Source organism: Lactuca sativa, chromosome 7 (genome assembly GCF_002870075.4).
Source record: "Lactuca sativa cultivar Salinas chromosome 7, Lsat_Salinas_v11, whole genome shotgun sequence".
NCBI lineage: Eukaryota > Viridiplantae > Streptophyta > Magnoliopsida > Asterales > Asteraceae > Lactuca > Lactuca sativa.
In genome coordinates, this window is record NC_056629.2 from 61,440,326 (window position 1) to 61,512,414 (window position 72,089).

Here is a 72,089-nt window from a genome sequence, read left to right on the forward strand (position 1 = left end):
ACCATGAATAACCTCTTCTCAATTATCCATCCTTCAGATTATTCTGGTGCCATGCAACCCAAATGGACCATGCTACTCTCAGGTCAAGTACATACCAATAATAGTTATGGCCTTAGACACCTAATCCAACGGTTCAGGATATGAGGATTTGTTACCACTGTGATCAGGTTGGTCACATGAAGACCAATTGTCCATTGCTTGCTGCCAGGCCGGCGCAGGCTCCAGTGCGGCTACACTGCGGATTAATGATGGGAGTCAGGGTAGAGCAGAGCCCCCGAGGGATCGGGGACGCGCTTTCCAACTCACAGCCGAGAAGGCTAGGACAACACCCGATGTGTTGGCTGGTATCTTTCTATATCTTATCTTGTTTATTATATTTATTTTATGCTTATATGTTTGTACCTATGTTAGGTACGTTCTTAGTAAACTCTCTGCCTGCTCTAGTATTATTTGACTCGGGGGCGAGTTGGTTATTTGTCTCCCAATCGTTTAGCAGAGAGTTTGGTTTACCTTTAGGGGAGCTAGAGTGTCCGTTGCGAGTATCTATCGCCAATGAACACGGGGTTTCTTCTTCCTCAGTTTATCAGGGTTGCATGCTATAAATCTTCAGGTTGTCCTTCCTAATTGATTTGATTCTGATTCCCATTGGGGATGTTGGTGTGATAGTAGGTATGGATTGGTTGAATCAATTTGGTGTCATGATCGACTACGAGGGTCAGCGCGTGGTAGTTCGAACCCCAAGTGGGGGAGAACTGGTTATTTATAGAGAGGGCACCAGGTTGGGATCAGGGTTTTATTCAGCTGACAGGGCTCGACGGTGTATTCAGCATGGGTGTGCGGGTTACTTTGCGTATGTGGTCGATACGCGGGTCATGGATCAGGTTTTGGTTTCATATGTTCCGGTTGTCACTTGTTAGGGAGTTCGCGGATGTGTTTCCGAAGGAGTTACCTGGAGTGCCTCATGAGAGACAGGTCGGGTTCAGGATCGACCTTGTGCCAGGTGCGGCTCCTATTGCTAAGGCGTTGTACCATTTTGCACCGCCTGAGATGTAGGAGTTGTCATCACAACTGCAAAAATTGTTGGGTAAGCAGTTCATTCGTTCGAGTAGTTCTCCGTGGGGAGTGCCAATTCTCTACGTCAAGTAGAAGGATGGTTTACACTGGATGTGCATTAATTTTCAGGAGTTGAACAAGTTAACGGTGAAGAACCTCCATCCACTTCCGAGGATAGATGATTTTTTTTCGATCAGTTGCAGGGAGCATCTTAGTTCTTCAAGATATACTTGAGGTCCGGTTACCATCAGGTCAGGGTGAGGGAGGAGGACGTGAAGAAGACCGCGTTCTGGACTCGTTATGGACATTACATGTTCATGGCGATGTCGTTTGGGCTCACCAATGAGCCAGCAGTATTTATGGACCTGATTAATCGTGTATGCAGACCGATGCTCGATCGCTCGTCATTGTTTTTATAGATGACATCTTCATGTATTCCAAGACCAGAGAGCAACATGAAGAGCATCTTCGCGAGCTTCTGGGGGTTTTGAGGCGAGAACGACTTTATGCCAAGTTCTCAAAATGTGAGTTCTGGTTGCAAGAGGTTCAATTCCTTGGACACCTCGTTAACCAAGAGGGGATTTTGGTCTATCCGCCCAAAACGAGGCGGTGATGCATTGGGAGGTTCCGAAATCTCCCTCGGATATCAGGAGCTTCTTGGGATTGGCAGGGCACTACCGGAGATTCATACATGATTTCTCCAAGATTACGGTACCTCTCACTCATCTGACGAGGAAGGGGTGGATTTCCGGTGGGTCCCTAATCAGTAAACTGCATTCGAGACTCTACAACAGCGACTCTACGAGGCGCCAATGTTGACACTCCCCAAGGGAGTTGATGACTTTGTGGTGTTCTGTGATGCATCGATCACCGCACTTGGAGCAGTCTTATGCAGAGAGGGTGGGTGATAGCATATGCTTCGCGGTAGCTAAATCCGCATGAGTCGAGATATCCTACGCACAATCCGGAGTTGGGAGCGGTGGTATTTGCTCTTAAGATTTGGAGTCGTTATCTCTATGGGGTTCGTTGTACCATTTACATGGACCACAAGAGCTTGAGGCATATCATAGATCAGCCGAATCTGATCATGAGACAACACAAGTGGCTGGACGTAGTCAAGGATTATGACTGCGAGATCCTTTACCATCCGTGTAAAATGAATGTTGTGGCGGATGCCTTGAGCTGCAAGTCGGCTGGATCTTCTGTTCCGACATCGTGTATGAGGATTTCGAAGGATTCTCCACTTGTGAGCTTGACTAGGGAAGCTCAGACTGAGGGTGTACGACAGGAGAATTGGAAGACTGGGGATCAGGGGCGAGATCACCAGATTCATACAGGATAGTCAGGGATTGTTGACCCGTTGCGGTCGGGTATGGGTTCTTGTGTCTGGTAAGGTCAGACAGATTGTTTTAGAGGAGGCTCATAAGTCTTTCTTCTCTATTCACTCAGGGGCCACCAAGATGTACTAGGATCTGAGATTGAGCTACTGGTGGTCATGCATGAAGCGGGAGATCGCCTAGTACGTTGAGAGGTGCTTGACCTGTAGGATGTTCAAGGCCGAGCATCAGAGGCCGCATGGCAAGCTGTAGCCTCTGGAGGTTCCCATGTGGAAATAGGAGCAGATCACGCCGGACTTCATTACAAAGTTGTCGAGAACGGCAAGGGGTTTCGATGATATTTGGGTCATTATGGATCGATTGGCCAAGAGTGCCCACTTTTTGCCCATTCGGGAGAGCTCATCGGCCGAGAAGTTGGCCGATGTGTATATTCACGAGATCATTTCTCGCCATGGAGTTTCGGTCTCTATCGTTGTAGACCGTGACTTTCGGTTCACCTCCCGTTTTTGGCATAAGTTCCATGTGGAACTGAGCACGTGACTATATTTTAGTATAACTTATCATCCGCAGACTAACGACCAGAGTGAACGGACCATCCAGACCCTTGAGGATATGTTGAGGGCCTACGTTATTGACTTTGGTAGGAGTTGGGACTCCTACCTACCCCTTGTAGACTTCTCCTACAACAACAATTTTTATTCCAACATTGGTGCCCCACCATTTGAGTTGTTGTATGGGTGGAGATGTCGTACCCCAGTCTGTTGGGGTGAGGTTGGTCACCAAGTGATGGGATGGACCGATGTAGTTTTGCAGACTACCAAGATGATTCAACATATCAGGCAGCGGTTGCAAACTGCTCAGAGTCGGCATCAGAGTTACGCCGACCGGCGCCGATCTGAGTTGGAGTTTCAGGTTAGTGACAAGGTACTACTAAAGGTCTCACCCTGGAAGGGGGTGATTTACTTCAGAAAGAGGGGAAAGTTGGGTTCTTGATATATTGGACCATTCAGGATTATTGTCGGGGTTGGCAAGGTAGCATATAGACTGGATCTCCCAGAGGAGCTCGGTCAGATTCACTGCACTTTTCATGTAACGCAATTGCTAAAGTGCATATTGGATGAGGATGCAGTGGTGTCAATAGATGGCATTCAGGTCGATGAGCACCTGATTTATGTGGAGAGCCCAGTGGTTGTTGTAGAGAGGAAGGTGAAGGTTCTGTGTAACAAGGAGATACCTTTGGTAAAGGTACAATGGGAGCATCGGAGGGGATCCGAATGGACTTGGGAGCCGAAGGCCGAGATGTGGGAGCATTAATCGGAGTTTTTCACCACAGCAGACTTCGAGGATGAAGTCTAGTTCAAGTGTAGGAGAATTGTAACATCCCGACTCCCAGGTATGAAATTTTAAGGATTTTTGAGCATTTCAAAAGACCTACTCGACGAGATGGAGGCCCCAACTCATCGTGTAGAAACAAATAAAGACGCGTGGATTTTGGAACCTACCCGACGAGTTGGAGGACCCCAACTCGACGAGTTGATGATGTTCATGAAAACCCTATTTTTTAGGGTTTTCACCCTATTTAAAGGACCTTAAGCCCTCTCACCAGCCTCCCTTACCACCTTATCGTCCATAGAGAGAGACCCTAGTTGTTCTTGAGTGTGTGTGAGCTTCGGAGAGTAAATCTTGTGTTCTTTTGGAGGAAAATAGAAGCTTGAAGAGTTTGCATTGCTTAGAAGGCCTTGGATCCAGGAGCTTCATTGCTTTTGCAACCAATTGGAGGTAAAAAGTCGCCATCTTGACCACTCCTTTGTTAGATCTCTCCATTAGAGAGTTTATGGTCATTTCTAGCTTATTATTGAGTCCTTCTTGGTTTTGAGTATGCTTTGAAGCTATAAATTTAGATCTCAGCATTTTAGGGCTTCCTTGGACTTAAAGTTTCCAACTTTATTAAGTCTTGGCCCTATTTCATGCTCTAAGACCATAATAAGCTTCATATGAGTGTTTTAACCCCTTTGATGCCTTGCATGCACATAAAGTTAGTAACTTTACGTGGTAACTCCACCCTAGGAGGGTAGATCTGTAGTTTGGGCTTTGGATTCGACTGGGAAGGGTTGAACATGTTAAGATAGGTTGAAATCGGCGAGTTGGTGAGATAGCTCGACGAGTTGGTTGGGTTTTCCCTATTTTCTAGATACTGAAGAACTCGACGAGTTGCTCTGGTAACTCGGCGAGTTGTCTCGAGTTTTCCCAATTCTCTGAGATACGAAGGAACTCGACGAGTCAGAAGATGCACTCGATGAGCTGGGTCAACATGGACTCTTAACCTTAACTGTTGACTTTGACTTTGACCATGGTTGACCAAGTTTGACTTTAATGGTACTTTTGGCATTTTGGAAATTAATGAAGTTGGTCAAATGGGAATTGTAGGAGGTTGATTTTGGAGCTGTGTTTCGGGAGATTAACATCATCATCCAGTGCTACTTGCGAGGTGAGTTTTTCTCACTATACTGACAGGGTCTACGACACCAAGGTCGACCATTTATGGATTGTATCCTGGATTATCATTTTGATGATATGATTAGTGGTTTGTTAGATTTGTATCCTAGTACATAGGATGGTGTTATGCTTGGTGATATGTTAGATTTGTATCATGGTATATAGGATGATGTTATGATTAGTGATCTGTTAGATCTGTATGATTGTATGTGCATGCTAGCTAGCATTTGATATTTATGTGATTGTTTGTGTGATTGCAGATGGGTTAAAGATGAAGGCTAATAAACCCAGGGCGGCCCGGATAGACTGAATGCCCAATGAGGTGTACCAGTCAGGCCGAAGGCCCGAAGAATGGTCCAGACAGGTGAAGGCCAAGTATGGCGATCCAGGCATGCTGAAGGTTATGAGAGTGAGCCATATAAACTGTAGGTCAGTGAGGCGGACCAGTCATACTGTAGACTCTGTATGCATATTGTTCGTTGTGATATTGTTCTGTTTGTATGGTGTTGGTATTTTGGGGGAAACTCACTAAGCCTTCGAGCTTACATTTATGGATTTTGTTTCAGGTACTTCTGATGACCGCGGGAAGGCGAAGGCGTGACCGCACATCTCCTCACATTTTATGATTTGGATTTCTGGGATACTCTGATATGGAACTACTTTGAAAACATTTTCTAATAAATAATGGTTTAGAATGTTTAAAAAGTTTTAAATTTTTGTGAATTTTTATGGATGTTACATACATTATACATAAATCAACATAAAGTGATTCTAAAGTACAAGATATTGTTGAAATGATGAATCAGTTAGCATTGGACATGGGAACAAAAGGCCAGAGTTCGAATCTCACTACCCCCACCGCTTTGCTACATCTTAAATTTTTATTTGACAACCAATAATTCGTCCCACTTTGTCCATTGCAAATAACATTCACCTTCTCCCACTATTATAAAAGGGTCTATGAGTCCCACATCAACCATTGTATATGTTGGGTTTTAGTATAATATAACATTCTATGGTGCACATACAGCCCTAAATACCTTGGATCTATGTTTTCACTAATTATTCATGCAATGGTGTTTCAAAGGTATTAATCCTATAACTAGCATGCAATTTTCATATACCATACAAGATACTAGTTAGGGTAACATACCTTTTATATAGTTTGAATTCTTGATGTATTTGTCCTTAAGAGCTTAGCCCTAATAGTGTGGAAGCCTCAAATGAAGTCACAACACATCATGAACAAAGGTAGAACTTGAGAGAGAATTCCATGCACCCAAAACACATCCATGAACTCCAAGAACAAAGGGTGGCGGTTTTAGGTCATAATACATGTATCTATATGTGTTGAATTCCAAGAGTCATGGGTATAACCCAAATCCATATCCATGGGTTTTATGATCCATGGTTCATGTGGCCCAACTCTTTATGTATCCATACACAAACTTGGTCCAACATGGATCATAAGCCCAACACATATAAATATAACTAATTACCATAATTAGTCCCCATAGATTTAATTAGTCTCTTTTGATCACTAAATTAATTCCAAATTAATTCTTGATCGATACTAATTAAAACATATAATTTCATATTAATATATTAGAGCTTATAATATATTAATAAATCATATATAACCTTCTCTCAATAATCCATCCTAACAAATTGTCCTGATGATATGCAACCCAAATGGACCATGCTACTCTTGGGTCAAGTACATACCAATAATAGTTATGGGCTTAAACATCTATTCCAACAGTCTCCTACTTGGATAAGTCTAAAACTATTATTACAAGTATGACTCTAAAACCCGACTAGCAATCGCTTAAAAGTCGCTGTCGAACTCTGACCTAGTCAATGACATGTCCATTAGATAAGGGATCATATATTCATCCATTCTAGATATCATATGGACTGAGACATGGAATATAATCATTCTCTCAGTCCATCTGTTGTTTCCCGATTTCCGATTTATGACGACTGACTAATTGAACAAATCAAATCAGTCCAGGCTCGGCCGAGCACTTACGTTTGTCATCACTAAATCATCGAGGGTCCCACAGATATCGCTTTTATCCACATGAGATAACAGGAACGGATAAACATCGACCCAAATGCGAGTTTGTACTTACTCATCAAATCACACACAACGATATGTTTTATAACATCCAAGTTACTGGTGCGTTTACATATATCAATGTGCAACCAACTCGCAACTACAACTCACATGTCTCCGTTTAAAGAATATAAGATATTATCGTCCCATGATCACTCATGATAAAATCCATGAAGTGGGTCAAATGAGCGTGGGTTTAATCCAATACTCAAATCTCATTCCATGAGCACTCATGAATACTGCAACAAACTTGTGCTATGCCTAAACGCCTTTAGACAATCATACAGACCCATTCATGACAGTCTTGCCTCAATACCTACTTCCAAAGTATGATCGACTGTAGATAGTTTAAATAACCTAGTTATTCGGGAAGTCAAAACAGTCAAAGTGAAACACAAGATTAATCGAATCCAATATGGCCTCATAACTTGTGAATATAAATAAAACACCTTTTATTTATCACCATATTGAATACACATTATTCATTGTTTAATGTTTCGAATAATCAATTTAATACTTGAACTAAAAAAATAGTCATGCCATGCTCCAAGCAAGCACACTATGTTTATCTATGGTCCTTTCTCTGTGAAATAGATCAATTGACAACATTTTAATGATGCTCATTTCACAACTCCAAATCCTTATGATAAATGTAAGAATACCAAATTCTTACCCTTTATCGAAATCTGTTAGATTCTAAACTTATATGCATTGATCCTCTTGTAACGATTATGCATAAAAGTCACAGACTTGGCAACATACATTACAAAGTATTCCAATGGAGAGCAATTCCATGGAAACGAAGTCTCACATTCAAAGTACATTCCTTTGAACATCCTTCTTGCATTAAGTTTTCTAATCTTACACAAATTTGAAGAAAAACTTCCACCTATGGAAACATTTCCATATTCCCATTTTGACTATCGCCTCTGAACAAGAGTTGCCTCTTTTCAGAATATGTCAATATGGTCTTTCCAAAAAAAAAAATAACATTATACTTCCAACTATCCATGAGCAACCAATCTTTTGTAAACCTCAGATTGTTCTCGACAATTGCTTAATCATTTTAGTCATATTCACTTCTAATACTTTTCCCTCTTAATGCCCTAGGCATTTGGAAAAATTAGAACGGAGGAATATTATAGCATATGTAATTGATCCTATATCTAACACATACGGGACATGATTCATGATGTCTCACATAAAGACATGATATTATACTAATCTTTTGCTATAATATTTTTATTTATATTTGTCATGTTCTCATAATTCAGATTATGAAAAGGGATACTGTAATCATAATCGAATTTTAGAATGCAAATAATATTTTCATATATAGAATTTCCTTATGTTGAACCATTCCAACATAACATTTATATATATATATATATATATATATATATACACACACACACACACTTGACTAAACTTGATTAAAATCTAAATCTAAGCTTTTAGAATTGGAATAAAGTATAATTTCCTCTCCCTTAATTATAGCAAACCAACATTTCAAACCCTGCACCTTTGTAAATTTGAAACTTTGTTTTCTATAATTAACATTGCTAACTTGCAATATTTAACATAATAATCATGCTCCCTCTAGCTTGATGATTATATCCTTATTAGCATAACACTTATGCTCCCACTAGCTCTGACATGTACCCAGAAATCAGTTGGACTTCTAGAAATCAATACATTATTGACTTTCTTACCAAAGTTCAGATTTTTGATACGAGATGCTTTGATAATAATTTATCTAAGCTTCCTAGAATCATACACCTTCCCTTAGATAACTCACATGTGTGTCAAACAATTATGAAAAGGGATGTCGTAATCACAATGTTCAAACCTTTTGCCATTTCTCACAATTTGAACTATGAAGAGGGATGTCGTAATCATAGACGAATTTGAGAATGCAAATATCATAATTGCTAACTATGTAAAATCTACTTAGTGAAAGCGTTTCCTCACCATCATTTTCATGAATTGGAGAGAAACCTTATGAAACTTAGATTTTTATGGTGTATGTGTTCCTATCCATGTGGAGTTGTCAAAACCATAATCACAAGACAAGGTTAGTGACAAATCCAAGCTCATATGGACTGAACTAGTTCAATCTTAATTTATTGCCACTTGGTAGCACAAGGGCCTACCATGTCTTCCAAGTTGTCATCCAAACAACTGAGAACTCATAGAACTCACATGCATAGTCAACTTTTAACCGGAATGAGCACATAAATAAGAATATGTCAACATGATAGGTTACAAACCTCAAGTCATGTGCTAGTGATAAACAACAGGTTTTATTCTTGATTAGCTCTTGAAACTTTTCCAAGATCTTTAAGACTCTCACTGACCTCTTGACATATATGTTTCTCGTGTCAAGAACCATTCATTGACAAACAAAATATTCAAGAGTTAGTGCGGATTCTTATCAAGATAACACTTCACACAATTGGTCTTAGTTGGTCTTTGTCTTATCCAAGACATCACAACTTACCAATTTCAAATGTACACGAGTAGAAAACATTTTACTCTACATTTGACAAGTGTTTTAAACCTTCAAAAGATTATGTCACTCAAATTACAATCTTGGAGTATGACTCTAAGACTTGTTTTGAACGAAGTATGATTTATCTTTTGATTTAATCATTTCAACAATTCATGATTCCTCTTCTTAGCCAAACAAATGCATGTAGATGTCCTTGGAGAATCAATTGTGATATGGTTTCATAATCACTAAGATAATCATAAAACAAGATACTAAAGTACTCTCCCATCTTTTCAGATTGGAGAAACTTTTGTCTTTCTGCCTAATTTGATTCTTCTCATCCGTTCTGCCTTACATTGAAACTTTTCCAATGTTTCAGAATTATACTTAAACTTATAAGCATAACCATATTTACTAACTTTAGTAAATCATGATGAATAGTCTTATCGTTATTTGTGGTGGACATGATTAGCGCACAACCAAGTGTACTCGATCCCTTAGTCCTTCACTTGACTCACGTATACATGTGAACAAGGATTTAGTCTTAATTTCCCAAAGATGAAAATTCTCATTCATCATACAATACAAGTTGCATGATTACAAGTTTCTATCCAACTGAAACTTGGTTAATGAGAATCTTTCCTTATTTGGTAAATATAGACACTGCTACAAACGAAAGAATCAAATCTATTTTCCAATATTGCTATTAATGGAATCATATAAACAACACTTTTTCATAAATGTCATTGTAAGGAAACTTAAAATAAATAAAATAAAAAATTTTCATTATTTACAAAACTGCGGAAAATTTTTTTCCTTACAATGCAATTACAAATGAAAACAATGTTGTTATCTATTCCTAAGCAGTCTATCACAACTCTTAAGCAAAAGCACAAAATTCTGATCACCGAATCATGCGATCGAAATCCATCTTCGCGATCAGAATCAACATATTCTTCCTTTAAGCTTCCTCTCTTTTCTTTGATTCTACACAACATCAAAATGTGACCTAGTCACATCATGTAATAAGAATCTCCAAATATGAACTTAATAGAGTTAGATAGTGGACTTTACCCGAACTAGAGTCAAACTTTTGACTTTATCATCCTTATGAACTTTCAGGTAAATACGGAAGCTTTGCAACCAATGTCCCTTCCTTTGGCAATAGAAACATATGGACTCTTTTGGAATGGTACAATGGACTATCTCAGACTAAGCCTTTCTCTCTACCATTTGGTCAACCGGGTTGACTATGGTCGATCCCTTTCCATTGGGAAGAGAAAGCTTTTCTGGACTTCCAATGTTACCATTGTCAATGTCCAATTAAGTTTGGGAAGTAGATATTCCAATCAAATTTGTTTTACTAGTGCTCCAAATCATTGTTGATTCAAAAACATTAAGCAAATAGGTAAGATCATAAAGGGTCATGTCATGGTCTGTTACATAGTATTCTTTGAGGAACTCACTATGTAACTTAGGAAGTGATTGAAGAACCTAGTCAACAACCAACTTCCTCAAGACTTTGACACCCAACTCTCCCGACCTGTCTATATATGACTTCATCTCCAAGATGTGGGTGCATATAGACCTTGCCAATAGGCCTTGAGTGACCTTGAACCTTTTTCAAGTCTTTGAGCTTCTGGGTTAGGGAGAATTATTGGAGGAGGTGTAGGAAGTGAAGTATGATTTCCAGTCCCATTAATGCACAACAAAGGGATTAATCTTGATTGCCATGTGGGGTATCATCTTCATTAGGAAAGCTTTTCCAAAAGGATAGGGAAGACCAATGTTGTCTGAACTAGACATCTATGAGGGAGAAATTTCAAGTTTAGTTGATTTAAGTACTTAATATAACACCCAATATGAGATATTAAGGCTAGGACCCAACACAATATTTTATAAATTGGAAGAGGGATGTCGTAATCCAAGCTATAAAATATTTGAAGGTAGGTAAATGACGATTTACCAATTTCCACCACAAAACGAAAAAGAATTTTAGGTTTTAAGTGAATTGAAACTCCTAAATCCTTTGAGATTCATTGAACTTTTCAATGGCATGTATAAATCTCGATTGTGCCTTTCAAGTTTGTGACTAGGATGCCGAGGATCAAAAACAAAGAGTGAATAACCATGCAAATTAGCTTGGTACACCCAATATTACAACCACCTAATCAATGTTTTGGTTAACCACACACGTTACATTGATCTATGATTAACATCAAGTTACCCTTTACCACTCATTGTCAGTCCCAGATTAGTGTGCTGGTTAACCACACACGCTCCACTAATGACTTAACAAGGTGCAAAGTGCAATTTCATGGGTTAGCACCAAATACAAATTTTCTAAAGTAACTAAGATTGGGAATTTAATAAAGTTTAGTTACAATATATTTATCATTATACTTTTAACGAAGGGAGATTTATAGTCATGTCCTACCCGTTCGGCTAACGACCCTGTCAAGGAAGCGGTGGGTGAGAGTGTATACCCATTAAACTGTAATTTTATAGGCAGTAACCTTATACCCCCCCCCCCCCCCCTTATAAACCGGTTTCGTGAATGAAGCCTACTAATGGTAAGACTGACTTTACTCTTATAAATATTAAACCTATAGTATTATAATAGTATAAGGGTTGAATTTTAACTTTTAAAATTCTAAGGATTTAACATGGAATTAAAGTGTTCATGGGGGGAAACTTTACAAATTCCAAAACTTGAGGGCAAGTTTTGAACAATTCAAAAACTTTTGGAATCCATAACATATGAGTTTAATATGGCTTTTAGTGGCAAGACTCTTGAAAATCCATAACCTGAGGACAAGTTATGGAGGTCATAAAATAATTTATGGGAAAAAACTTTTCAAAAACATAGCTCATGACTTTTAAAGACTCATTAACAAAAAGACTTCTAGTTTTTCATAACTTAAGGACTAGTTATGGAATCCATTAAAGGCTATTTAGATCATCTAATAAACTAACAAACATGTCAAGGAAAAACTATGATCTAGATTAAACTCATATGAACAAGACAATTCAAATCAAATAATTTTCATGTAATTAGCCTAACCATTAAACTAATACAAAACATGAAACTTTTGACAATTGTCCTTTGAATTGGATTAGAATGATCATTACCACATCAAAAACAAGTTTATAAGTTCAAAAACATCTTAGGGTAATGATTCTACTCCAATTCAAGTCTTAAAAGTTGAAAATCTGCACTCTGGGCCTCCTACTCGTCGAGTGTATGAACCTACTCGACGAGTAGGATGGATTTGCTCTTGGCCTCGGCGAGTCCACTGTCTAGAAAGCCAGTTTTTCAATTTTTTCAACAATTGCATCAAGTATAATTGAAAATCAAGCCTAGGCTCTGATCCCACTGTTGGGTTTTAGTGTAATACAACATCCTATGGTGCACATACAACCCTAAATACCTTGGATCTATGTTTTCACTAATTATACATGCAATGGTGTTTCCAAGGTATTAATCCTATAGCTAGCATGCAATTTTCATATACCATACAAGATACTAGTTAGGGTAACATACCTTTTATATAGTTTTAAGTCTTGATGTATTTGGCCTTAAGAGCTTAGCCCTAATAGTGTGGAAGCCTCAAATGAAATCACAACACATCATGAACAAAGGTAGAACTTGAGAGAGAATTCCATGCACCCAAAAACACATCCATGAACTCCAAGAACAAAGGGTGGCGGTTTTAGGTCATAATACATGTATATATATGGGTTGAATTCCAAGAGTCATGGGTATAACCCAAATCCATATCCATGGGTTTTGTGATCCATGGTTCATGTGTCCCAACTCTTTATGTATCCATACACAAACTTGGTCCAACATGGATCATAAGCCCAACACATACGAATATAACTAATTACCATAATTAGTCCCCATAGATTTAATTAGACTCTTTTGATCACTATATTAATTCCAAATTAATACTAATTAAAACATATGATTTCATATTAATATATTAGAACTTATAATATATTAACAAATCATATATAACCTTCTCTCAATAATCCATCCTAAAAAATTGTCCTGATGATATGCAACCCAAATGGACCATGCTACTCTCGGGTCAAGTACATACCAATAATAGTTATGGGCTTAGACATCTAATCCAACAGTACACACCATTAACCAATCTCGATTTTTTATTTAACAACCACTAATTCGTCCCACATCGTCCATTCTACATAACATCCACCCTCTTCAGCTATTATAAAACGGTTATATGAGTTCCACATCGGCCATTACATAAAAAATCAACCCATCTTAGCTCTATATAATGATTTCTCAAGGATTAAATTTGGCTATGATTGGGTTCGGGTTAAAAACTGAACCCGAACCCGAACCGGTAGTAACTAGAAACTAAGAAACTGAATCAATTGGTATGGATATTGTATTGGTGATTTTAGTGTCACCATGTCATTTTAAGTAACTAGAACTGACATGTGAGCTAAGGGGCTTCATAATTTGTACGCTAATATATGTAAGGGGTTGTGCAGAGTGCACGCATACATAAGATCGAATTAGAAGCCGGTTTGACGACTAGGCTGAATTTCTTGCAACCTAGGCATAAGGTAGAAATATCAGTTCGGAAAGTGTTCTCACGATCCAAGTTGGTTTCCTGATCTACACTATAAACACTAAGCTTTCTTACAATAGAACTGATATTATATGTTCCTGGAGATAGGTGATTTAATCTGTAAGATGACCACTAAGTTTGCAAAGATGGAGAAGTTTGAAGGTGTTGACTTCAGGCTACGGAAGAAGAAGACTCACTTCATGCTAACTACTCTGAAGGCAACATACGTGCTGACTACTCCTAAACCAGCGGAGCCTAAAGAAGGTGTTGTTGAGACAATTGAAGAGATAAGAAGGAGACAGAAGTGGGACAATGATGTCTACATCTGCAAAGGTCACATTCTAAACGGTATGCCTGATGCTTTATTTGGTATCCATAGTGAAGCCTTATGTGCCAAGGAGTTGTGGGACACCATTGAGTTGAAATATATCATCGAGGATGCTTCTAGCAAGAAGTTTCTGGTCAGTGATTTGAACAATTATAAGATTGACGATTCAAGGTCTGTTACTAAACAATACAATGAACTCCTTTGCATATATTGTCAGTTTAAACTGCACCGTATAAATATGGATGAATCCGTTGTTGCGTCAACCATCATTGACAAACTGCCTCCATCCTGGAAAGACTTCAAACATAACTTGAAACATCAAAAGGAGGAACTGTCCTTGGTTGAACTTGCTAGTCACATTCGTATTGAAGAATCTCTTTGTGCGAAGGAAAGTGACAAATTTGAAAAACCCAAAGGAAAAGTTGAACCTAGACAGCTCTGGGTTTATATGGTTGAAAATAAACTAAGGAACCAGAACCACAAAGGACATGACAAACACAAGCAGGAACGTGTCCCAATGAACTCCAACAAAAATAGAAAACATATGGTTTGTTGGAGGTGCAATAAAGTTGGGCATTGCAAGCGTGATTGTCGTGAGAATTTAGGCAACAAATGGTGCTGGAAACAGTGGAACTAATGGGAAAGTGAACGGGTCTTCGGCCCAAGTTAAAGGAGGTCAGTTTTTTACTAACTTCGATAATTCTAATCAGGATTATGTTTACTATGTTTCATTTATCCCTGAATCATTCTATGTGCAGGATGATGATGTTGCTTGGTGGATCGACTCCGGAGCAACAAACCATGTATGCAAGGATAAACGGATGTTTGAAACATTAACTCCGCTTGAAGATGGGTCGGTGCTGAAAATATGAGACGATTCTTTTATTCCTATTTGTAGTTTAGGTGTCGTGTGTCTTGAACTTACTTCTAGAAAGACAATTAGGTTATTTGATGTTTTGTTTGTTCCTAAGATTCACAAAAATCTTGTTAGCTATAGTTGTTTGAATTCTGATGGTTTTAAACAAGTTTTTGAGTCGGATAAGTTTGTTTTGTCTAAGGGTGGAATGTTTGTTGGTTTTGGATATTTAAATAATAGAATGTTTCGTTTGAATATTGTTGACAAATTATTACTTGTTCAAAATTCTGCATTTGTATCTTCTGCTTCTAATGTTGATAAATCTATGCTTTGGCATGTAAGATTAAGTCATGCCAATTTTAGAATGATGCATGAGATGTCAAAAGATGCATTAATTCCAGCCTTTGATATGACATCTGATAAATGTAAAACATGCATGCTTACAAAAGTAATAAAACAACCATTTCCTAGTGTCACTAAATTCAGTTGTTTTGGAACTTGTACACAGTGACCTGTGTGATTTTCACTTCACTCATTCTTTGGGGAATAAAAATTATGTAGTCACCTTTATTGATGACTACACTCGGTTTTGTTATGTGTATTTGTTACATTTTAAGGATGAAGCCTTAGATAAATTCAAAATATACAAAAACGAGGTAGAATTACGATTGGGCATTCTGGTTAAACGTCTCAGGACTGATAGGGGAGGTGAATATATGGATCCCATATATTTTCAATAAGTGGGTATCATTCATGAGACCACGACACCTTACACACCCCAACAGAATGGTATTGTTGAACGCAAAATTCGAGTTTTAAAGAAAATGGTAAAGTCGATGTTATCATACTCGGGATTGAGTGAAGGATTCTGGGGAGAGGCCATGTTAACGACCTGCTATTTGTTAAATAGGGTTCCAAATAAAAGGAACAAAACAGTCCCATATGAACTTTGGTTCAAGAAAAAGCCGAATTTGAGTTATTTTCGGGTTTAAGGATGTCGGGTAGTTGTAAAACTTACCAAGCCCAAAAAGAAAATTTTGGGAGAACGTGGAATTGATTGCATATTCATTGGATATGCTGAACATTCCAAGGCATATAGGTTTTATGTAATAGAACCTAATGATTCGGTTTCAATTAACACTGTTATCAAATCACGGGATGCAATTGTTGATGTGATGCGGTTTTCATCGATTCAAAGGCCTAAGGATCTGACTTTTGGTGCGAATAAAGAGCAAAATCCAGAAAGTCAAGATGGTGGTATCGTGCAAGAACCACAAGAGCTTCGTATAAGAAAAAGAGGCCAAATTGCGAAAAATTTTGGATCCGACTTCCAACTGTATTTGGTGGAAGGTTCAAGAGATGAAATTAATCTTGAATACACTTATTTCTATAGTATTGAAGATGATCCTAAGACATATCAAGAGGCCATAGAGTCTCATGATAGTGCCTTTTGGAAAGAAGCAATTGATGATGAAATGTCATCAATTCTTGAGAACAACACATGGGTCTTGTCTGATTTGCCTCTGGATTCTAAACCTCTTGGTTGCAAATGGATTTTCAAAAAGAAAATGAATTTTAATGGGACTATTGACAAATTAAAAGCCTGGTTAGTCATTCAAGGTTTTAGACAAAAACCCGGTATTGACTATTTTGATACGTATGCTCCAGTTGCACGTATTTCTACTATTAGATTGTTTGTTGCCTTGACAAGTATCCACAATATGGTTATTCACCAAATGGATGTGAAAACAGCCTTTTTAAATGATGATCTTGACGAGGAAGTTTACATGAAACAACCTGAAGGTTTCATTATGCCCGATAAAGAGCATATGGTTTGTAAACTTGTCAAATCTTTATATGGGCTGAAACAAGCGCCTAAACAATGGCATCAAAAATTTGATGAGGTGATTTTGTCTTTTGGTTTCAAGACAAACCAATGTGACAAATGTGTTTATAGTAGATTTGATGATGCTACTAAAGCTGGAGTGATCATTTGCTTATATGTAGATGACATGTTGATTTTTGGTACCGACTAAAATAAAGTGGATTGAGTATTTGCAAATGTATGATACCAAGTGGAAATTCAATCGTTTCGATATTTTCATTATGTACTAGTTTGGTTTGTTTGATAATGTTATGTCTGTTCTAGGGTTACAGTAAAATGGGGGAGGATTGTTGGTGATTGTAGTGTCACCATGTCATTTTAAGTAACTGGAATTGACATGTGAGCTAAGGGGCTTCATAATTTGTATGTTAATATATGTATGGGGTTATGCGGAATGCACACATGTATAAGATCGAATTAAAAGCCGGTTCGACGACTGGTCGGGTTTCCAAAGGGGCAGCGCCCCTAGCGGGGTCCAAGGGGCAGAGCCCCTGGCTGGGGTCCCACTGGATTATCCTGACTTGCTTCTAAAGCAACTAATGACGACCCAACCCTAATGAAACCCTAATCTCATTTAATATATAAACGATTCTTCCTCTTCAGAAGAAGGTTACAAATTTTAGCTCTCATTTTGGGTTTGGTTTGGAATATTTGAAAACCGATGTGATTGGTTATAGGTTAAAACTGACCCAAACTGACATATTCTCACCCTAGTGTATATAGTAATATAGCTGAACCATTAAGTTTTTTATGTAGTAAATCCATTGAGTTAAAAGAAACATCACATTAGCCATGATCAGTAACACCTAGTAAAATGATGTGGTAGTTAGATGTATTCATGTTCTATATACACATTACACATATACAAGACCATAAGTAGCACAACACACGTATGAGATGAAGCTTCATCGATAGCACAACACAAGTATGTGATAATCTTTGGTTACGATTCTACTTCATAACATGTTGTAAACAATTAAAATTCATATATGATATCACAACATAGAAAAGCACATAGATGGCATTGTTGTAAATAGAAGGAAAAAAAGGTGCAATGAGTTTTGTAGAAGAAAAGGAAGTCGCTGGAGGCCAAATAATCCCTACCACCAAAATACCGCTGGCCATCTCTCTCACTCTCGCTTTCTATCCGTAGACAACGCAAAATTTTTTATTATTCGAAACGAAGAATCAGAGAAGAAAATTCAAATTTCTCCCCCAATTTCAAAAATCCAAACAAACTTCAAGCTTCAAAAATCAAAACAAATCAACCATCGAAAACCCTAGTTTTTCATTTTATTCATATTTGGTTGGTTTTTTAATCCCGCTGTTAGGGTTTGCAGATCAATCAACAATGACAGCGCCTCTTTGGCATTAAGTATAACGTGCTCTCGATTCTTCTTAAGCTCAGAGAAAGGTACGTTTACGGTTTACATGCATTACTCTATATTTCTGATGAATAATTTTCCATTTTAATGTGATTTTGATTTTGTCTCCAAAACTTTGTATCGATTTGGTAAATGGAGTGGTCTATATGATCCGATTCGACTTTTCGAGTGAAATGTGATGTGATTTTTGTTTTTTAAAATTAGGTTTTTATGGTTCTCATGTTTCAGATCTGTTGACATGAACACGTTTTCGTGAGATTTTTTTTCCGTCTCTCATCTTTCTCCTTTTGCCGTATCCGACAAATCAACGTCTTCTCAGTCCTTTTTCGAATCAAATTTGAAATTGATGGCTATATTGCGCTCTGTTCTTTTTGTTTGATTATTTCTACCGTAACATTTGTAAACCAATTATCTTGTTGCGTTGATGCTTCTCGAGTGAAACGTGTTAAAGGGAAAAAACGAACCACACCTGGCCCCCCAATAGTTGTCGGTGGGACATGTATGAACAGTTCGTGTATAATACGTGTTGGTCACCAACTTTATGGTTCAAAATTTATGACCTCTCCCATTTCGTAGGGATTTGCGACACCTCATAACCACTTTAACGAGTGTAACTTGTATATCTGTATCTAATTTTCTATCTTCATTCATTCATTCATCAGCTTTGAGCTATTATTCTTCAACCTTGGTGACTCTTTTCGGAGTTGGAACTATATTTGAGAGAAATACACAATAGAATCTGCGAATCATGGTTGCTACAGCTGCAACTGCATCTTTGTTTCCGATTTCTTCCTCACAACCTGAATCCGGTGACAAGAATTCCGGTAAGCATGGAGGTGGTTTGGGTAGTGTTGATATGCATGGAATGAAGACAAAATCCCGAGGTTTACAAGTTAAGACTAATGCACAGGCTCCTACAAAGGTAAATGGTACTAGAATAGGTGTGATGGATGGGCTCAACCTGAAGAATGATGATAATCCAACATCAACTGCTCCAAGAACTTTTATCAATCAATTGCCTGATTGGAGCATGCTACTTGCTGCTATCACAACCATTTTCTTGGCTGCCGAGAAGCAATGGATGATGCTAGATTGGAAAACTAAACGCCCAGACATGCTTTCGGATCTTGATCCTTTTGGTTTAGGTAGAATGGTTGAAGATGGGTTTGTTTTTCGTCAAAACTTTTCTATTAGATCTTATGAAATAGGGGCCGATCGAACTGCATCAGTAGAAACGTTAATGAATCATTTGCAGGTATCCTCATATACTTCATGAAGTTTTCTTTTTGGTTTGGTATGTGTTTGTGTGTGTGTGTGTGATTTTACTAAACTACCCTTTTGTGTTGATTTGGCAGGAAACAGCTCTTAATCATGTAAAACATGTTGGACTCTTGGGTGATGGGTTTGGTTCGACTCCTGAGATGTGTAAAAAGAATTTATTTTGGGTGGTGACAAAGATGCAAGTTCTGGTAGATCGTTATCCCACTTGGTAAGCAAGCTATAATTCTACTCATCTATGTGATATTTTTGACACTTTTACCCTTAGCTATTTTTACACATTCAAAATAAATTTCAGGGGCGATATGGTCCAAGTAGATACATGGGTAGCTGCTTCTGGGAAAAACGGTATGCGACGTGATTGGATGATACGCGATTATAAAACTGGAGAAATACTAACAAGAGCTTCAAGGTTGGAACTTTAACAAAAAATTTGCCTCTTTTTTTATCTTATTGTAAATTTGGTTAATGATTTTATTTTAAAAGGTGTTTTGTTTTATATTTTTTTAGCAATTGGGTGATGATGAATAAAGTTACAAGGAGGTTATCTAAAATACCTGATGAAGTCCGAGCTGAAATCGTGCAATTCTTTGTAGACACGCCTCCTCTTGTTGATGATGACAACATTAAGTTGCCAAAATTCGATGACAATACTGCTGACCATGTTCGTAATGGTCTAACTGTAAGTAAAGTTTCATCTTTTTTATCTTTTTATAAATCAGGTGACGTGGTTTTTGAAATGTTTTATTTTGAAAAATATTATATAGCCAAAGTGGAGTGATTTGGATGTGAATCAGCATGTCAACAATGTGAAATATGTTGGCTGGATTCTTGAGGTATAAGTCTTTTTATCTTATTCTTTTGATCTGATAAATTAGGTTTTCATTTTCTTTGTTTGATTTACGTTTTTACCCTTTGCAGAGTGCTCCGCAGCCTGTAGTGGAGAATTATGAGCTGGCAAGTATGACTTTGGAGTACAGGCGGGAGTGTATGAAGGACAGTGTGCTGCAGTCACTCACGTCCTTATTGGGAAATGACGAAAACGGGTCTGGTGATCCGAATCTTGTTGATTGTCAGCATCTGCTTCGATTAGAAGGAGGTGGGGGCGAAATTGTGAAAGGAAGAACAAAGTGGAGACCAAAATATGCAAACAGATTGAGTGGGTAGGTAAGTGGGCATTATGGTCATTTTGGTATTGACACTTGTGTTGTTGCAAATTTATTTGCAATGTTTTGACCTCTCGTCTATATATAATATATATATTGGGTTGGAAAATGTAAGAATTAAGAAGCCTGTTGTAAGTAAGCCCTTCCCCTTTTATGAACAAAACTATCTCTTTGGATTTTGCTTATTTGGATTGGATGTGGCAATTCTTTATTATTTTATAATCAGATGTTTCTTTGTGCTGGTGGGGGCTGTTTTTTTTTTTTTTTTTTTTGACTTAATGGGCTTAATAGTTTAAGCACTTAATATGGACATAATGATGATATAGGTTAACCCGAAAAAAAAAACATGGCTTGATGCGTTTTTTTTTAATCCAAACTAATGTTAAAAATGTTGAATATAATGATTTTTTTGGAATGTAAGGCTAAAATGGTCATTTTGTGTATATGTCATAACACATTATCCATTCAGACATATTATACTAAATACTAAACTAAGCAGATAAAATTAAAATCTATAATGAAAGCTATGACGATGATTTTTTAAATCAATGTATTTGTATGGTTATTGATAGTAGTAAATTATTATTTTTGTTAACGTGTCAAAAACTATTAAGGCATGTGATATTGATTTCAACTGTCATGATAGTTTTCTTAATTGAATGGTCTTTAAAATCTGACTAAATCGTTGATTTTTTGGAATTTAGGTGGTTATTAATTAACAAATACATCGACAGTCTACCATAAAACTATTTTATTTATTAAAAAAAGTAATTACTTTAAATTCGTATAAATGTTATGATAATAATAGTTTTAGGGTAAATTACATGAATGGTCCCTGTTGTTTGGGGTAATCTGCATAGTTGGTTCCTAAGAAGAATTTTAACTTGAACGGTCTCTATTGCTTTATTTTGTTGCGTGTTTGGTCCATACCACTCTTAAAAAGACTGTCTTACCCTTATTGTTATTTTTTTATATTTTAAATTCATTTTAATAATTATTTCTTATTTTCACTATTATTATTATTATTATTATTATTATTATTATTGTTATTATTATTACTATTGAAAAACATAATTAGCTTACCTTCTCCTCTAATCCAACCTACCCCTCACTCCTCTCCCCGTTCACCATCTTCTTTGGGCAATCCTCCACCCAACCACCATCAACCTCTTTTACTTTTTCAGCAAGGCTGTTGTAAAACCTCCACCAGAAAAATGTTGAAGAAACCAAGAATAGAAACCGAAAAATCTGAAGCAACGTGAAAATTAAACCGGAAGAATATCGTTGGAGAAATCAAATCGGGAAAAGCTTACAGAAACCAGATCGCCGGAAAAGGTGGAGGAAGTCGGAGAAACCAGAGAGTCCGATGGGTTGTCCTTCTATTTAACCCCACCCCTCTGTCGCTCAACCCACCCATTTATCCCTTAATGTCGACACCTTATATCAAAAACCCTAACATCCTTCTCCTCCGAGTGAAACTGGTGATTCATAAGGTGAAGGCACTGTTGAAACCCTCGATTGAAATCGTCGGTGTTTGAAGTGAACTAGAACCACCCCAGTCATTTGCATTTGTATTAGAAACCATGTGAATCGGAGCTTACTTTGATTTTACACCTGTTTGAAAATCGTTTCAGCAACCTCATGAATCGGATTTTGATTTTATTCTGATCATGATTTTCATATTGATTGTTTGATTTTGTTTTGATTATCATCAAATCCAGCTTTGATTAACATCGATTTTGGTTCCAATTTCCTTCGGGCTTGATTTTCATTATCACAGGTTTGACTTTGTTACTCATCATCTTTAGTTTTAATTTTGATTTCAAGTTTGAATTTGGTTTTGGTTTCATTTGCGTTGTTAGGTTTGTTGGGGATGAAATGAAAGAGATATCAATGGATCTTTTATCATAGGAGGAAGAAGACGAGTTATTTGCCTTTTTCAGGTAACATAGGACTGTGGAGGTTGTCGGAGGACCTGTGGTGGTTGTTGGAAGCTTGGTCTAGGACTTCTACGTTTTTCATTGATTTTGAGAGAGAAAGAGAGAGAGAGAGAGAGAGAGAGCAATGGGAGATGAATGAACCAGTGATGTTGTGGTGGGTGAGTGGGTATTTTTGTATTTTAGAATTATAAAATATAAATAAAAATTAATAAATTGACAAATTAAAAAAGAAATTAATAAGGGTAAAAAAGTCATTTTATGTCAAATAGGGACTAACGATGCAACAAAACCAAACAATAGGGACCGTCCGAGTAAAAATTTTTCTTAAGAACCAACTACGTAGATTACTCCAAACCACAGGGACCATTCGTGTAATTTACCCATAGTTTTATGAAACCTTATAGTGTTGTTTTATTTATACAATTTTAATTACACGCTTGAGTGTCTTGTTATACTCTTTTAATCTCTGAAAGGATCAACTTTTTAGTTTTAGTTGGGGAAAATATAGTAAAACATAATATTTTAAAAACCAGTTCGAACCGGTTGGACTGCGGGGACAAGAATGGTTTAATAATGATTGGTTTTATGTCAATTTCTAAACCTAATTGAACCAGATGGTTTCTTCAAAAATCGGATTGACGTGGTGAGATAAAACCGATAAAAAGCCGTTTAAATTAGTTTATTGGAGCGGTATAGTCGGATTTCATTTAGTTTGTTAAAAAACAATTTATTTTCAAAACAAATTGAACATTTTCGGAGAGTATACAACTCGAAAACCGATGCACACCACCGTCAAGATAAGAAAATTCTTAGTTGAATCACAATCAAACTGGTTACCAAACCAGTTCAACTAGAAAACTGATTTTTAAAACTTGGTAAAACAGCAACATGCTTTTAAAGATGTTTGGTTATCGTCATTTAAGATCGGCCATCGAATTTTTAACATTTTCCCCAAATTGTCGAATTTCATTTAATATAGGAAAGACATTGGAGTGGATGAAATTTAATTTTATCTGTTTTTAGTTCATCAATGTGCAAGTGTCATGTGCACGTGTTGGGTGTGGGTTACCTAGTCATTGTCTTATTGCAAGGACAAAAACAATCAATATAGGTTGGCTTGGCTATATTTATGGTGAAGATATGTTAACGTTGAAGTTTGAACTATTTAAATATAAATATAAAATAATCGAATTGTGTATTACATATCATATGTCTAAAGGATCACATGAATATAGAATATACACAGGAAAAAAGGTTTAGCTAAAGAGAATAGCATGTCAAATAGTTAAGGGCGATATAATAAAAAATCATTTTGCTTATTTTTTTATGGTTTAATTCATATATTTTATTTCAGCAAATTAATTTTAATAGAAATTTCCACTGCTAGACCATTAGAATTTAGAACCCCAGATTTTCAGTTTATCACATGGCTTTTTATTAACCATGTTATATATATATATATATATATATATATATATATATATATATATATATATATATATATATATATATATATATATATATATATATATATATATAGATAGAGAGAGAGAGAGAGAGATGGGTTCAATTGAGAAAATAAAAAATGTTGAGAATGAGGGAATCAAGCCACTCATTTTATCTAAGCATAAAAAGATACGGTGACAAACTTGTAAATATGAGAACAACCTTCAATCTCAAATACGTATCTGTAGTTCAAACTCATTCATCGTTCATCATCCGAATTTCTTCTCCAACTTTCAACAATCATCCAGATTTCTTCAATTAAACCATCATCAACATCATCCAGTGCTAAATCATCGATATTCGTCAATAATCAACGATTCAACAGTTAACAACAAAAATTCGTTTTTGGTTCTTTTAATTCAACCTTCAATTGTGCTTGAATACGATCAGATCTTCAACATCTATAATTAATTATACTCTCAGCGTTATTAGATCATCATCATCGATAATCAACAAAAATCCACTTCATATCATTCATTCAACATCGATTATCAAATAAAACTTCAAAATTGAGGTTAGAAAAAAATCAAATTGTTTTTTTTTTTGAAAAATTTCATATAATTCTCTATCAATCTACTCTTTTGTAAGATTTAAATAGTCAAAATATCATGTTTTTAACATTTTTAAAAAAAAGTTAAATTGTATGCACTCCAACTGTTTGATGAAATGCATAAACTAAATTACTACGTTATATTCATATATGAATATGTTTTCTCAGTATATGATTATTAAAACAAAAAAACAAATATGCAAGTCTGTATGTTATTCATATGTGAATAACATATAAAAATTATATATATTTGTGAAAATACCTTGTAATATTCATATGTGAATATACTGTATAATATTCATAAGTGAATATATCATCTAATATTCACAAATGAATATACTATGTAATATTCACATGTGATATACCATGTAATACTATGTAATATTCAGATATGAAAATATTATCTAATATTCATAAGTGAATATATTATCTAATATTCACAAATGAATATACTATGTAATATTCATATGTGATATACCATGTAATACTATGTAATATTCAGATATGAAAATATTATCTAATATTCATAAGTGAATATACCATCTAATATTCACAAGTGAATATACTATGTAATATTCATAAGTGAATGCATCGTCTAATATTTAAATATGAATATACTATGTTTATTATATGTTATATTCATATATGAATGATACTTAAATTGTAAAAAAAAAAAAAAAAAAATTAATCATAGTTTTTATTCATAACTGAATAACGAATGTACTATAGTAAAAACCTGATTCATTTTTATTTACTTATGAATAACGATAGCTGAAAATATAAAAAATAAATAAATTTTTTATTTTATCTTAAAACTATATCAATATGGATGTCTATTTGTAGAGAATAAAAAATCATGAATTTTGGTATATTTAAAATCATTTTTCGATAAAAATAGCTTCTTAAAAATTAAAAAAAAAAAAACGAAAAAACAATGTTTTTGTATATATTAAGGTAACGATAATCATAGTTTAAGGAAACATGTTTTGTTGGAAAACACATGTCTATTCCTTTCCAATTTCTGCTGGTACGACGGAGGCTTTTGTGGCAAAAATAAATGAGTGGCTGAGAATGATTCTCCCATTCTCAACCTTTTTTTTTCTCAATTGAACCCTCCTCTCTCTCTCTCTCTCTCTCTCTCTCTCTCTCTCTATATATATATATATATATATATATATATATATATATATATATATATATATATATATATATATATATATATATATATATATATATATATATATATATATATATATATATATATATATATATATGGGAGAGTTCAATTGAGAAAAAAAAAGGTTGAGAATAGGAGAATCATTCTCAGTCACTCATTTATTTTTGCCGCAAAAGCCTCCGTCGTACCAGCGGAAATTGGAAAGGAATAGACATGTTTTTTCCAACAAAATATATTTCCTTAAACTATGTTAATCATTATCTTAATATATACAAAAACATAGTATTTTTCGTTTTTTTTTTTATTTTTAAGAAGCTATTTTTATCGAAAAATTATTTTAAATATACCAAAATTCATGATTTTTTATTTTCTACAAATAGACATCCATATTGATATAGTTTTAAAATAAAATAAAAAATTTATTTTTTTTATATTTTCAGCTATCTTTATTCATAAGTGAATAAAAATGAATCAAGTTTTTTTTACACTACATTCTTTATTCATTTATGAATAAAAACTATGATTAATTTTTTTTTTTTTACATTTTAAGTATCATTCATATATGAATATAACATATACTAAACATAATATATTCATATTTAAATATTAGACGATTCATTCACTTGTGAATATTACATAGTATATTCACTTGTGAATATTACATAGTATATTCACTTGTGAATATTAGATGATATATTCACTTATGAATATTAGATAATATTTTCATATCTGAATATTACATAGTATTACATGGTATATCACATGTGAATAATACATAGTATATTCACTTGTGAATATTAGATGATATATTCACCTATGAATATTACACAATATATTCACATATGAATATTACAATGTGTTTTCACAAATATATATAATTTTTATATGTTATTCACATATGAATAACATATAGACTTGCATATTCGTTTTTTGTTTTAATAATAATATACTGATTCAAGTGAGAAAACGTATTCATATATGAATATAACGTGGTAATTTAGTTTATGCATTTCATCAAACAGTTGGAGTGCATACAAGTTAACTATTTTAAAAATGTTAAAAACATCAAGTTATCAATTCCAAATCATCATATACTTCCGATTTCGACTTCAGATGCGACACCTATGTCTGATCGATTTCTCATTTTGATTTTGATTTCCGAAAATCCGATTGGGAACCTGTGAGTACCGATTCTGAGTCCTTCAATGTCGACCGTGACTACGAGTCAAGAACTCCGATTCCAATTTCATGAACAACGAAGAAATTCCGATTCCAACTGATTTCGTTTGCGAATCTGGGAAATTCCAGTTCCAAACTTTAACAAATCGATGAAATTGATGAATTTGGGTTGCGAATTTGTCTTGAACGACGAACCTCCCATCTATGAATATTGATGATTGATTAAGTGTTGATGACATTGATGATGGTTTAGTTGAAGAAATTTGGATGATTGTTGAAGGTTGGAGGAGAAATTTTGAGGATTAACGAACTGTTATCGAATTCTCTATAGTTACGTATTTGACATTGAATGTTATTAACATATTTACAAGTTTGCCACCGTGTCTTTTTATGCTTAGATAAATGAGTGGTTGAGAATGATTCCCCCATTCTCAACCTTTTTTATTTTCTCAATTGAACTCACCTCTATATATATATATATATATATATATATATATATATATATATATATATATATATATATATATATATATATATATATATATATATATATATTCCCTTTTCTAAAAGTTACCCTTTTACCGTGTTATGTTAGATAATCGATAAATCGTCAATTTTAAGTCTCTTTGTTAAAATATTAGGTAATCTGACTAATATTTTAGTTTTGTTTCACATGATAAACATATGATTTCTAAATGCACATATATGTTTAGATAATTTGTCAATTTTAATTCTCTTTGTTAAAATTTTAGGTAATGTGACTAATATTCTAGTTTTGTTTCACATGAAAATGTATGATTTCTAAATGCACATATATAGTACCCATTAACATGTCGATGGTGGATTTAACTTTAACTTCAATTTCTTCAGGTAAATTTAAACCACTTGGGGGAAAAAACATCTTCCGCGTATCATGATCATCATATTTATATACATCTAAAGGCAGAAGATCACAAGGACCCTTAACTTACGTGTTGAATGCACAAATTTTTGAGGCTCGATTTTAGCTTGATGTACATTTCGTTAGGCTATTCATGTAATTTTGGAACAAAAATGAAATTTTTTCTAGGGTTTTAAAAGAATAATTTTTTAAGAGGAGGGAACAGATTGGATAAGATCTTACAATCATAGCTAGGATCCCAATACAAATCTTAACAACAATGACTCAAACACCCGTTTCATTGTTTTAACTTAATAAATCAAACAATCAATTAAACATCTCGGTTTCTAAATTTTACATAATAAATCTAGTGAAAATATTTTATAGTTATTTGGGGATGAAATAGGTTTTTTTTTTTTTTTTTTTTAATTATCAAGCTTGAGTATTGTGTAAATTTCATTTTCCGTTTGTACGTAAAAAACATAAACTCATAAAAGCCATACCGGAGTTGCAAAAATTAAACATGAATAATGGCATTATATAAATATTTAGCAGATTAAAAGGGTAAAATTGTACATTCAGAAGATGTATAAGCAGATGAAAGAGGTAAGCACTGAAGTTAAAAATACCGATACGAGATTCACACCATTGTTGTCAAGTATACTGAGCCCCGAGATCCTCTTCACTGTGGGTCCCGGTTTCGATACAACCTAACAAGAAAAAACAAAGTATAAATGCTTTAACCAATCTCTACATAAGACAGATAAACGGCTAAATCAATAAAATGATGAAAGTACAGTATATATAGGACAGAACAAAACAGAACAGAACAGGTTGTACTGTTTTTTATGTACTTTGGACCAAGAAAAGTAAATACCTTGTTACGAACACTGCAGAAACCACTAAATTGCAGAGTTGCTCCTAAAATGGAATCGATTAAGCTTCCTGCAAGTCCTGCTATGGCAGAAAGAGGTATGACAAATAGCTGCTTCAAGAAGGCATCATTGGTGCAACTTTTTGTGAAAAATCCTGGTAAAATAAATGCTAATCCAATCACACTTCCTGCTGCTGCAGCTGCTACAAGTCCGGCTTTTGTTATTCCACCATTTGTACCCCTACGAACAGGCTGTTAAACAAGAATCATTCAAAAGGATCAATTCATGGAGATCTTGGAAAGTTTGGGAAGCATTACATTTGAGGAGAAGAAGAGAGATTTTAATTCATGAAAGAAAAAAAAAAAGTTCTCACCCTAAATGTAGTAATCAACCGAGGCTGTTCATCACTGAGTACTCCAAGCTCAGAGGACCAAGTGTCTCCATTGCAGCATGAGTAATGACCAATCAGGCCACCAACAAGAGCTGTTATAATTTTTGATTGTTTTGAGTCCAGACAGGTATCCTGTGATGTTGTCAACCCCCAAAATGCTATAACCAAAACTGAAGCAATTCCACCATTGGATAGAACTTGTATCCTGTGTTGAAACAAGGGCCACAGACATAAGCATGAACCTCAAGTAGATACACAACCAACAAGAATGCTTGAGATAAGAAACATCTTAAGTAATTTGGAAACTGAGGATGTGTAATTGTGGAGTAATGCATTGGGAAACAATTTGCTAAACATAATTCTGCAATTTCTGATTTCTGAAATTAGGGCTCTACTTGCTACTAGTTAAGAAGCCAATCTCGAACAGAAACTCACTTAACAAACTAAAGTAATCTTTATCCTTTTGCATAATCGGAGGTAACGATAAATACATTTGGAATAACGATAACAAGCATACAATCGTTAGGGCAAAACTTGACGGAAATGAGAATTAAACATAGAAACAGTACCAATTTCGTTGACCTCCTTCCTTGAAATCAGCATCCAGAGTCCGCTTTCTATCCTCCCCCATTTTAGTAAGCTTCGAAGATGTAAAGAAGAAAGCCAACAACATCGCTCCAAATCTACAAAAACAACAAAATTAAGAACGCGAACATACGATATACACAAGCCTGAAATCAAATTAACCTGTAATTGACGGAGAGATGAACAGCCATGACAAAGAAACCGGCGAATGCGCCTGAAACATCGAGAGAGTTTTTCCTGTAAGCTCTAAGGGCGATTAGGGATGAGATTAGCACCGCGATCATCACTTGAACCAATTGATCCTCCATTTGTGAACTGATTTTGCCCTAGAACATTAGCCTTGGACCTAACCAGAAATCCACAGAAACAATCGCTGGTGTTTCTGATGAAAACACAGGGAGATTCTGGAATAAAGTTTTGTCGTTTTGGGCAGTTGGGTACGTGCAGTCAACAAAGTTCGCTACATTAGTCAACTTGGTCATGCCAATTAAGTAATTGAAAATTGTACCATAAGATGAATTTGTATTTATTAATATAGTATATAATAAAATATTATACATAATATATAAGCATATTAACATAAAAACTACTTGACCACTTATACCACAAATATTAAATCTAAATCTTTTATTTGTATAAATAATATTTGAATTATTCTTACTTTTGCTTTTACAAAATGAAAAACAACCGTTTTTTGTTAAATGACATTCTTTATGATCATGTATTGAAATCTATTTTGGTTTTAGGTTTCTGTAAGTCTTTGTTAGATTTAGGATAAAAAACACATATTCCAAGAGACCCGCAATGTTTAAAAAACCGGTTTAGTTGAAACGGTTTGGTGATCGGTTTCCGGTTCAATCAGTTTAACAGGTTCGATTATCTGGTGAACCGGTTTCTATATTTTTCATGTTTTTTTTTTTCTATTTTCCTACACATATGTACATATATAAATTATGAATCTGATGTTTACAAGTTCAAACATTAAAAATAAAACACATTAAAATAGCACAGAGACCGAAACGAAATATAATTTTAGATGAATACAAACACATCAAAAAACTTTATAATATTTATCATATGTTTTTATAACATTTATCAGATTTGGATTTTCAGTCAAAACTTTGAAATTTTGGCAAGATTCATCCATGTGGTTTAACGAAATTGTACGATACATCCTTAGTCTATTTAAAACGATCATTTTACCCTTACTTTTATATATATATATATATATATATATATATATATATATATATATATATATATATATATATATATATATATATATATATATATATATATATATGGTTCAAATGAAAACCCAAAAAGGCTAAGAACTATTTTTTAAAATGTTTTCATTAAGGGCATTTTGGATTAATCCAACATTTATATTGTATTATGCAAACTTTTCAATTCTATAGTTTACAAATTACTTTCCACTTGTCGTCAAACCACCGTCGGACCGTCGCCAGACTAAAATTAAATTCAGTGACATTTTGCCGAAGAGCTCTGCCGCGGAAAATAACTCAGGATAATGCTCTCGCATCTCCGCCTCTAGCTCCCATGTCAGTTGGGGGAGAATTGTAACATCCCAATGATAAGGTACTTCTAATTTCAACCCTATAATTTAATCATGTTGCATTTTGGTCCCTAAGTTCAAGAAAGTGTGCAAAAGGAGCCCTGGTGGCATTTTCGTAAATACGCCTTGGGGGAGTACGCCATGCGTACGCGTGTACAGTGAGTGTACTAGCCCTAGTATGTTGTACGTACATGTTGTACGTTGGGTGTACTTGCCAAATTTGGAAACCCTATTTTTTAGGGTTTAGATTGTATTTAAACATCCTTATGACCTTATTTCCCCTCACCTCATCAGCCTTCATCCCTCTTGATACATTTTGCAACCCTAGTTCACCTTGAGAAGCTATTTCAAGCATAAGAGTGTGTGTTTTGTGCTTAGAAGAAGAAGGAAGGAAGTCAAGGTCATCTTGGAAGAGTGAAACACTTTGGATTTGGGGTTTCTACATCATTTGCAACCTTTTAAGGTATAAAGCTTGCAACTTTACCGCTTCATCATATAGATCTAGATTTGGATGTCTTAATGGTGCTTTTTGGTCCCAAAATGTTAGATCTTGAGCATGACATGTTCTTGACCATAAATTTGTCCTTTCAAACCCTATGAGGGGTCTTAAGTCATAAAAATGGAGTCCCAATGGGTTGTTTTGTTCCATACATGTTATGGAGAGTCTTAAGGCATTAAGATGTTGGGTTTATATGGGTCAAGCACTTATTGAGCATGCAAGGTCATAAAGTTGGGAACTTTATGACTCCTAGTGACATTTTGACCTTGGATATGCATTTGGACGTGTTAAGACGTTGTATTAAGCTCTTAATGGGATAAAAAGGAAGTATGTAGGTTATGTCGTGCGTACATGGGTTTACTCCCAGCGTACGTAGTCAACAACCTCGTTTTTGGTCAGCGAAGGAGTACGCCTACCGTACCTCCAATACGCCCCACGTACGCTTGCTGAGTTGATTCAACTGAGTTGACTCGGTCGGGTTGACTCAATTATGTTGACTTAGTTGGTTTGTGGCTTTTGACCAGTTTGACCTTGACTTTGACCAAGTTTGACCTTAAGGGTATTTTGGGATTTTGATGGAAATTGGTCATTTGGTTGGAATAGGTGTCAGTTAGAGCTGAGATTCGGAGTCGAGACCTCATCAACTTTTGTCGAGTTTGAAAGGTGAGTTTTCCCTCACTGTACTTGCAGGTCGAAGGCACCAAATCCGTCCCTTTGGATTTGATATCCTGTTATGTGGTAGTATGTTTGCACGTTGTAGTGATTTGTTAGATCGGTATCCTGGTATATAGGATGATGTTATGCTTAGTGCTCTGTAGATCTGCCTAGCTGTCTGTAGACTGTTATTATATGTTTATCTGTTATATGTGCACATATTTGGTTGCTGGTTGAGGCTTTACTGCTTTGTGCGTAAGCCAACAAGCCGGGGGCATACCAACTCGATGGTTGATTGGGCCGGAGGGTAATTCCATCCTGAGGATGACAGGACCTGTTGTAGATTGGCATTCCAACCTAATGGTTGATTAGGCCTGTGGTATTCCAACCCGATGGTTGATTGGACCCGACATGTTGTTATTGTATATGTTATCTATTTATGTGTTGGTACTTTGGGGGATCTCACTAAACCTTGGCTTACAGTTTTGGGTTATGTTTCAGGTACTTCAGATGATCGCGGGAAAGCGAAGGCGTGACCATACACATCTTCGTGTTTATGACTTATGATTTTGGGAGACTCTGATGTTTGAAAATGTTTTGAAAACTATGATTGTAAACAATTTATGAATTTGGGTTGGTTTTAAAAGTTTAAATTTCAAGTTTGGATCTATCAAAGGCACTACATTTTTGGACTATTGTAAGTATAAAGTTTCAATCTTGCTATCCAGTTCCTTAGATCTTGTCATTTGGGATATTTGGCACTTTTGGTCCATTTTATGGGAGATCTTAGAGTTGAGTCATGAGTGGATTCCAACATATTTTGATCATCTTAGAATGCTTCTTGGACCACATTGGCTAGGAAAGTTGTGATCTTCTGCCTTCCCTTTTAGCCATGCAAGTTATCTTGGTCCTTAAGGCCATTTTGGGGTATTAAAGTTTAGATCTTGGAATATTGTGGCATTATTATGGATAAAGTCGGAAATTTATTCTACCTAGACATCTTCTTGATTCAAATATGAAAGTTGGAGATTTTGAATTAATGGATTAAGTTAAGAAAGATGCATTTTGGGTCCCTTTGAGACTTAAAGACCACTTCTTGGTGGTTTGGACATTCCTAATGGATAAAGTTAGAAACTTTATCCATTAAGACCTTGGAAAGGATCTGATCTAAGCTTTGGAGCTTTTGAAATCCAAAGAAAATGGATTAAGCTCGTTTGATCTATTCAGTCTAGTCCCCATGATGTGGCCTTAGGCTGCCACGATGTGGCGACCGGGGAATCAACGGCTATTTTGGCATATAGTGCCCACAACATGGCCAAGGAAGGCCACAACGTGGAGAGCTATTGTTGGCAATTTGATCTTAGCTTTGACCATTGACTTTTTGATCAGTTTAGTTTTTGGTCAAACTTGGGTAGAATTGAATATTTGGCTAGAGCTGGCAATGGGTCGACCTGGGTTGGGTTCGGGTTCAACCCATTTATTAATTGGGTTGAATATTTCAACCCAACCCAACCTATTTATTTTTGAATGGGTTGATATTTCCAACCCAACACAACCTTTCAGTTAAATGGGTTGTCACCAGATTGACTTGTTTATGTATTTTCCAACCTAACCTATTAAATAAATGGGTTAAACCTGGGTTAACCCATTTAAAATAAAAAAATAAATAAATTAACTAAAGTATACCATTTAAATTAGTTCCAAACTTAAATAAAATTTCAAAGTATGTCAAAAACACAATCCAAATTCACAAATACAAATAATTGTTCAAATAACATTAAAAGTAATTAATTTTGAGGTGATTTTAAAGAGCGACTAGTGTTGTCGGCACCAAAAAGGTTAAGAATTAGCATTGCATTTATATATATATATATATATATATATATATATATATATATATATATATATATATATATATATATATATATATATATATGAATAATAACAGAACATTGCAATTTATAAAATAATACTTATATTAATACATCGTAATATTTAAATAGTTATTAAATTAAATATATATCAAAGTTAAATGGGTTGGTGGGTTGAAAACAGGTTGATAACTTTTACCCAACCTAACCTATTTAATTAAATGGATTAGACGGACTGACCCATTTAATTTAAATAGGTTGAAAATCCTAACCCAACCTGCTAATATTGGGTTGGATTCGGGTTGGGTCGATTTTAGGCAGCTCTATATTTGGCTAAGGATTGGTCTCGACTTGGTTTTAGGAAACTTGGGTTGGCTGTGTTATTGCTGAGGTAGTTGTTGAGCTTCTGTTAGGTTGTGCATGTGAGTTTTCTTCACTTACTTGTGGGTCGAAGGCACCAATACTGACCCACTAGTTTTCTTCATTTACTTCTGTTGAGTATGCGTGTGATATATGTTGGTAGATCCATATGATTACCTGTATTCGCTAGATATATGTTAGACTGGGAGATCTGTTATGATTACATGTACCTGCTGGCTATTGAATGTTACTATATATGCCGACATGTTATTGTTGTTGTTAGGTTGAGATGGTCCTGCTTTGTGCTGAAGGCCAAGATACTTGGGGCGGTCCGGATAGACTGCAGGCTATTTGAGACGGTCCAATCAGGTCGAAGGCCCGGAGAGCGGTCTAGATAGGTTATAGGTCCGGTGAGACGGTCCATTCAGGCTGAAGGCTCGGAGAGCGGTCCAGATAGGATGTAGGCCCTGCGAGGTAGTCCAGTCAAGCTGAAGGCTCATATATGCATGTTGTTATCTGTTGGGTTGTGTGTGGTACTTTGGGGAAACTCACCAAACTTCATGTTTATAGTTTGATTTCATGGTTTCATGTACATCAGATGATTGAGACAAGATGAATACGTGATTGTGCACATCATCCTTGGATATAATTTATTGATTGATGATTTCGGGATACTCTGATTTTGACTATGTTCTTGAAAACAATGTTTTTGTATGGTTTATGGATCATTAAAGAGTCTTAAAAAATGAAAATTTTTACTATGATTTTTGTGATGTTACAACGGGGTGTAAGGATAAGGTGAAAGTGGAAAATAAATAAATAAATAAATAAAGTTAAATTGTGACGTTTTGTAATTTAGAGAGAGATAGAAGGGGCTAATGTAAAAAATAAAAAATGATTTTTTTTCTAGTTTATTTATAAGCTTTATCAATAGTTTACTCATTTAAGAGATTAGCCATTTCATGTAATTTTACATCGGTAATAATAATAATAATAATAACTCTAATAATTTTTGTATCATTTCAGCTTGTTAATTGCTGTAATAAGCAAGAAAAAGAAAATTGAATGATACTTTTTGACAAACGAAAAAGATTGCTACTCTCTTTATCTCATTCTTCAATTTTTAATTATATGAATGTTTTTTCTAAACAATTTCAGCTAAAAGGGTCAAATTTTACCATATTCATTTTCTCAACTAACTTTTTGGAAACCATTTAACTAACACAACAAAATACAAACCATTTATCCAAGTACATACAATCCTTATAGGTCTCTAGTCTCTCAACCCCATCACCCCTACCTATCATACAACTTTTCAAGCACAAAATACAACATTTCATTTTTCCATTTCCAAATGATTTTTTTTCTTGGCAACCCTACCAATCTAACATTTTTTTTTCTGTATTTGTTTTATTAGGCATCTGTCAGAATTCTACATATGCTCTTGTATTTCTGTGTTTTTTTATCTTCAGCAAAATTTGAAAGTTCCTTCACCTAGAGCACAAAACAAAATGGGTAAGTCAAGAAAATGATACAAAGTTGGGAAATATTTGGTTAATGAAAAAAGGGGGGCTTATGCGGTTTTACATTATATACAGATCAAGAGGGAAAGTCGGCAGCATGATTCAATTTTCTGTGAACTTTTTGGCTTTATCCGAGAACTGCCTAATCAACTTCTCATCGGCAAAAGTTAAAGAAAGCTGTTCATCATCAGACACCTCTTCCCATTTTTCATCACTTTCTTGATTTGTAATTCTAGTGTTGTTTGTGTTTTTTTTACTTGCTTCTTTTGGTATATTGCGATACAAGTGGTTCAATATGAACAGTGCAGTATCCGGGTCCCTCCAGTATTTTCTGCAACAAATACCAATTTATTTCCTTTGAAGAATCTCTACCAATTTATATTATTATTGGTAATTTGGTATGACTTACGTATGAGCCCCTACAGCTGATATGTATTGATGCTCAAATGTTTTATTCTGCATTCTCAAAATTTTAAATAATATATATATATATATATATATATATATATATATATATATATATATATATATATATATATATATATATATATATATAATAAACAAACAAATGGAAGTTCATTGCCATTTAACCCAAAAAGAATACATACTTGAAGTACATGATCAATTCGCCCATCTTCACTCCCTGTTATCCTCTCCATCATTATCGCACCATATGGTCTCCCTCTTTCTTCAGCTTCCTCTGATGTTTCTGTTAACCCCCCAAAAAACAAAACATAAAATTAATTAATGACAAAAAGTCAAAAATAGTTAAAAATTACCTTCTTGCCCATCACTGTCCCTTGATTGACATGCTGTCAGTACTTTAACCTACAAACACTAATCCACTTTAGAGAAAAAAAAAACAAAAAATGGGATATATGCGTAAAAGGACTAAAATGCCCTTGTGATCCTAATCATAGAAAATAGCCCAAGAGAGAGATTGTAACTAACCCTTAAGTGGCTAATGTTGTCAGCCACAGCCTGAGAGCGTAATGCAACTTGTTCTACAAATTCCTGCGGTGTAATTTATCAGGATTTTTACAAATAACGCTAAAATGCACTGCACATGCGGTACAGGTGTCAGTCTAACATGCACCTATACCTGGTAGCCAACATGCAGCCTTTTTCCACCTCTGTGATAAGGAATAATCACTGGATGCCTGTCAATATGCTCTTTACATACAAGTGGTTCTATTCTGAACAGATAGATTATTTAATGTCAGGTGTGCCAAAATAGAATGATTATATAAAAAAATAATTAATATATAAGGAAAGGGGTTTGAGATATTTATGAATACCTGTATGCCACTGGATCATAAGGATGAAAAATGTTGAACATCTGGCGACAAGATGGCATCTCTTCATTTATAGTTTCATCTTCCCAGTAATCTTTTCCTCTACCTGAAAAATAACAAATGAATATTTTATATTGTTATATTCTAATTTACTCAACATTAATTTATATAAATCATAGAGGAAATGAGACAAAAATTACCAACTCCAATACGTATATTTCGCAAGGCAAGAAATACACCAAGAGGAGACCCCACTGCAAAGAATGTATCAACCTGGCAATGGCATTGTACTTTCCATTATTTTCTTATTAAGGAATTCTATTCTACTTTGATTTATTTTTTTCTTATGCTATAAAAAATACATAACTGCTACCTTAAACAGCAATTTGGTGTACTTTATATAAGGTCTATAACTCTTCATTGTTTCATTTTTTAAAGATGTAGAACTCTTGGAGCCACTTTCATTTGTCATAATTGAAGCTTCCTGCTTATTTTCTGTTTAAAAATACAATTCATATCAAATCAATACAACATGATATCAATCTTTAATTTACTGCCTTAAAGGCTTAAAGCGTTAAGCACCCACGAAAATGAAACAATACCTTCGACTCTGTGTGATTCTAATTCTTTAATTCTGGCATTCAAAATATCAATCTGCAAGAGTAAAAACACAAATAATTAGGATAAAAGTAAAAACAAAGAATCATTTAAGGGATAGTTTTAATTTTAAACTTCAGGAGGACCTCTTCCTTCAATGATCTGATTACTACATCTTCATCATTTTTGTTAACTTCCTCATCAATTTGATTTGTTATGGTTTCACTATTGCTGCCTGTGGATTCATCCAAATCATCATTTTTCTCAGACTCTTGAGCATGTGTTTCAGGGAGTATAGCTTCTGTGTCAGCACTTGGAGGAATTACCAAAACACCCTCGTCATTTCTGGATTCATCCAAATCATCATTCTTCTCAGACTCTTGAGCATGTGTTTCAGGGAGCATAGCTTCTGTGTCAACACTTGCAGGAGGAATTACCAAAACACCCTCGTTGTTTGTGGTTAAATCCTCCCCCCCTGAACTCAAAGATGAATTTCCCTCGGGAGAAATTTCATGGGTATTATGGTCATTATACAGCCATTCCATTGGAAACGGAGATGAAAGTTTCTCTTGGTGACAAAGTATGTCATAAGAGAGAACACTTCCTAATGAATGACCATATAAAGAAACCTACACAAAAAAACAACATAAGAATAAAATATTTAATTATTTATCACATGCCATGTACCTTACCTTTCCATCATAACCAGGATTCCTCTTAAGAAACTTCAGATACAACCTGTTTAATTGGTTGGAAACCTGCAGCATTTTACAAAAATTAATACTACAAAAAAAAAAAATTTAAAAATCTACAAGAATATACCGAGTCAATGATATCTTGGCAATAGATTGGACTCATGTAATACAACACATCATGAACAGTTGCACTCAATGTCACCCTTAATCCACGTACACCAGGTAATGTACATCTTTCTACAGCAGATTCACCACTCAGCTTTAAGTCTTTCCTCCACTGTTGGATCATAATAAATTAACCAATTTTCCAGATACAAAAAAAAGTTTATTATTATATTATTATTATTATTACCTGACATGGAATAAAAAGAACTCTTTGGGATTCACGTTGATAATTTGTTAGGTGTAAATCAGCAAGACTTTCTGTAACTTGGCGATAAGTGCCAACATCATCAACCAAATTTGCTTTCTGTAAACTTTGACCAATGCCATGAACCATGAATACCAAATGACGAACTGGGACCTGTATCAATTTAAATAAAAATATATAAATAATATATATATTCATGTATAAGATATATATCATGTATCAGATATACCTGTGAGCAGTAATCATCCATTTCTTCCTCTTTCTTCTGGCGTAACTCATCCTATCAACACAAATTATCAACTATGATATAAAAGTTTCAGTTTAAATGCAAGAAATAACAATGTAATTTCCTTGATTTGTTTTTTATAGCATCTTACTTTCGTTTATTAAAGCACAAATGGAACTCATAACAGCATGAACAAATGAATAAACATCAGAATGCACATGTAAGTAAAACAAGTCACATACAAGTAATGAAATATTTGTGAATTTCATGTTATAATTTAAGCATTTCATGTTAAAGTTGAGAATCTAACATATAGATAATGATTTAGAAGACAAAATGCATCACTATATATGTAAACAGCACGATGGAAATTTTGGCATTTGTTCAAACAAACTAGAATGTATGTCTTCTGTTATTCTGCTGAACATATAAAATAACGAATACTGGACATATTATTTCAAAATATGATTCAAATGATCAATTATTCATTGATGTAAAAAACTTGCTGAAAAATAATACCTGGGTTGGCTTTGCTGATTGTGATCGAGCATACCCACGCCTTAACTTAAGTCCAGTCACTCCAAAACTAACCATGCTACCAAATCCAGATAAGCCAATATATAGCCAAGCCTCCCATGTATCATCCTCTCCAGTAAAAAGAGCATGCAGCCCCTGTAAAAAGCTCAGTCATTACATAAAAAAGATAACAATAGTTATACGTCCTAAGTAACAATTTAGCATAAAAAAAATATCATACTGGGGTGGACCCTTGCATATCAACCCGGGCTGCAAATAATCCAGATGGTTGAAATGTTCTTCGGTGCCAAACCTAAAAAAAAAAAAAAAAAACATGATGTTTTGTTTCACTTTAAATAATGTCAACTTGAAGTGATAAAAAGAAAAGAGTTAAATCAAATGCACTTAAAGTAATGAAATTAGAGATCATTTAACAAATACCTTGCCACGATAAGCAAACTCCAACTGTTCAGCAACATCTTCACGAAGTGGAAGCCAATCAAGACTCCCTTTACGAGCAAACCAATGGCCTCTTAGAACACGCCGATTGTCTCCATTCCAATAAACAGGAAAACTATGTCTTCTTAATAAGTCTACCTGCAGTAATAACATACAACAAGGAAGTAAAGAAACCATGTAAATGTGTAATCTTGTACTAAAGAGCTAATATGATATACTAACAATGTCAAGAAATACACCTCATACAAGCCTCCTTTCACAGGGACACCAACTCTCTCTTCTTCATCTGTGTATAGTTTGCTTGATTGACTGGAAGGTAAATCGTATGATTGTGGATCTGATTCGGGAATGGATGAAAGTGACCCTTTTGGACCTACACTACATTCACCATACTCTTTCCACCAATTAGAGAGCAACTCCTCTTCTCTCTGTATATGTAGTCTCAGCATCAGTAAATGTCACCAAAGCAATAGTTAAACCTCAAGAGCAACAATGGAAACAGATGGTATAACCTGCAAGAACGATGCCTCTATTGCAAGAGAATCCCTCATACCAAATCGAAAATAATCACCTTTCCCTACTACTTCCGTAATTGGGACAGCAGCAGCTAGCTCTGTATATGAGCAATGGCAGCAACATTGAATCAGTATTTGAATAAACAAATATGAACAGGAATTTAGTGAGATCAATGGCGATTTCACTATCCACGTCTCAGGCTTTAGACCAATTTACTCCCTAAAAGAGATACTAAAATTCGCATAACATTAGAACTCACCAGTTTCCGCCATTGGCACCTTTGAAAAGTACCATCTAACATCACCCCCATCCGACGGGCTTCCAGTCTGTGCAAGATACTTCTGCCGCCCCTCACACTGCTGTATCTCATCAGCTAACCTCCTTATATTCGACGACGTATTCCGTAACATCTCAGCAAAAGTTTTTGCGTCTTCATACTTCCCACTGCTTTCCGCCATCGGAGCTGGCTTAACGCAGATGTAGACTTCGTTTCGGCAATTTGTCAAACTGGTGATGTGCAATACCACCAAACATTACGGTTCTAACAAATTCTCGCACCAATGCCAAATGAATTAAGATTCTAGTATACGCAATTACTTTATCTGTTGCTCGATCAGAAACTGTGAACTTGAAATTGATACAGCTGCTAATCACCCGAGTAAGGTATTGAAACAAATCACTAATCACTAACACGGATCCTGCGTTCCAAGATTTGTATCAAAGATTATGTTAATTTCTACTTGAAACCCTAAATTGACAATCCCAAGAGTTGTTTAGATGGTAAAATTGCATAGATTAATGAAAATGGAAGGCAAGAACTAGTAGAATATTTTATGAGGAAAGTCTAGCATATTCGCAAACCGTCAAGGAAAATTTAAAATATTCAAAGAGAGTTTATAAAGGTCAATAGGTAAATGTATTTATCTGATTTTTTTGTATTTTTTATATTTTATACAGTATGATAAACTTATTTTTATATTTTTTGTATCTTATATGTTTTGTATCTATAGTAAAGGGTGTTCTATTAAAGAAATTTATTCATTCATTATTTATACAGTATTTTCATAGCTATGATACAAATTAGTATATTGATTAATTTTTTAAAAGTAACTGTATGGTAATGTATGAAAATACAGATATATCTTTATTTTGTGGTTTTAATTTTACATTATCATAAAGAATTTAGCTTTTTTTACAAAAGATTTTTTATTATAGTTATTTTTCTATCTATTGATATAGTTACTTGGCATTAACAATGTTTGTTTATAAATATGATATTTTATATAATAAATTTAATATTTTTATAAAAATGTATTCTGTATTGCTGAAATATAAATATTTTTATTGAATTGTAACCTTTTAATTTAATTTAATTATGTATATTGGTGTAATAATATAACGATACTTTACGGAATATTGTACAAAACTAAGCACATCAATTAATAAGTTAGTGTTCTGAATACGATGAAAGAGACAAGCATTATATCGGAGTAAATAAAATAATATTTGTTGACAAAAAATATAATTGAGCATTTCTCATTCCATGGAAAAAATGTGTATTTATAAATTATTTTTTACTTAAAAGAATTTCAATAGCATTAATGTTTTTAAAATATTTTATAACTTCAATTTAAATTTTATTTACTACAAAATATTTTATTATTATTTTTTTATCTTATTCTAAGATTTCAGGGTATTCAATATTTTATTTTTGCAAACAATTATATTGAAGGAGAAATAATAACTTCCTAATATATATTTTACATAATGTTAAATATGCTAATATGCAACTCATTTAAATGATATATCTTTATTTGATATATGTTTATGGTCATATACTATATATTGTTTAAGACCAAGTTTTGCATCCAGTATCAATGAATTATAGTTTTATACTTATAAAGCTATGTTATATGAGAAAAATATGTTACATAAATAACCGTTGTTACATGGTTTAAAAAAACATATTCCATTGATTTATTGAATCATAAAAGTATCATGCAGTTTTTTGAGGATAACTCTAAACTATAAATCCAGCAACATGAATTATACCTCTATAGCAGGCGTTGAGTATTGCTTAAGATAAACCCTCTACTCTTGATTTGAATTCTTGCACTTTAAGAATCACACACTTTCTCCCTTGTGAGTTTGCAACAAGATCGAATTCCTATTTCTCGAGCATTCTTTCTTTGTGGTCACTTTTATTAGCAGAAAATGAAATAAAAAGAAGAACAAAAAGACGTTTTTTATAGCTTAGCCTTCAAGTAACTTATACATATAAGAATGACCCCATTGCCAATTTAAAATCGTTGTGTCTTTTACTTGATATTCATGATAATAACGAGGGGAAGCGTTACTTTTTTTTTTCTTCTTTAATCGTATCCCCCACACAACATTTATATACGTCTTCATAGCCAACAAGTGTATGTATATGGTGCCATCGATCTAGTGAACTTTTTCGATCCATCACTACAAACATTGTACCAACTACCAACAAGTCACGATTATCAATTTTATAATCCATTTTCTAACGTTCAATCGTAACGTAAGTATTCTTGATAGCAATATTCGAGTTTTAACTTTTAAGTCAAACTTATCAATATATAAGTACTTTTAGCCCATTTTATATGTATTTAGATAGTTACTTTATTAATTGTGTGTGTGTATATTAATTGTGTGTGTGTGTGTATATATATATATATATATATATATATATATATATATATATATATATATATATATATATATATATATATATATATATATATATATATATATATATATATATATATATAGAGAGAGAGAGAGAGAGAGAGAGAGAGAGTTAGGTTCAAATGTTTTTAGCAACTATTGTGTGCCTAAATGCACCAATGAGAATTCAAGAAATAATAAAGAATTAAATAAATCATTAAAGGGTATTTTGGACTTTTGGTACTTTTAATTAAGGAAATCATTTAATTGAAATCATTCAATTATAGAAATAAAGTTAATATATTTGACCTAGTTACGTTTGGGGACGAACACATTCATCATTGGCATCATCACAATCACCATCGCCGATTCGGTTTCTTCTTCTACAATTGACGTATCCTCTCGTCTCGCACCCTCCTTCTTCCATATACCTATCTGCACCACCACCTGCAAGGACCTTCAACAAGATTCGGGCTTTATTCAATCTTATTTCACAGTCGTTATCTTTATCTCTCTCATTCCAAATCCATGGACCGATCCTAGAATACAATGATTTATACTCACCAGTCATAGGTATGTAATTATATTTCTCAAATATTTCTTTTTGTGGATTCAGTTCAACAGTGATTTAATTGACGTTTTTATTATATGATGTTAGTGTTCTTTGACTTTTTTTTTTTTGGAATGGCTTGCATATGAATATTTATTAATCGATCAATCAATTTTTTTTTCTTATGTTCATGTTCAGAAAAGTTTGCAAACGATCTTACAGTTGTTGTTTATGTAGTTTTGAATATCGAAGGCTTATTTGGGGAATCGTTACCTGGGAGCTAGAATTTTGTTTGAATTCTTGTCATCAAGTCGAATATAGCTCAGGTATGGCTGAAGAAGTTCCCGACCACCAAGAAACTGAATTGGTAAGACTCACTATTTTTTTTTTAAGAAACTGAAGGAGCACACCATGTGTTCGATAAAATGCATAGTTGAAATCTAGGTTTTTTTAAGCATCTTGATGTCGATCATTTTGCTAGAATGGAATATCAAATTCTAATTTTGTCATAATAGAATCTTGAATTCCCTTTCAACTTAAGCAGTGAATTACCGTAACCAATTTTGTTAGAATAAAATTGGTGTATATTCTTGTTATTGGTCTTGATTCTTATGGAATAACATCATAAATAATAAAACATTACATTCTTTCAAAATAATATACATTGTAAGTTTAGGGATGATTGTTAATTTTGGTTTGTAGAAATTATAGTTATATTTTATTTTAATATATATCACATTCTTGATCAATTGATTTGAGGATTACATTCTATTAGAATAAATTATAATTCTTTAATGTCTATTATATTTTATTAGAATTTATTGTTTTTATTCTCTTAGAATGAACTGGATTTTTTAATATTTGAAAGTTAATTATTGTTTTCTTTGTGGATTTAGGTCTTGAAGAGGTTGTCATTGATGTGGAAAAAGAAAAAAAAACATAAAGAACAAGAGTATATTCTAACAGAATCTATTCTGCCAAAATATGTATGAATTAGTTTTTGTTGCATTTATGATAAGAATGGTCGGAAGAATGGCTTGAAGACCTGATAAGAATGACTTAAAGAATTAGCCAAAGATTGATGATACTCATAGTTTAAGCATGTTTTTATTTTTTAAGAATTACACTTGTATTTTATTCATTACCTGTATATTCAAGAATGCTGATTTTTTATGATATTCTTTTAGAATATGTATAAATATATTAAAATGTATAAGGCTATTAGTATGTAAAAATATATATGAATATTTAAGTTCGAATGTATATGAAAATATTAAAATGTTGTTATTCTTCAACTAGGAGTTCAAGAATTTTGTTACTCTTCATTAATATTCTAATAGAATAAAACTCTTAAAGAACATCATTCAAACAAAAATTCATTCTGACGGAATAAAATCGAAAAATACATTTACTAGTTTATGGTTGACATTCTATCATTCTGACAGAATAAAATCGAATTTTTAAATTTGAGTTAATTTAAAATATTCAGATTTTTAAAAAATAAAGGAATTAATGATCCCTAAAAATCCGAAAATTTCCTTTTTTTAATATAGGTTAATTGACTAAAATGCCCTTATGCTGAAATTTGTGTGATTATATGGTACATGCTATCCTATTCTACTACCATAGACCCTCAAATCATGACATTTGATTATATTCCATCTGATGGTCCAGATCTGTGCATTCTGGCACACAATAGTTAGTAAAAACAAAATAACCTAACCCTATATATATATATATATATATATATATATATATATATATATATATATATATACTAGGTGTAAGACCCGTGTAATACACGGGTTTATTAAAAATAAAAATTTAATATCAATATTTAAACATTAAATTTAATATCAATATCAATTTTAGAGCTCTCATTAATTATGAAATTTATTACATTATAAATATATCAATTCTTTTTCAAGGAAATATTTATTTCTCTCAATATTATAACCGAAATAAGTTATGATATATGAACAAATCAGAAAATTACATATGGAAATAAATAGATTCTAAAAATCTATTAAAATGTCATGTGTCCAAATCAATGAGGACATGACATGTGGCAGAAAAATGGGTTTTATTTATTAGTATACTAGTGTATAACCCCTGAGAACCACGGTTATAAAATTAATTAAACTTTTATACTGAAAAATCAAAATTATTAATCAATAATTTAAATAACTATTACTCAAGGGATATTTTTTTAGTTATATAAAATTTTAATCATTGATTTAAATAAATACGTAAAGCTATATTACCTTATAATCTGTATTAATTTTATTTTATTTTTTAATTTAATGTTATTAATTTAATATAATTAGAGTGAGAAATTTTGAAATTTGAAATTTCAAATAGAGAATCAATTATTAATTTAATTAGAGTGAGAAATTTGAAATTTGAAATTTGAAATTTGAAATGGATAATTAATATGTTGACAAGTGGCATGATAGTTGTCAATTAATATTAATGAGGAGTTGTAATACTATGACACTTGTCAATAGGAGAATAAAACTATTCTTTTATTAGAATAGGAAGATTTTTTAACAATTTAATATTTACTAGTTGTGAGACCCGTATAGTATACGGGTTGATTAAAACAAAATGTTAAGTACGAAAGATTAAATAGAAATTTTATTTGAATTTGAAATTGAAATAAGTGAAAATTATGAGAAAAAAACATGCAAAAAATAAAGAAATAAAAATTATGTATTTATTGTGTAGTACACGGGTTAATTATAACAAAATGCTAAACATAAAGGTTTAAACCGTAAATTTATTTGAAATTTAAAATTTAAAATTTAAAATTAATGGTAGGTTTAATTTATGGAAACCAAATTAATGATATATTGAAAATGAAAATTAAAGTAATGACAAGTGGAAAATAAATATATTTCAAATTATGACAAAATGACATGTGGCTAATAAATTATGAGAGAATGACATGTGACAAAGTTATTTTCATTTATTAGGATATATATATATATATATATATATATATATATATATATATATATATATATATATATATATATATAGGGTTGGGTTATTTTGTTTTCACTATCTATTGTGTGCATGTATGATTGATTCTGGACCAATCATTTTAGTTATTTTAAGAAAGTAATTAATGCATATTACACTTTGAAGATATAATGGATATTAATTACATCTTCAACATTTAATATGCATTAATTACTTTTTTAAAATAACTAAAATGATTGGTCCAGAATTAATCATACATGCACACAATAGATAGTAAAAACATTTGAACCTAAGTCCATATATATATATATATATATATATATATATATATATATATATATATATATATATATATATATATATATGTTCAAATGAGAACCAAAAAAGATTAAGAACCTAAGAACTACTAATTTTAACTAATAGTTAAAGGTTATTTGTATATTTTATTGTATTGATTTTTTTTAAGTTTTTACAAATGACAAAAAACAATAAGGATAAGATGATCTTTTTAAGAAAACATATTCCATATGTTAGATCTGATATCATTTATTCATTATTCTCCAAGAACAAAACAAGTGTTCCCTCATCTCCTTCAATCATCTCTAATGAACACCACCACATCCACCACCGTCGGTGGAAACCGCCGAGCACCGGCGATTAAACCTTCTTCTGTCGCCGGAATTTTAGATCTGAAATTACCGATGTGTCGTCTTTTTCGTTGTTGTGGTGAACCATCACCATTGTTTCTTCTCATACAGCCAAAATTCACCATCAACAGCACCTGATAACATTCCTTGTTTTAGATCAGATCCGACAAGCACCTACAAAACCGTTAGATTCACTTAGATATTGTTCGTTGCTACTCTCCGCCATCAAATTTGAAGCCAAAACCATTTTTTTCGTTCATCTCCTCCAGATCTATCATGAACCACAACCGTCAACACCACCGACGACCTCCACTACCCTCTCCGATACCAGATTTGCTTAGATCTGATGTAGATCTAAGAATTTGGTGTTATTTTGCAAATAGATTTGTTGCATCACACCAACAATGTTACACCATGGTAACTACAATATTGAAACACTTAGGTATATCAATGTCGAGTGTCGACTCCTTCCTTCTCCAGCCTTCGGTTATCAAAATACAGTAGTAAATCGTCATGCAAGGTAACTTTGTTTGCTATAACTCTCCTATAAGTATCTATTTCCCTTGTTTATCTCACTTTGTCGGTTATGACCAATTATTGAGTTATTTGTTTGACTGAATTGAAGTTCTGCGATTGATTATCTTGTGAATTATTTTTTGATTGTTAATTGAAAATATTTTTTCCATTTTCATAAGTTACTGGATTATTTTGTGATTATTGATTGGAAATATAGAGATTCAGAAAGGTGAGTGGTCAAGCACCCTTGAGAACCGGCTGCCTGCTACAGTAAAAAAAAACAATTTATGAGAAAACGTAAAAAGTTAAAATCTCCTTTTGGTTGCAAGTTGACTTTGACTGTAATCGATGAAAGAAAAATAATGTAGTTATGAGATGCTTCGTTATATGCGATGAAGATAATGACGATGGAGATAATGATGGCTTCCTAATTTTATTGTCGTGTAGTTTTCAACTTTACTTGATCATTAATGTTTCTTTTAGGTTATTCTCTTTTCTACAGAGTAGTCATTTTTAACTTTTGAATGTCTTTGCTTGCATAGTTCTATAGTACCCGTAGTTCTGTTTAACTAAGTAATAAATATTGTTGCTATTAATACATACATAAAGACTTAATTTTTTTAGGCCACATAGATATGTTGATTTTTGTTGTTTATCCTTCTATTAAACTGTGAATGTTTTATTAAAAATGTGAATTTAGTAATTTAATCTCCATTTTTATTTATTTTTGTTAATCTTAGTTTTAAATGGTGTTAAGTTGTGAATCTAAGTTTATTTTCATACTTGTTCTAATATTTGTACAAAATTGTTATTCACATTTATGTTTTATGGTATTTATGTTGTAGAATGAATTTAGAATGTATGTTATTATGTTAGTTTTTCTCAAATAATGTTATTTTAGGTTTTTTAAGTTGTGAATTGTGGTGTTTTAGTGTTTTAGATATTGTTTACTTCTGTTAATATAAGTTTTAAGTGTGAATGAGTTAATTAATATGTTTTTAAGTTGTGAATACTATGAATGAGAGTATAAAACTGTTTTAGTAAACTGTGAATGAGAGCCTTAAAATGCTACATTAAACTGTGAATTTGTATGGTGCACACAAGGTGTTTGAAGAAATGCTTCCATAAGCTCAAGTACGTTTTTCATTTGTAAATATTGTGAATGAGAGTCTTAAACTGATTTATTAAATTATGAATTAAAGTCTTGAAATGTAAGTTTTAAGTTGAGAATATGGTCAAGAATGTATAATTTTTTGTATTAAACTTTGAACTTATTGCATTTAGTTATGAATTTTGTATATTAAACTGCAAATTGATTGTATTAAGATGTGAATTAATTGTATTAATCTGTGAATTGACTGTATTAATCTGTGAATTGACTGTATTAAGCTGTGAATTTAATATGATTTTTTTCTTCTAAAATATAAGATGAAAGTAGCATTATACACATATCTTATTTTATAATTTTGAAAAACGTATGTAAAGATTAAACTGTGAATATTTATGTAAATAAACTTTGAAATAAGCACTAACCCATGCATTCAAAGATATAAATGTAAGTTTGAAATTGATAATTGGTTATGAATGTATAATTTTTGTGTATTAAATAGTGAATTGATTATATTAGGCTGTGAATTTTGCATACTAAACTACGAATTGATTGTGTTAAGTTGTGAATTGACTCTATTAAGCTGTGAATATTTAGTGTCTGAAATATTGAATTAAGTTTTGAATTAGTGTCTGGAATATTAAATTAAGTTGTGAATTAGTGTCTGAAAAAATGAATTAAACTACGAATTTTGTTTTTTTAATCCTTTTCTGATTTTTTTAGGGAATGATGTTGCTGGTGTTGACATTGATGCTTTGTGGTGACGATGGTTGATGGCAACGTATGGTAGACTGGTAGTTGGCAGTGTTAATGGTGGCGATAGTGGAAGAGTAATGATATTTTCTTTTTCTCACTCGTCATCTTCGTTGATTTGTAACATTCGGATTCCCAGGTATATTATTTTATTCATTTATTTTTGGAGGTTGTGGAGGGACTCGGCGAGTTGGTGCTTAGACTCACCGAGTAGAGTCGCAGATTCTTATCCGGGTTCATGACTGGACTCGGCGAGTCCACACTGTTTAATGAAACCCTAATTTCCCGGGTTTGGGACCTATTTAAAGTCCCTTAGGGCCGTCATTTGCGGCTACCAAACCCCAGAGAGAAACCATAAAGGAGCTGGAGCGTTTGTGAGAGGAAAGGAGCCATTTCTTGATCTTTGTGGTTGATTCTTGCAAGAAGGAGGTGACTCCAGCTTAGAGGAGACCAAGGAGGTTGTGCATCTATGGATTTCGAGCAAAAGACTTCATCTTTGAGGTATCATATCGCCCCTTTATCTGTTTTGTTGAAGGAATCCATAGATGTAGAGTTTTTATGTCCTTTATTGGAAGGAATTGTGAGAATATGGCCCCTATTCACATTGAGACTTCAGATCTGGACCCATAGTGGTCTAAAGAGCTTATTCCAGCTTGCTTTATGTTGAGCAATGGAGGAAATGAGCTTAGGATGTCATTTTTGGGGCTAAATCACCAAGTGAAACCTCCTAGATGTCCCATGAGTGTCAAGATTCGAGCTTTACGTGTTTAGCAGGCTTGGGAAGGTCAGATCTATGGATCAAAGGAACAGATCTGACCTCAGGAGGTCAATTAAGTTGGTGCATGGCATGAACTCACCGAGTCCAAGGGCAGACTCGGCGAGTAGAGTTAGGGTTTCCTGTAAATCACTCAGTGAGTAGACTTGCCAAGTTGGGGGGAATGACTCAGTGAGTCAGAGGGGGGTTAGAGGACTGAAGTTTAAGGCGGAACTCGCCGAGTTGATATTGTGACTCGACGAGTTGAGTCGGGGTGGCCCCGCGATTCATGCCAGGTGTAACTCGTCGAGCAAGGGGAGAGACTCGACGTGCCAAGAGAGACTAGAGAGATAGTGGACACGTGTAGACTCGCCGAGTCGCCCAAGTGCACTTGACGAGTCGGGTCAAAGTTTGACCGTTGACTTTTGTTGACTTTTAGGGTTTGGTCAACAATGGGGCCTTTGAGCCAAGAGAGTGGTAAAATGGTCTTTTACCCTTCTGAGGGTGCCAAGAGAGGGTTGAGTCTAGTCCTGAGAGTTATATTTATAAGAGTATTTACTTTATGTGATTAGGCGGAGGCTATATCGTATTTCTACCGAGTCGGAGATTTACCGAGACATCTGAGGTGAGTCTTCTCACTATACTTTACCTAGTGTGGTACAGAGATATGTGACAGTGTATTTTAGAGTTATGTGTTAGTGTATTTGCATGTTATTTATGTGTTGTGATTTATTGTGATATGTGATATGCATGATTCAGAGTATATAGAGTAGGACCAGTGGGTCCATAGAGTTAGGGCCAGGGGGGCCCACAGAGAGTTGACTGGAAGGTCCCACTGAGGCACATTGACCAGAGGGTCAACAGAGTTATAGCCTCGAGTGGCTAATATGTGTTAGAGTGGTATTTTGGGGAACTCACTAAGCAATTATGCTTACAGTGTTATGTGTTGTGTTTCAGGTACCAACGATGATCGCGGGAAGGCGTCGGCATGATTCGTACACACGCACACCGGAGTTCATATGTTTTTGATCTTGGGGGTTTGTATTGAGATAATGTTGATACAATGTTTTGAAAAGTGAATGTGATTGATATTATATGGCTTTTAAAAAGTGAAAAATTGTTTAAATCTTTACGGTGTTACAAGTTGGTATCAGAGCCTTGGTTTGAGGGATTCGGATGCATCTTCGTGCGTATCTGAACTCAAACTAAGGTTTTGAGGAAAATTTTTGATAATAAAGTAAATTTTTAAAGAGTAAAAAAAGTTTTAAGACAAATAGAGCAGAGCCGTGTGTACGATCAGCCAGCGCCCGAACGGTGATTTCCCAAAATACCCTTGCAATAAGTGTTATAAGATATGTTATGCTATGCTATATGATGAGTTATGTTATGCATGCTAGAGTAGACTAGGTATTCTTATTAGGACTAGAGTAGTCTGATATGTGATGCCTTAGTCTAGGAGTTTTGCTGTTAGAAATGCTTGAGAATGTTTAGATAGCAGCGAGGAGCTTATGAGAGATCTGCTAGTGAGTAGCACATGAGTAGAGAGAGTAGAGTACTTGGGATTTGGGACTCTGGGAGGAGGACTTGGGATGAATGCTGATGCGGTGTGGACGGTAGTATTGGGCCGGTACTACCGAAGGCACCGAGTCAGTGCGCAACCCAAGTAAGAATCCTTAGGGTACTAGATACCAAGTAGGATTGGGGTATCGAGTGTGTGTACACCCGAGCGAGTCTTTGATATCTTGTGTTGTATTTCAGAGAGGCATCATGGTGGGGACGCGCCACAAACCAGGGACTAGTGGAGGGGTGTGAGCGATGAGGAGCTCCGCCAGATAATTCATGATGAGGTGGCTGCTGCCATCCGCGCTGAGATTCCAGAGATGTTCGGGTCTATCAAGACCACCCTGATAGAGACATTTGATGAGAGATATGCTGCTCTTTCTGATGCTGCTGTTGCTGCGGCCACTGCAGCTGTAGCTGCGGCTAGACCGCAGGGTGGTGATGCGTTGCTGTTCCGGGAGTTCAGCAACACAAAGTCACCGGAGTTTGATGGGACCCAGGACCCGATTGCAGCAATTAGGTGGATTTCAGACATCGAGGGGTGTTTCTTCACCTGCTCATCCCCAGAGCATTTGAGAGTGTGACATCCCCAAAATCTCGGCCAGAAAAGACCGATTTTCATTTATGCTTTTAAAATAATTTCAGAGTAAATCCTTTTGATTTGAAAGAGTTGCGGAATTTGTTCCCAAAAACAAAGTATGATAAAATAATATTTACCAAAGCATTTCATGAAGAAATGTATTTTCATTATATAATCAAAACTCGGGATGTCATGTTCTGATACATACCATAAAGCATAAACGATAACATTACAAGTCGTTCAACAAATATATACATATACAGACTTGTAAACAAAACAAACTGATGATTCATCCATCTTATGCTCTTGCGCCACTTCCTGTAATACAAATAAAACTGAGTGGGTTAGGCTTGGGAGCCTGGTGAGCATATAGGGTTTTCAACCCATAATAAATAATTATATTTAATTCCACCAACCAACAATAACCCAATTACCCATTCCCGTTATTCTCACTTTACGTCCCTAAGACAACTAACATAAGGGACCTAGTCTAAGAATATTTCATCGGGGCGACAACACATGCTTCGGGGGTTCCTCATCAATATAAGTCAAATAAGGCAACCATGAGGGGGATGGAGTACAGCGAATGAACACCCAAGTTCATTAACACCTACAGGTTATGAGCCTGCTAGCGTTCCACTAGACTGTCTAGAAAAGTCTGTGGTCGTCATCTAAACTCCGCTAGATGACTGAATCAAAAACACATTGAGGCCTCTCATCTGTTTATTACACACCAACTATCTACCCATGTTCTACCCAACATATTAGTAGATAAAAATATACATTTTTATACATAGTTTAAAACCTGTATAGCATGCTTTAATCAATACATATTCCACATAACAGATGAGGCACACACACATAACACGTATTTCATAGAGAATAAATCAGATCTATGAGATAGAAGAGAGTGAATATACATTCACACATATAACAACAAAATATACACATAACATGTATTTTATATAAAATACTTCATAATTATGCGTTAGAAGAAAGTAACCACACTCTCACTTGATCAAAAGATGATCAGATAGCACTACGACTTGCAGAAGTAGTGTTTCTCCGTAGATCTGGAAGATCTTCACAAAAATCGAACTCCTCGCGGACAGAGCTTCGGCTCGGGAATCGCACCTCTCGGGATCTCGGGAGCGTAAAACTTCCTTCTTAACTTGGATATAAGATTCGGGGTGTCGGGATGGATTCGGGGGTTTACACGCAGAGCTTCGGCACGAAAAAGAGAGGAAATGAGCAAGAATGCCCGGAACCCTCGCATCCCATTTATAGGAGGCTGAGGCCTCGCAGTACACTGGGCGTACAGCCTTACGCGGGGCGTACACGTCTGAATTCGTCACTGCATGCGTCATCCGAAGAACTCGAGTGCGAGGCGTGTCATGCTTCGCTGTATGCTGGGCGTACACCAGTACGCTGGGCGTACTTCGGATAAGTCCGATGACTCCCCTTCGGATAATACCGTATTTATTAATTAAATTTAAATATTAATTATTTAATAAACTTTGGAAATTCATATCTTCTTCATACGAACTTCGTTTTCGACGTTCTTTATATCCACGTGTAGGTGAGACTACGCTCTACAATTTTCGTTTAGACTCCGTCGGCTAATTTTGAATTTATTTTTTATTATATTATTTTAGTAGGCCGGGACAGGAAAAATTCGTTATAATTTCATAACTTCTTTATCCGATGTCCGTTCTCGCCTATCTTTTCATCGTTTCGCTACTAACAACGAGATATTCGATTCTCGTTTAGATTGTTTCGGTTAAGAATCACTCGATCTCATATTCGAGTATTCGGGCTGCATACCGCTAAGTCGAAACTTCATAAAATCATAACTTCCTCATACGAAGTCAGATTTGGGTGTTCTATATATATTCGGAAACCTCGTTTCGGCCACTACAACCTTATGCAAAGATAATGAGTTTATTTTACACTTAAATTTTGACTCTTATTTTATTCTTAATTAATCAAATCACATAATTAAGCAATTAAGCACACAAATACACATAATTCACATAATACTCAAATATTTCATCATTAATACTTCAAAAAGAGTTACAAGGGTTAACCTAGACTATTACATCAATGAAAATGCCTAGCCTAGAAACGCGTGCGTTACAATTCTCCCCCCCTTAGGATGATTCCGTCCTCGGAATCACACATCAACAAATAAATGCGGATAGCGACTCAACATGTCACTCTCCGTTTCCCAGGTGAGATTTGGCCCATTCGAATGTTTCCAACGAACAAGCACTAATTCGACCATCTTGCGTCGAAGCTTTTTAGTCTTTCGGTCAACAATTGCCTCTGGTTCTTCAATTAACCTCTTGTTTTCATCAATTCTCAATTCAGAAATTGGAATTATATCGGGAACTTCTCCCGTGAACTTCCTCAAATAACACACATGAAAAGTGTTGTGAATTTCATTCAATTCTTTGGGTAATTCGATCTTGTAAGCTTGGTTCCCAACCCTCTGAAGAACTTTAAACGGTCCAATAAACCTTGGACTCAACTTTCCCCTTTTACCAAATCTTATAAGTCCCTTCCACGGCGAGACTTGAAGCAAAACCGAATCTCCAACTTCAAAAGTCATCGGTCTTCGCTTCTTGTCAGCATAGCTCTTTTGACGATCCTGAGCTGCTAACATTCTTTCTCTAATTATTTTCAACTTTTCAGCAGTTTGATGGACCATCTCGGGACCCATAAACTGCTTTTCTCCAGCCTCAAGCCAACAAGATGGCGTACGACACTTCTGTCCATACAAAGCTTGATTAGGTTCCATCTTTATGCTCGAGTGGAAACTATTATTGTAGGAAAATTCTACTAAAGGTAAGTGTTCATCCCAGTTGCCCAGGAATTCCAGGGTACATGCTCTCAGCATATCTTCAAGTGTTTGTATTGTTCTTTCACTTTGACCATCAGTCTGCGGATGGTAAGCTGTACTTAAACATAACTTGGTACCCATTTCCTCTTGTAGACTTTTCCAAAACCTCGAGGTGAAACGACTATCACGATCCGATACAATCGTTAACGGAACACCGTGAAGCCTCACAATTTCCTTCACATAAGAATTCGCAAGCTTATCCATAGACCATTTCTCCTTGGCTGCTATGAAATGCGAACTCTTAGTGAATCGATCCACGACCACCCAAATCATGTCGTGGCCACTTTTTGTTCTGAGTAGTTTAGTGACAAAATCCATAACAATGTCTTCCCATTTACCCATAGGCACAGATAAAGGTTCTAAACTCCCATATGGTTTCTGATGTTGTGTCTTGACTCTCGCACAAGTCACACACTCGGCCACATACTTTGCGACATCAAGCTTCATCGTTGGCCACCAGTAGTAGGGTTTCAGGTCCCTATACATTTGAGTGCTACCAAGATGAATTGAGTACATGGTCTTGTGAGCTTCTTCCATCAGAAGATCTCGTATTCCTCCAGACTTAGGTATCCAAATCCGATCTTGGAACACCTTCCACTACTAGAAAACTGACCTTTAATGACGCGCAAACAATGACACGCAGTGATTTACGATAAGCATTTTTGGGCGACCTAAAAATAACGTCCGTTTTTAAATAAAATGAACGATAGAGGGCACGCATTTTTGCGTGCCCTAAAATTAATGTCCAATAAAAAAATTAAAAACACGGAGGGCACCTATGTTAAAATGAGTGTCGTGTAGAGTTGTCGCTTTATATTTTATGAAACGCACATTTCTTTTTGGGGGGAAATGAAAATCCCTAAAGTTTGAAACCCGCTATTTTATCCTCTACCTTATTTCCATCGTTCTTCTCTCTCAATCAATACCCAAAAAACCCTAATATCATCACCACTCCTCGCCAACCACTGTCGGCTACTGTCCGTCGTGTCCTCAGGTAACCATTGGAAGATGTTCGTGCAACCTACACAATCGGTAAAGAGCTAGGCCGCGGCCAATTTGGCGTGACGTATCTTGATCGTCTTTCTCACACACAGAAGCACATTACCTTTTTTCGTTGCTGGGTTGCATGTTCTTTCTTTCTCTCTCCATACTTTTCTTAATTCCTCCGCAATCTCACGTCTTTTTCACCAAATTCCTCTCTTTACAACAAAACCCATATTAATAACACCCTCCGTTATCTTCCTCGCTGTGAATTCACCCTAATTGCCAGCTAAAAGACTAGGGTTTTCGCTTTTGCTATAGAAGAAAGGAATCTGGGAACTTCAGAGTTGCGAGGTTGACGAGGAACAAAGTTACCAAAGAGCTTGTTGCTATGAAATATAAAGAAAGAGGACACAAGGTATATACGATTTCCCCCATATCTGTAGTCTTAATTTTACACAATTTTAATGTTATCTTATTCCAAGATGCTAGTTTTCTTATCTGAAACTAATATACGCTAATTAAAAGAATTTTTATTCTATTTTGGCTGTAAATTGATGAGAATGTTTCTAGAGAAATCATCAATCATAGATCCCTCCGACATCCAACCTACATATCTCCCTGATGTTTCTGAAAATTAAATACTCTTAGACATCGCATCTTGAGACATATCTCCCTGATGAGTTGCGATGGCTTTGTTGGAATGAGTACCTATTCTTTTTTCTGCCAATAGCATATATGTGTAAGCTTGTTGGGCTGGAAATGGCCGAAGGAAACATTAAACATCTATGGGAGGGGCGAGAGGTATCGATATTAATTTCTTTTTAATTTCGGTTTTACATCAAAATAAAAGACTTACGCTTGAATTGAATTCTGAATGATATCGATATTAATTTCTTTTTAATTTCAGTTTTACACATGATCAGATTCTTTCGAACTTGAAATTCATTCACCTCGAAAGCTTGTGCAGCCTCACATCTTCTCCAGTTTACTGGGTCACCTCTATAGTCTGCATCTCTGTAACAATCTTTTGGTTCAATTTTGTTGCAAAAGCTTATGGATTTCTTTTGATTTGTTTTTAGTATGCGAGATTGAAGAAATCACTTGTGGTTATTGACAAGTTTCAATTTTGATTACATAGATTATGAAGTTTAACATTTTCTGCATGTGAAATTTCACAGAGAATATTTTGAAGTAGTTGACAGAACTTGGAAGCCATTTGAGCAGACTCTATGGTCACATATCTCTAAAAAGTTATAATATTTGTAATATTTTCTTTGAGGTAGGTTTATTTTATATCAATCAACAATTCAACATCTTTAAAAAGTTATAATATTTGTATTATTTTCTTTCATATTAACTTTTTATACACTTTTAGGGTTGTTGAAATAAAAAATAACTAAAAAGTAGTCTATTTATTTCATGTTAGACATGCAGGTATAAAGAAAAAGAATGGGATATTGAGCAGCTTGTGGGATCTGGTGGCATGCCATCATCATATTCAGCAACTGTGACTGCTCTTGGTACTACTGTTGGTGTTGGTTTTCAGGATGGTATTAGTGGCACTAAATTTGCAATTGCTATCATACTAGCTTTTATTGTATGATTTCTCTCTCCCTCCCTCTCTCTCTCTCTCACACACACACACACTCTCTCTCTCTTTTTCTTTATTGTTGTTGTTTGTGAATTCATTGTGCTGCATCTTGTAAATCAAACTAACAGTTTATGATGTTTGTAACAAACACGTAATGTATGATGCAAATGGTGTTTGTAACAAACATGTACTATTGAATCAAATAGTATATGCTCTTCCTATTGAACATCCCTTACCTGATAACAGACCACTTCGTGAACTTCTTGGGCACAACCCTCCTCAGGTCTCTTTTCTTTTCTTGCATTTTCATTTGTATTTCTAATATGAAAAACACATTTTTTTATTTTTAATATTTTTATTTAACAAATTCTTTTTCAGGTTGCAACTGGTGCATTGTTGGGGTTCCTTACAACAACAGTTGTTCACTTAATCTCTCAAGTTGCTACTATGGCTTGACAGTTGACATAAGGATCCTTCTGCAACACATTCTACTGAAGAAGTAGCACCTATATGTGCATGAGTCTTTGTTTTCATTTTGGCATGGGAATGAATTTCATAGTCAGGAACGTATAATGATGCCTTTGAGAAGCATATGCTGGCAAATTTAACATTTGAAATCTCAACCATTTTGGATTTGTTTAATTTCCTTTTTCATATTACAAAAGTAACTTCTTTTTATCCCTTCCTTTCCATCAATGGCAAAAAACAATCCAAAAGGTGTTTCAGCTTCCAAAGGGGAGCACCTAATGAAGCTATGGATGGTCTTGATCTAGTGGTGATGGAAAAGCTAAAAGGGAAGGATGTTAATGACAGGTAAAAAGTTCATAATCTTGTATTTTTTTAACTCGTTTAGAAAAACTATTTATAATCTGATATGCTTTTTTATTAAAAACCAAAGTTTGAATGGTTTTCTCTATGTTTAAAGTACATATATATACTAGTTTTGATGTTTAAAACTTAACTGAAACAGAGTAAAGTGTATTTTTCATCCCTTAGGTAATCTAATTCCTAAAGTTCTAATATTTGTATAATGTTGAATCATTATGAAGTTTACTTTCAAATTTGTCTTATTAGATTTACAATTAATGAAGCAAGTTATTGATAATATTGATGAACATATGAAGAGTGTCCTAATTATTTTTCCTCATTGTCTTTCCACTACCCTCTCTCTCTCTCTCATAGTACTCTGTTTTTTTCTTGATCAGATTGTGGTAGATGAAAAGAAAGCTATTTTGTCAAGCAATTTTGGGGTGGAGTTATGCTATACACACCTTATTGTCATAAAAATGCAGTAAATATCTTACCACCAGTGGCATTTTGTGATGAAAAAAGTAGAGAAGCTAACTTTAAAAAATGTAATATGCGAGGAACTAATTCAACTTGATGACTGACAGAAGTTCTGGAAAAATTGGTATGGCTTTCAATTAATTCTTTTCAAATGAGAATTTATTTATAAAAATGAACACAAATTTTGCTTCTCTTATTAACGTATGTTTTCTAAATACATTTCCCATGTTGATAAAATTTGGTACGTTCCTATTTGGTGCAATAAGCTGCTATGACCTGACAACTTTGGACTTGGAAGTATATTGAGCATAAACCATTTTATGTAGAAAATTCCAACAATTACCATTTTCTTACAACTTTTAACATTTAAGAAGTCCTCATTTAATAAGTTGATAACTTGTTGCAAGGTGGGCATGATAGTATTGCTAGTACATGCACTTCCATTGTTACACTTGTTTTAAAGGTGATGCACACTTCTTTTAAAGGTTTCATTATTCTCATTCAGTTAGTTGTTCTCATTTGGTAGGTTTAAAAGTAGAATGTCCCAATAAGAATTAATTTAAAAGTAGAATGAAAATGACAAGTGATTTTGTGTTGTGTTTACAGGGTTCATGAAAGCAAATAGCTCTGGAGTTAGAAGAGGAAAAGAAAGCTCAAGCTGAAAGAGATAAGATGCTGCAAATGCAAGTGTTGCATTCTTCATTTCAATTGTTAGTATGAAACACATAGTAGATTAGATGAATGCAAATTTATATATTGTTAGAAATAGAATTGTATGACATTAAATTTTATGCAATGGATTGTATTTTTTTATATGGTATTTTATTTCTATTATGAGACAGTAAATGCAAATTTAATTTAAAAATTAATAAATATATAAATATATTTTTTTAAACATTTAAATTTACGATACGCAAAAATGTGTGTCATCTTCATTTATGACATGGCCTTTCTTGACAGGGGTTTTAATGATACGCAATGCGTGTCATTAACACGCGCGTCGTAAGGTTAAGACACGCGAATGCGTGTCGTCTTCCTTTATGACAGGGCCTTCCTTGATACGCATTGCGTGTCGTAAATGCGCGTCGTAAATGAGCGTCGTAAATGCGCGTCGTCTCTCTTTATGACAGGGCCTTCCTTGACGTGCATTTGTGCGTCGTCTGAGCCTTTTACGACGCGCAATGAGCGTCGTAAAAGGTTGTTTTTCTAGTAGTGTTCAGTCCATGACTGTTTATACCGAACACCAACGTTTTGCCCAAACGTTCCTCCTTTTGGCTATTCTTCTCGGAAGCTTCTTCTTGAGCTTTCTTTATACTCTCCACAATTGTCGAGACAACTTCTATTCTCAACGCTCTTGGCCTTTTTCTTTCAAGATTGACTTTCCGACTAAGAGCATCAGCAACAACATTAGCTTTACCGGGGTGGTAAAGTATCTCACAGTCGTAGTCCTTGAGTAAATCTAGCCAACGTCGTTGCCTCATATTCAATTCTTTCTGACTAAAGAGATATTGGAGACTCTTATGATCAGTGAAAAGCTTGCACTGCGTGCCATAGACGTAATGCCTCCATATTTTCAGAGCGAAAACTACCGCTGCCAACTCCAAATCATGAGTCGGATAATTCTTTTCATGCTCCTTTAGTTGTCGAGATGCATACGCGATCACCTTATCTCTTTGGGTCAAAACACAACCCAATCTAACTCCAGACGCATCGCTATAAACAGTGAAGTCTTCAACTCCATCGGGTAGAGATAAAATCGGTGCCTCGCATAGCTTCTTCTTTAGCTTCTCGAATGCTTCTTTATGCTTATCACTCCAAGCATAAGTAGCTCCTTTGTGGGTCAGAACTATTAATGGACTAGCGATCGAAGAAAAGCCTTGGATAAACCTTCGGTAATATCCAGCTAATCCTAAAAAGCTTCAGATCTCTGTGGGACTTTTCGGTTGTTCCCACTTCATTACAGCTTCAATCTTTGCTGGATCAACCATTATCCCTTCCTGGTTGACCACGTGACCCAAGAATTGGACTTCTCGAATCCAAAAATCATATTTGGAGAACTTTGCATACAGCGTCTCCCTCTTCAAGACTTCTAACACTTCTCGCAAGTGTCTGCCATGCTCCTCTTGGCTTTTCGAATAAATCAGAATGTCGTCTATGAACACTATCACGGATTTATCAAGGAACGGATTACAAACCCTATTCATTAAATCCATGAATGCTATTGGAGCATTGGTTAGTCCAAACGACATTATTCGCCTGCTGAGCTTGCTGTAGTGACTTGGGAGAAGTTCACTGCTATGTTTCGAGATGATTACGTTCCCCAGGTGGAGGGAGCGTTTGGCCCAGGAGTTCCTGAGCCTCAAGTAGGGTACTGAGTCTGTTACAGTGATTACGAGGATGTTCCATGAGCGGACAATGTTCTGCCCAGAGCACGTGTCCTCCGAGCAGGCACGTATGAGCCGATATTTGAGCATTTTGAGGAGGGATATACGAGAGTTCGTGGCAAACTCGACGTACCGGACATTTGCCGAGCTTCAGGAAAATTCCAGAAAGAGGGAGATAAACTTAGAGACCCAAGCTAGGAAGGAGGCTGAGTCTTAGGGGAGGGATCGGCGGCCGGCTCAGTCCCAGCCGGCAGCTAAGCGGGCCAAACCCGCTGATTCGAGATCTGGGAACCAGAAGGGCCGCACTTGTGGCAAGTGCGGCAAGAGCCACGATGGGGTGTGCAGAGCAGGGTCTTGCTACAAATGTGAAAAGGAGGGGCATATGGTCAAGGATTGCCCCAAGGGGTTTGTAGTATGTTTTCACTGCAACCAGACCGGACACCGGAAGGCAGAGTGTCCACAGTTGCGAGGGATAGCTCAGGGAGCATCTCAAGGATCTGCCCCTGCTGCAGTGAGAGCTTTAGACAGTCAGCCCGTAAAGGCCGAGGCACCGAAGGCACGAGGGAGAGCCTTCCAGCTGACTGCGGAGGAGGTTCGCGCAGCACCCGATGTCATGGCTGGTATGTATTCTTCCATCTATCTATTTTTTTTATGTTGAAATATTGTGCTTATATTATGATATGCTTAGGTACTTTTCTTGTGAGTTATGTACCTACCTTAGTGTTATTTGACTCGGGTGCGAGTCGATCTTTTGTATCTTTGGCTTTTAGCCAACACATCAGTATTAGTCGAGAGGCGTTGAGTCGACCTCTGAGAGTTTCCATAGCTGACGACAGAGCGGTGTATGCCACAGACGTGATTCGAGGTTGTGCACTCGAGATTTTCAGAGTGGAGTTTCCGATTGACTTAGTCCCTATCGCGATGGGAGATGTCTGTTTCATCATGGGCATGGACTGGTTGAGCAGATTTGGAGCGGTTATTGACTGTGAGCGTCAGCTGGTGACCATATGAGACCCTAGTGGGGGTGTTCTTACAGTGTACGACGAGAGTACACGTTCTGGGTCAGCATTTTGTTCGGCCGCTAGAGCGAGACAGAGTCTACAGCAGGGCTGTAGGGTAGGGATGAAAGTGGGTCCAAACCCGGACCGGATGGACCCGGACCCGGAAAACCCGGAACTGGTTAACGGGATTTTATAGAACCGGAAACCGGACCGGTATATAGGAACCGGTTCCGGTTCGGTTCCGGGTATGGTTCCGGGTAAAGTGGGTCTAGAACCGGAAAACCCGGAAACATCAAAGTGGGTAGGTTGGAACCGGATAAAGTGGGTTTAGACCCGGAAAACCCGAAAAAACCGGATTTTTTTGGTAATTACTTACTACTTAGTGGGTTGAACTTTGAAAATATTCATATTGATATCCCGACTTTGGGGGGCTGTAACTTATTGAATAGGAAACCACAATTAACAAAATTAGAGTCTAAAATCATGTACAAACTCTAAAATACACTCTGGAAAAACCCGCATGTCAATCCGAATTTAAACGAATGAGATATACTTGTGTTAAAATTTTCACATAATACAAAGTATAAAAACAAATAGCTGAAAAGTTGAAAATTTTCAGTTTTGATATCCCGATTTCGGAGGACTATAAATCATTGAATGTTAAACCAAAAATGACAAAATTATAGTCTAAACTCATCTACAAACTGTAAACTAGAAGTTGAAAAAAAACCACATGTCAATCCGACTTCAAACGAATTAGATATGCATGTTTTAAAACTTTCACCGAATACAAAAAAACTAAAAAACTAAAAACTCTTAGCTTTGGTATCTCAACTTTTGAGGACTGTAAGTCAATGAATATAAAACTAAAAATGACAAATTTATAGTCTAGAATCATGTACAAACTCTAAACTACATGTTGGAAAAAACCGTATGTCAATTGGAGTTGAAACGAATAAGATATGCATCTTGTAAATGTTTCACAAAAAGTGGTTCCGGTCCTAAAAGTGGTTCCGGTTCCAAAAACCGGTTCCGGATTTCAGACCCGGTTTACCCGGACCCAATGGACCCAAACCCGGATTACCTGGAACCCGGATAAAGCCAATTTTTAAACCCAGAACCGGACCCAGTTCTATATATTCCGGTTCTAACGGGTCCGGTTCCGGTTCGGTTCCGGTTCCGGTCCGGTTTTCCGGTTCTAAATCTCATCCCTACTGTAGGGGATTTGTAGCGTATGTGATGGATACGAGGGTTGAATCAGACAGACCAAGGTCAGTTGATGAGGTTCCGATAGTGCGTGAATTTCCGAATGTATTTCCGGAGGAGTTGCCGGGTGTGCCTCCCGAGAGGCAGGTAGAGTTCAGTATCGATTTGGTTCCGTGGGTTGCGCCTATTGCCAAGGCGCCTTATCGCCTTGCGACTCCAGAGATGCAGGAGTTATCCTCGCAGCTTCAGGAGCTGCTGGGGAAAGGGTTTATTCGGCCGAGCAGTTCGCCATGGGGAGCGCCTATCCTTTTTGTCAAAAAAAAAGAATGGTTCACACCGGATGTGCATTGATTACCGGGAGTTGAACAAGCTGACGGTCAAGAACCTTTACCCGTTGTCGAGGATCGACGATTTGTTCGATTTGAGGTCTGGGTATCATCAGGTGAGGGTGCGAGATGAGGACATCCAGAAGACAGCGTTCGGGACTCGTTATGGGCATTACGAGTTCGTGGCGATGCCTTTCGGGCTCACCAATGCACCGACGGTGTTCATGGATCTCATTAACAGAGTGTGTAGGCCGATGTTGGATCGCTCGGTGATCGTGTTCATCGACGACATATTGGTGTATTCGAGATCCAGAGAGCAACATGAGGAGCATTTGAGGGAGATCCTCGGAGTTTTGAGATCGGAGAGGCTTTATGCCAAATTCTCCAAGTGTGATTTCTGGTTGCGAGAGGTCCAGTTCCTAGGGCACCCCGTTAACCAGAAAGGGATATTAGTCGACCCGGCCAAGATTGAGGCAGTGTTGAGTTGGGAGGTGCCGAGGTCACCTACCGAGATCAAGAGTTTCCTAGGGTTGGCTGGTTATTATCGGAGATTTATCAGGTATTTCTCCAAGATCGCTGTGCCACTCACCAAGTTGACCCGGAAGGGAGTTGCTTTTTCATGGGGTCTAGAGCAGCAGGCCTCCTTCGAGACACTTCGCCAGAGACTATGCGAAGTCCCGGTGTTAGCCCTTCCGGAAGGGATGGAGGACTTCATAGTGTATTGTAACACGTCAATATCGGGGTTGGGAGCTGTGTTTATGCAGAGGGGTCATGTGATAGCATACGTATCGAGGCATCTGAAGCCTCATGAGATGAGGTATCCCACCCACGATCTGGAGTTAGGGGCAGCGGTGTTCGCCCTCAAGATCTGGCGTCACTATCTGTATGGGGTTCGGTGTACCATATACACGAACCACAAGAGCCTGAAGTATTTGATGGATCAGCCCAACCTGAATATGCGCCAGAGGAGATGGTTGGATGTGGTGAAGGATTACGATTGTGAGATCCTGTATCACCCGGGCAAGGCTAATGTTGTAGCCGATGCACTGAGCCGTAGGGCGGAGGGCGCCCCGATGCGAGATGTTTGTATGCGATTGACAGTGATGACTCCGGTGTTGGACACCATTCGTGGGGCCCAGGCTAAGGCCGTGAGACCGGAAAACCGTAAGAGAGAACGGGTTATCGGGCAGGTATCGGAGTTCGTTACCGATAGCTGAGGACTTATGACATTTTAGGGTCAGATTTGGGTACCGTTTGTGGGCGGAACGCGTACCATTTTGATGGAGGAGACACATCGATCGAGGTTCTTGATCCATCCCGGGGCTACCAAGATGTATTTGGACCTGAAGAGAGAATATTGGTGGCCCTGTATGAAGAGGGATGTCGCATGGTTTGTAGAGAGATGCTTGACCTGTCGCAGGGTTAAGGCCGAGCACCAGCGTCTACATGGTAAGCTGCAGCCGTTAGAGACTCCCGAGTGGAAATGGGAACAAATTACCATGGATTTCATCACCAAATTGCCGAGGACTGCGAGAGGTGCCGATGTAATTTGGGTGATTGTGGACAGGTTGGCGAAGAGCGCTCGTTTCCTTGCTATTAGTGCGAGCTCTTCCACAGAGAGGTTGGCAGAGATGTACGTGAGAGAGGTGGTATCGCGGCATGGAGTGCTGATCTCGATTGTCTCAGATCAAGATGTGCGTTTCACTTCGAGATTCTGGAAGAAATTTCATGAGGAATTGGGTACGAGGCTGTATTTTAGTACCTCATACCACCCACAGACTGACGGGCAGAGTGAGCGGACGATTCAGACGCTCGAGGACATGCTCCGAGCATGTGTGTTGGATTTCAGCGGGAGTTGGGACACGTATTTGCCCTTGGCAGAGTTTTCCTACAGCAACAGCCATCATTCGAGCATTAGTATGCCACTCTTTGAGCTGTTTGTATGTGAGGAGGTGTCAGACCCCCATTTGTTGGGGAGAGGTAGGGCAGCGTGTGATGGGTAGTACAGAGATCGTGCTTCAGATGACAAAGCAGATACAACAGGTCAGACAGAGGTTGTTGACCGCTCAGAGTCGCTAGAAGAGTTATGCGGACAGGCGCCGGTCCGAGCTCGAATTTTAGGTCCGCGACTTCGTGCTCCTTAAGGTCTCTCCTTGGAAAGGAGTGATCCGATTCAGGAAGAGGGGCAAGCTGGGGCCCCGATATATTGGTCCTTTCAGGGTGATCGTGTGAGTAGGCAGGGTAGCCTACCGGTTGGAGCTACCTGCAGAGTTGGGTCAGATTCATGACACCTTCCACGTGTCGCAGCTGAGAAAGTGTATAGCCAACGAGTCGGCAGTGGTGCCATTAGAGGATATTTAGGTGGATGCGAGCCTGAACTATGTTGACAGACTGGTGGCGATTAGGGATAGGAAGATAAAGGTTCTAAGGATCAAGGAAGTGCCTCTGGTGCAGGTCCAGTGGCAGCATCGGAAAGGGTCAGAGTTGACTTGGGAGCTGGAGCGAGAGATGCGGGAGCAGCATCCAGAGTTGTTTGCTGAGTAAGAATTCGAGGACGAAGTCTGATTCTAGTGGGGGAGAATTGTAACATCCGGATTCCCATGTATATTATTTTATTCATTTATTTTTTGAGGTTGTGGAGGGACTCGGCGAGTTGGTGCTTAGACTCGCCGAGTAGAGTCGCGGATTCTTATCCGGGTTCATGACTGCACTCGGCGAGTTCATGAGTGGACTCGGCGAGTCCACGTTGTTTAATGAAACCCTAATTTCCCGGGTTTGGGACCTATTTAAAGGCCCTTAGGGCCGTCATTTGCAGCTACCAAACCCCAGAGAGAAACCCTAAAGGAGCTAGAGCGTTTGTGAGAGGAAAGGAGCCATTTCTTGATCTTTGTGGTTGATTCTTGCAAGAAGGAGGTGACTCCAGCTTAGAGGAGACCAAGGAGGTTGTGCATCTGTGGATTTCGAGCAAAAGACTTCATCTTTGAGTTGGTGCATGGCATGAACTCGCCGAGTCCAATGGCAGACTCGGCGAGTAGAGTTAGGGTTTCCTGTAAATCACTCAGTGAGTAGACTTGCCGAGTTAGGGGAATGACTCAGTGAGTCACAGGGGGGTTAGAGGACTGAAGTTTAAGGCAGAACTCGCCGAGTTGATATTAAGACTCGGCGAGTTGAGTCGGGGTGCCCCGCGATTCATGCCAGGTGTAACTCGTCGAGCAAGGGGAGAGACTCGACGTGCCAAGAGAGACTAGAGAGATAGTGGACACGTGTAGACTCGCCGAGTCGCCCAAGTGCACTCGATGAGTCGGGTCAAAGTTTGACCATTGAATTTTGTTGACTTTTAGGGTTTGGTCAACAATAGGGCCTTTGAGCCAAGAGAGGGGTAAAATGGTCTTTTACCCTTCTGAGGGTGCCAAGAGAGGGTTGAGTCTAGTCCCGAGAGTTATATTTATGAGAGTATTTACTTTATGTGATTAGGCGGAGGCTATATCGTATTTCTACCAAGTCGGAGATTTACCGAGACATTTGAGGTGAGTCTTCTCACTATACTTTACCTAGTGTGGTACAGAGATATGTGACAATGTATTTTAGAGTTATGTGCCAGTGTATTTGCATGTTATTTATGTGTTATGATTTATTGTGATATGTGATATGCATGATTTAGAGTATACAGAGTAGGACCAGTGGGTCCATAGAGTTAGGGCCAGGGGGCCCACAGAGAGTTGGGACTGGAAGGTCCCACTGAGGCACATTGACCAGAGGGTCAACAGAGTTATAGCCTCAAGTGGCTAATATGTTTTAGAGTGGTATTTTGGGGAACTCACTAAGCAATTATGCTTACAGTGTTATGTGTTGTGTTTCTGGTACTAGCGATGATCGCGGAAAGGCGCCGACATGATTCGTACACACGCACACCTGAGTTCATATGTTTTTGATCTTGGGGTTTTGTATTGAGATAATGTTGATACAATGTTTTGAAAAGTGAATGTGAATGATATTATATGGTTTTTAAAAAGTTAAAAATTGTTTAAATTTTTATGGTGTTGCATGATTTCAGATAAGTTATCCTTTTTTATGATTCACGTATATATTTTTCTTTTGATGTTTGCTTATGAAGTATGAGATAACTTATGTATGTATTAAAATATAAATGAGTTTTTCATACACTGAAATATGAGATTATACTTGTAAATAAGTTGTGAATATATTGTATTAAATTGCGAATTTGTTGTGTTAAGCTGTAAATTTGTTCACAACTTAGTATAATAAATTCACAATTTAATAAATAAAAATGCCTCTAGATATGAACATATAACTGTTAGTATTAAGTTAAAAAAATATAGTCGTGCATCTATATATTTTTTGTGTATTAAACTATGAATTACTGTATTAAGTTGTGAATTTTATGTATTAAACTGTGAAATGATTGTATTAAGCTGTGAATTGACTGTATTAAGATTTGAAATTTTTATGAATTTTGTATTTTCTTCTGAAATATGAGAAGAAAGAATCATTATACATATATATGATTTTCTCTAATTTTAACAAAATTATATAAAATTTAAATTGTGAATATTATGTACATTAAATTTTGAAAAACACCAACCGTTAGATCTAAATGTATAAATGTATGTTTTAAGTTAAGAATATGATATTTTTATGTATTAAAGTTTTAATTTTTTATATTAAGATTTAAATTTTATATATTAAACGATAATTGAGTATATTAAATGATGAATTGACTACATGTTGCTGTGATTTTTTTTAATAATTTTTGTAATAAAATATGAATGATTTATGTAAAAAAAATTTGTATTATTCTTGTAAATATATTTATTTTTAATGTTATATAAGTATGTAAGAATGCCTTAGTTTTTATAATTATTTTGCATTAAATTCAAAATGGATGAATAAACCAGTTTATTAAACTGTGAATGTAGTATTTAACATGTCATTGTCCGACTTTATATGCAGATCTCATTTGGAAGAAAGAGTTGTGGCAATGTTGGCACATGTGGTTGGTGACGGCATTTGGTGGTGGTAAAGTTTGGCTTTGATTTCTATGAATTTGAGAATTAGTGTAAAATAAGTTCTGTTAAGTTGTGAATTTTATGTATTAAACTGTAAATAGACTGTATAAAGTTGTATTTTATAAAAGTTTTGTGTTAAAATATAAATGAATGCATGTACGAAAGTATTAGACTAAAAAAATTACGATTTTGCCATTTTCTTACCAAAAAGCCAAAAATCAAGATTTTAACAAACTTGATAATATACACAATATATATTTCTTTATTAAATGAGGTTCTTAGGGTTCTTAATCTTTTGTGGTTCTCATTTGAACCACTCCCTATATATATATATATATATATATATATATATATATATATATATATATATATATATATATATATATATTAATGTAAAATTTTGATTCATGGGAAAATATCATCTCTATCATGGTATCAGATTTTCCGTCCTATTGCAAAATACTTTGTGATTTCGTATAGGGTTGTTTTGTTTGAAATTATCGGACTTCCACTACTAGAAACATGGGTTTCAGAGACGGAAGTATCCTTCGCTATTCCGTCGCTAAAGGTCGTTTGCGATGGATCAGCGACGCACTCACTCCATAGGTAATTAATAGTTGGCTAATTTCTCAGCGAGGGTTTTAGCGATGGAGAGGGTTTTCCTTGCGACAAATGTAGCGACAAAATATCCGTCGCTAAATGTCACTCAACACATTTACTCAGGGCATTAGCGACAAAATTTGATAAAGTCATTCCGTCGCTGTTCTGTCGCAAATTTCCGTGATCAGTTTTTTTTTTTTTTTTTTTTTTTTTTTTTTTTTTTTTTTGTAGCAAATCCCTTGCAAGATTCATATACTGATTTCTTTTTTTTTTTTCGTCATTGATATGACGCAAACTTTAGACATGGTTTTTTTCCATAGCTAATCCCTTGTAAAATTTATACATTAATTTTTTTTTGTTCCGTCGCAAACTTTAGACATGATATTTTTTCCATAGCTAATCCCTCGCAAAATTGATGCATTAAAATACTTTTTTTATTCTCACCAATTCGTCGCGAACTTGTAATATCATTTTTTTATTATGATTCTAAAAGAAAAAAAATACTACAATCATCAAATTTTTATACTAAAAAACATGAAATAACAATACAACCAAACATTACAATACCAAAACTATCAAAGTTTACCAAAGTATCATTCAAAAAACATCCAAAACCAAAACTATCCATATAACATCAAACTCCCAAAGGTTTAACTTCAAAATAACATTTTAGCACCAAGAAATCCAAAGTATGCATCAAGAAATGAGTTTTCACAAAACATAATTTCAAAATAACATTTTAGCTGCTCTCTTCATTTCATGTCCATCCAATCATCTTCGGTTCACATTCCTATAAAACATTATTCAAAACAATCAAAAGTATCAAATACAAAAGGTTAACAAGTCATTCAAAAACATCAAATACTAATGGTTAACATCATATTACCTCTAATTTTCAATTTCTCATCATATTTTGCAAGGCTGCATACATCTTTTACATTGCTTCATATTTTGCATCAATTTGTTGTTGTTTGGCATCTATTGCTGCAGCTTTGGCATCCATTTCCTCACGCATTTGTTGATGTTTAGCTTCAATTTCTGCAACTTCAGCATTCATTTCCCCACACATCTCGTTTCGTACACATTCATAGACAACCTAAAGTACAATACCATGATATGAGACTTTGTAAGTACAATGCTATGATACGAAACTTTGTAAGTACAATGCCATGATAGGAAACTTTGTAAGTACAATGCTATGATAGGAAATTTTTATAAAGTACAAAATTAAACGAACCTCTTGGGATGTTATTCTACTAGATGTTCCTTCCAAAAAGCTCGTTGGATCAGACACAAATCTGAATCCATATATTCTTCCTTTCTTGACTCCTCTAGAAACATCACACCATGTTTCATTATCCAAGAATTAATACTCAAACTTAGCCACCATAGCACTTTC

The 72,089-nt window shown here is 35.5% G+C and overlaps 4 protein-coding genes across 5 annotated transcripts; 2 read left to right on the forward strand and 2 right to left on the reverse strand.

The window, feature by feature from the left end:
- Positions 1–18,271: 18,271 nt before the first annotated feature.
- Positions 18,272–21,183, forward strand: LOC111883800 (palmitoyl-acyl carrier protein thioesterase, chloroplastic). Its single transcript, XM_023880120.3, has 7 exons — positions 18,272–18,583; positions 19,217–19,809; positions 19,910–20,043; positions 20,131–20,244; positions 20,343–20,514; positions 20,600–20,668; positions 20,754–21,183. Exons 2-7 carry the CDS (start codon positions 19,303–19,305, stop codon positions 20,997–20,999), a joined length of 1,242 nt encoding a protein of 413 aa, XP_023735888.2. The 5' UTR covers positions 18,272–18,583; positions 19,217–19,302; the 3' UTR covers positions 21,000–21,183.
- A 7,563-nt stretch (positions 21,184–28,746) lies between these two features.
- LOC111883883 (protein PGR) lies at positions 28,747–30,530 on the reverse strand. The gene is made up of 5 exons (XM_023880213.3): positions 30,244–30,530; positions 30,066–30,179; positions 29,479–29,701; positions 29,108–29,356; positions 28,747–28,940 (listed from the first exon to the last, which is right to left on the reverse strand). Exons 1-5 carry the CDS (start codon positions 30,387–30,389, stop codon positions 28,809–28,811), a joined length of 864 nt encoding a protein of 287 aa, XP_023735981.1. The 5' UTR covers positions 30,390–30,530; the 3' UTR covers positions 28,747–28,808.
- A 5,678-nt stretch (positions 30,531–36,208) lies between these two features.
- LOC111883807 (phospholipase SGR2) lies at positions 36,209–43,450 on the reverse strand. 2 transcript variants are annotated; one of them, XM_052765941.1, is made up of 24 exons: positions 43,291–43,450; positions 41,836–41,936; positions 41,498–41,745; positions 41,235–41,335; positions 40,962–41,150; positions 40,705–40,860; positions 40,505–40,576; positions 40,267–40,419; positions 39,751–39,801; positions 39,504–39,674; positions 39,279–39,428; positions 39,149–39,214; positions 38,603–39,085; positions 38,462–38,513; positions 38,233–38,354; positions 38,060–38,132; positions 37,863–37,965; positions 37,667–37,760; positions 37,516–37,578; positions 37,344–37,392; positions 37,173–37,273; positions 36,974–37,020; positions 36,629–36,895; positions 36,209–36,535 (listed from the first exon to the last, which is right to left on the reverse strand). In XM_052765941.1, exons 3-23 carry the CDS (start codon positions 41,694–41,696, stop codon positions 36,667–36,669), a joined length of 2,724 nt encoding a protein of 907 aa, XP_052621901.1. In that variant the 5' UTR covers positions 41,697–41,745; positions 41,836–41,936; positions 43,291–43,450; the 3' UTR covers positions 36,209–36,535; positions 36,629–36,666. The 2 variants fall into 2 exon arrangements, with proteins under 2 accessions (XP_052621901.1, XP_023735900.1); XM_023880132.3 differs by lacking the exons at positions 36,209–36,535; positions 43,291–43,450 and having other exon boundaries at positions 36,806–36,895; positions 36,974–36,989; positions 41,498–42,099.
- A 7,058-nt stretch (positions 43,451–50,508) lies between these two features.
- LOC111883760 (uncharacterized) lies at positions 50,509–59,453 on the forward strand. The gene is made up of 4 exons (XM_052765706.1): positions 50,509–50,627; positions 58,703–58,864; positions 59,010–59,142; positions 59,238–59,453. The coding sequence occupies exons 1-4, from the start codon at positions 50,509–50,511 to the stop codon at positions 59,313–59,315; spliced, it is 492 nt and encodes a 163-aa protein (XP_052621666.1). The 3' UTR covers positions 59,316–59,453.
- The last annotated feature ends 12,636 nt before the right edge of the window (positions 59,454–72,089 follow it).

Excerpts from the sequence above, each read along its gene's own strand:
- LOC111883800 (XM_023880120.3), top strand. The coding sequence starts at position 19,303 with ATGGTTGCTACAGCTGCAACTGCATCTTTGTTTCCGATTTCTTCCTCA. Across the intron at positions 19,810-19,909 it reads CGTTAATGAATCATTTGCAG|GAAACAGCTCTTAATCATGT; the intron begins GTATCCTCATAT and ends TTGATTTGGCAG. Across the intron at positions 20,245-20,342 it reads ATACTAACAAGAGCTTCAAG|CAATTGGGTGATGATGAATA; the intron begins GTTGGAACTTTA and ends ATATTTTTTTAG.
- LOC111883883 (XM_023880213.3), bottom strand. The coding sequence starts at position 30,389 with ATGGAGGATCAATTGGTTCAAGTGATGATCGCGGTGCTAATCTCATCC. Across the intron at positions 29,702-30,065 it reads GAAGGAGGTCAACGAAATTG|GATACAAGTTCTATCCAATG; the intron begins GTACTGTTTCTA and ends GTTTCAACACAG. Across the intron at positions 29,357-29,478 it reads GGTTGATTACTACATTTAGG|CCTGTTCGTAGGGGTACAAA; the intron begins GTGAGAACTTTT and ends CTTGTTTAACAG.
- LOC111883807 (XM_052765941.1), bottom strand. The coding sequence starts at position 41,696 with ATGGCGGAAAGCAGTGGGAAGTATGAAGACGCAAAAACTTTTGCTGAG. Across the intron at positions 39,675-39,750 it reads TGGATGATTACTGCTCACAG|GTCCCAGTTCGTCATTTGGT; the intron begins GTATATCTGATA and ends AAATTGATACAG. Across the intron at positions 38,514-38,602 it reads TCAGATCATTGAAGGAAGAG|ATTGATATTTTGAATGCCAG; the intron begins GTCCTCCTGAAG and ends TTACTCTTGCAG.
- LOC111883760 (XM_052765706.1), top strand. The coding sequence starts at position 50,509 with ATGGCAACGTATGGTAGACTGGTAGTTGGCAGTGTTAATGGTGGCGAT. Across the intron at positions 58,865-59,009 it reads GCTATCATACTAGCTTTTAT|CGTAATGTATGATGCAAATG; the intron begins TGTATGATTTCT and ends TTGTAACAAACA. Across the intron at positions 59,143-59,237 it reads TTGGGCACAACCCTCCTCAG|GTTGCAACTGGTGCATTGTT; the intron begins GTCTCTTTTCTT and ends ATTCTTTTTCAG.